The sequence below is a fragment of the Oreochromis aureus genome, linkage group 3, assembly GCF_013358895.1.
Source record: "Oreochromis aureus strain Israel breed Guangdong linkage group 3, ZZ_aureus, whole genome shotgun sequence".
NCBI lineage: Eukaryota > Metazoa > Chordata > Actinopteri > Cichliformes > Cichlidae > Oreochromis > Oreochromis aureus.
In genome coordinates this window covers 71,951,460-72,023,548 of record NC_052944.1, presented here as the reverse complement: position 1 = coordinate 72,023,548, position 72,089 = coordinate 71,951,460, and the positions used below count along the sequence as shown (strand labels likewise).

Sequence of the window (72,089 nt, the reverse complement as noted above, 5' to 3'; positions counted from 1 at the left end):
TAAGTCTTAGCTTCTCTTTATCACTTAATGAGTTTTTTTAACTATGTGTCATACCCAAATGTAAAATGTTTGAGGGAACTGATTTAAAACAAAGACTCCCTGTGGGCCCCTATTGTTAATGTTTTTTTTATTTATTTATTGACTTTACTTTATTATTCATATTATTGTCTAGTGGATGTTATGCTGTGTTGCCCCCTGTCTGCTCCAGGGGATTGGTGAAAGATAATAAAGCTGAGAAATAGAATTAAAAAAAAGGTGGTAGGGGAAACATTTAAGGACAAAGTAAACAAACATTCTGTGTCTTTTTTGTGCTGATAGACAGCAGGTGTAGATGTGTGTACACAAGCAAATATACAATTTTGGTGTGTGTGACAAACCACAGATCCCAAAGAACCGTCCGAAGCCTGGAGGGGCCCCTACCACATAAGAGGCTTGAGCCACGCCGGAGACAACCCCCAAGGGAGCAGGCCAGCAAACCACAATACTCGGTATAACTAGTAGATGGGAGACTTGAAATGTGAGTCATGGCTATTTAATGCTTCACTGAGTGGTTTATCAGGAGGGCTCAGTGCTGGTTCATGAGATGTGATCACATGTTCATGAGGTTGTGGTTCAAAAAACTAAAAACTTTTAATAAAAATCTCACATGGTAAAGTTATGGCTGTGATGAATGTTTTGCAGAATGTGATGCTTTATACAAGTACATTAGATAGTGAGGTCAGCTGACAAAGGATAATAATCTACTGACAGCACCAAGTTTATTTTCCTCTACCATAAAATAAAAAGAAACAAAACAAAGCTGGAAAATATCTGTGATTATTTTCTGGTGTCCAGTCTAACATGCCGATACTGATTTTGAAACCGTTTAAAAAAAAAAAAGAAAACTAATTTTCTTTAAACTGCTGGAGAAATTCAACAATTAAAAAAAAATTAAAATTTACCATGTCTCATGTTACTCATTGGTCTTTCAGAGTGTGCTTTCAATCTCAAAGAGACACATCCGGTTCTGAAGCTTTTCTGTCAAATATATGGTTAGTGAAAGATAGTACTGATGTCTTTAGCCTGCAGCTGCAGTTTAGTGTTTGTTTCTTGCACTGATGAGAGATGTGTATCAGTTAGCCACAACCAAACAAGTCAAATTTTCCATCCAACACCTCAGTGAAACCCACAGAACCACATGACAACAAAATAAGAACTAAAGTTTATCAATACTGCAAAGACACCAGATCACAGTCATCGATAAGCACTTTTTTTTTCATCATTAAAGTTACTGCTTTCAGAGGATGTACTAATATGTTTACTCATATCAGCATCTTCAAATATTGCCAGCAGTTTAGATGTGTCTCAAATCAACCATGAAATTCGCAAAAATCTAATCTGGAACTCACAGATTGGTAATTAGTTCATCAACAGCATTAAATGACATTAAAAAGTCAAACAGAGTTTGCAGACAAGCCGTGCAGTCAAACTTTAAAAAAGAAACTTGCATGGTGTTTTGTTTTTGTTTGTTGTTGGTTTTTTGTTGGGGTTTTTTTGCGGGGGAGGTGGGGGTTTTAAGGCATGACTTTTCTTAGTAAGTTTAGCTAATTTTATTTTACAGCCTGAGCTTGAGTGAGGAAGTGTTTAGCTAATAATAAAGACTGTAAACTGCGAGGTTGAGCAGCTGTACCTCTGCTCTGATGGCTAATTGTCCATAACTGACTTCTTCTGTTCTCACAGCTGAATACACTGCAGCTGGATCAATATCTGCAGAATCAAACATCCAACTTACTTTAACAGCAGCAACTGTAATAGTACTGCACACTTTAGTGTTATTTTTTTCTCCTCACTGCTTACCACCTCTATTGTGAACAAACAGTTGACCAGAATGAACCTGTGGGTGTTTGTGCAAAAAAGGCGGACGACCACAACGCTTTTATTTTCCGTTTATGCAAATTGATGCACTTTACCACAAAGCACATAGTAAACATGTTCTCACAGCATGAACAGTATAATTAGTCAAAAAGATCACGCTGTACTGAACAACAGGAAGTTGCTTTGGTTTTACATTCAGGATTCTAGAGAAGACTAAATTAAACATTAATAAAACATTTGACATGTTCTGTCTGCGTTTTTAGCCACCTTGATTAACTAGAAATTCATCTTGTTAATAAAAGGGAGTACCAAAACAAAATTTGCCTAATCTGAACTGCTTTGAAACTTGTTTCTCAGTCATGACACAAGTTTGACGATGCCTGACATCTGGCTATAGTAAGGTGGACCTGTGGCTGGGTTCATGCCATTGGCGAAGGAAAAATGTTGCTCAAATAAAACTTTAGATGTGCATTATTTCAACTAAACAACAGATCCTTTAGTCCAGAGGTTGAATTGATGAACATTTTTCCTAATCATCAGAAACACATAGTTAACATCTATGATTTTTCCAGTTTCTTTAAGAAAACTGGATCAGCCCTTGTAGGAAAAAATGAAATTACAGGGAGTGCAGAATTATTAGGCAAATGAGTATTTTGTCCACATCATCCTCTTCATGCATGTTGTCTTACTCCAAGCTGTATAGGCTCGAAAGCCTACTACCAATTAAGCATATTAGGTGATGTGCATCTCTGTAATGAGAAGGGGTGTGGTCTAATGACATCAACACCCTATATCAGGTGTGCATAATTATTAGGCAACTTCCTTTCCTTTGGCAAAATGGGTCAAAAGAAGGACTTGACAGGCTCAGAAAAGTCAAAAATAGTGAGATATCTTGCAGAGGATGCAGCAGTCTTAAAATTGCAAAGCTTCTGAAGCGTGATCATCGAACAATCAAGCGTTTCATTCAAAATAGTCAACAGGGTCGCAAGAAGCGTGTGGAAAAACCAAGGTGCAAAATAACTGCCCATGAACTGAGAAAAGTCAAGCGTGCAGCTGCCAAGATGCCACTTGCCACCAGTTTGGCCATATTTCAGAGCTGCAACATCACTGGGTGCCCAAAAGCACAAGGTGTGCAATACTCAGAGACATGGCCAAGGTAAGAAAGGCTGAAAGACGACCACCACTGAACAAGACACACAAGCTGAAACGTCAAGACTGGGCCAAGAAATATCTCAAGACTGATTTTTCTAAGGTTTTATGGACTGATGAAATGAGAGTGAGTCTTGATGGGCCAGATGGATGGGCCCGTGGCTGGATTGGTAAAGGGCAGAGAGCTCCAGTCCGACTCAGACGCCAGCAAGGTGGAGGTGGAGTACTGGTTTGGGCTGGTATCATCAAAGATGAGCTTGTGGGGCCTTTTCGGGTTGAGGATGGAGTCAAGCTCAACTCCCAGTCCTACTGCCACTTTCTGGAAGACACCTTCTTCAAGCAGTGGTACAGGAAGAAGTCTGCATCCTTCAAGAAAAACATGATTTTCATGCAGGACAATGCTCCATCACACGCGTCCAAGTACTCCACAGCGTGGCTGGCAAGAAAGGGTATAAAAGAAGAAAAACTAATGACATGGCCTCCTTGTTCACCTGATCTGAACCCCATTGAGAACCTGTGGTCCATCATCAAATGTGAGATTTACAAGGAGGAAAACAGTACACCTCTCTGAACAGTGTCTGGGAGGCTGTGGTTGCTGCTGCACGCAATGTTGATGGTGAACAGATCAAAACACTGACAGAATCCATGGATGGCAGGCTTTTGAGTGTCCTTGCAAAGAAAGGTGGCTATATTGGTCGCTGATTTGTTTTGAATGTCAGAAATGTATATTTGTGAATGTGGAGATGTTATATTGGTTTCACTGGTAAAAATAAATAATTGAAATGGGTATATATTTGTTTTTGTTAAGTTGCCTAATAATTATGCACAGTAATAGTCACCTGCACACACAGATCTAAAATAGCTAAAACTAAAACAAACTAAAACTACTTCCAAAAACATTCAGCTTTGATATTAATGAGTTTTTGGGTTCATTGAGAACATGGTTGTTGTTCAATAATGAAATTATTCCTCAAAAATACAACTTGCCTAATAATTCTGCACTCCTGTAAACTTTACTGGCTGATCAGTAGGTAGTGATATATCAGTTTTCAGAAAAGAACTCGGGCAAGATCCAGACAATGTTTTTGGCAAAACACTCATTTCATAGATGGCATGTTCAAAGTCTGAATTTTTCCAGAAAGAATAGCAATAACTAAAATCATGCTTGGCATTAATTAAAAAGTATGATCAGCTGTCACAGAAGACAAGCCCCAAATTTTAATTTATATTCAGTAGGAAATGAGAAAAACATGCAAAATTTAATGTTGAAACTACAGGACATTTCTCACATTTAAAATAACTTAAACAGTTCATTAAAATGACAATATACACCATGTCACCTGCTGCTGGTTGGTTTCCTGTACTGTGTTTGTTTCCTGCATTAAAGAGAGATGTGCATCAGTTAGCCACAAGCAAACAAGTTAAAGTTTCCATCTGACATCTCAGTGAAACCCACAGAACCACACGACAAAAGCGTGACAACAAAAGTTTTTTTTTTTTAATAATGCAAAGGCATAAAATAGTATTAAAGATATTGCTGTCATATAATGTACTAACATTTGTATATGTTCATCGATGATCTGGCAGAAAATACACTATTATAACTTCAGTTTAAAAATATCATGTGTATTTTGAATAGTTTGAGTCTAATTTGGTTAGAAAAGATATAATTCATATAAAAAAATTTTCAACATGTGGATGTCCTCTGGCCTGAGGTGCTGGGGAGACCGTAGAGACCAGCAGCTGGACATCAGTGGTTGGACTGGTGGACTACTTCAGTGAAGAATAGATGACGGCTGGCTCTGGTTTAAAGTCTGAAAAAAAACACAGTTCAAAAACAGGAAACATGATTACTTTGTAGTTCAATCAAGACCTCCAATCTCCACCTCTCTGCATCACACACAGTCCCAGTTCAAAATGGTAAAGCCTGACTGTACTGGGAATCACATCAGCTTCAGCTTATAATATTGCTTAGACTTTATCTGTGTCTTAATCATCCATGAAATTCACAAAACACAAACATGGAACCCACAGATTTGTGGGAGAATAAATCCTTTGTTCAGTATTGCATAACTAATTCTTTGTTTGGTGGTCAGTTCGAGTATGTGGTCAGGTTATAAATAGTAGCTGCTATCTGAGCATCCCACACTTGCTCTCGTGTTGCTGTATGTATCTGGGTTTCTGCTCACCTGACTTCCATATTTCTCACTGCCTGTGGCTTCTTACTTTATCAGAAGACTTCTCTCTATGGATTGCTGGTTGTTCCTGGAGAAGCCCCATATTGGCCACTTTTTTCAATCAGCCAATGCCATTTGACCAAAAGTTTGGGCCTGGGTGGGTGGCTAATTGTGTTTTAGTTGTGCCACTATTGCTACCCTGGAGAGTATAACGTTGTTTCTTTTTCGGTGTTGCTGGCGTGGCCTTTTAGTGTAACTTTCTGGGTCGTGTCTTAAGACTAAAGTATGTCCATATGAGAAACTGGGTGGGCACTAGTTAGTGTTATACTTGACTCTCTGTTTCAGGCATAATCAATTTAGATATCTGTGGTAACCCCAAATGTTTTATTATACTTTGTGTAGTTGATCCCTGTTTGTTTTGTTTTGTTTTTTCAACCTGTGTATGTTATCAGTGTGTGTTTTCCATTGGTTTCTCTATCCTCCTCTCACAATGCCACAGTCACCAGCAGCATTAAGTAACATTAAAAATTAAAAGAAGCCCCTCCGGTGGTCCTCCTAAATGTCTGGGGCCTGGATCTCCTCCATGCCTGCTTCATGTGGGGTAGGGCTATGGCTTCCCATGCATACTATTAGATAGTTACATGGAGAAACCTTGTGAATACAAGTGCACTCACGCACAGAGGTGTGCACATGGGTGTTCACAGACACACACTATCTTCTTTGGCTGCTCAGTAACATTCAATATTTATTATTTACTGTTACTTATGCTTATGTTGGTTGTTGCTGTGAACCGAACAAACTATGACAATCAAGTGGACAATCAAGTATGGCAAAGCAATAATCATCCACTTGAGAAAATAAATCTGTTGTGCATTTTCTTGGCCTTCTGACAATAATTCAATAATGCTACAGTGCTGAACGAGACAGTCAAAAAATAAAAATAAAATAACGTTAAATAAAATAAAATAAAATAATAGAAATGGTTTCTCAAACATTCAGACTTAAAAATAGGAACCACCCCCACACGTGGTTCATATGTTGCCTGTCTTTTTCCTGTCTTCCTCCACACACCCAACCAGTTGCAGCAGAAAGCTGTGTCTCCCTCAGCCTGGTTCTGCCAGAAGTTTCTTCCTGTTTAAAGGAACTTTTCTTTACCACTGTTGCCAAAGTGCTTGCTCATAGGGGTCATCTGATTGTTGGGGCTTTCTTTGTTTTCTCTTTATTATTATAGGGTCTTTACTTTACAATTTAAAAGCGCTTTGAGGCAACTGTTGTCATTTGGCACTGTATAAATAAAATTAATTTGAATTCAACTGAATTGAAAATGTACTATCCAAACAATGCATTCCTGCATCATGATCTTATAAGTGGGACTGCATCAAAGGTTAATATTTGTTAATTGGAGAGTGTTCTACCCAGTATTATCTACTATTCAACAACCCAGTATTCTGTTGTTGGTTTAGCTTGCCTGTCTATTGCACTGTTCACTCACAGTGATCATTAGTACAGAAAGAAAACTTTTGAGCAGATAGTTGGTCCTCCCTGATTATCCGAGCCTGTCAAATGGTTCATACAGGGTTAGTATTTCTGTGTACCCCCAGACCCCGATGTGCTTTAAAAGTCTTAAAAACAGTTCTTAATTGAACCAGTGATGAGAAACCAGGATAGGAGTGAAACATACTGACCATCTTGAGCACATAGCAGAAACAGAGTGTCAACCAACCAGTTTTCAGCTACTGGTAAGAGTGTAGGATGTTGCAGTGTCAGTTCTACCTGCTGTTACCAGCTATAGCAACCTGATTTCAGGCAGTCAAAGCATATTAAATATTATTAGTTTACTGTGCTTCAAATATATGTTGGATTTGCTTTTACATTTACTTTCTTTTTTTAAATTTTATGCATTTTTATTTATTTTTTTTTTCCAATGCTATGTTTTAGTAAGGTTAAATAATTAGAATTTACTGTGTAAGATAATGGTGTGGTCAGGGTAGCCTAGAATAAAGACTAGAAATAGATGCTGAAAATATTAAAAAATAATGTTAGATATTTTTTGAAAATTTGAAAATTTGAATGGACACCTGAGAGCTTTAGCTTATGAGAAAAAAACAACAACAACAACGACAACAAAAAACAGCTGGTTCATGTTCTGTTCAGATTTAAAGACAGAGAGCAGCTGTACCTCTGGTCTTCTTTGGTCTGATGGCTATTTGTTCATAAGTGACATCTTCAGTTCTCACTGCTGAGTACACCACAGCTGGATCAATGTCTGCAGAATGAAACATGTAAATTAGTTCATCAACAACAACTGCGATAGCACTGTAGATTTTTTCCCTACTTCTTAACACCTCTGCTGTGAAACAACAGTTGACCAAAAATAACTGGTGGGTGTTTGTGTGAAAAACATCAACAACTACAAAGCTGCTGTCTTCTGTTAATGCAAACTGTTGCACTTCACCACATATTACAAAGGAAACGTTCTTGCACCATGAACACTATTTTAGCCAAACCGCAGTGCAGAGCAGTGAGAAGCATTGTCACATTAAATAGAGCAAACAAAAGTTGCTTCTTTGATTTTACATGCAGGACTAGAGATGACAAAACAAATCATTATAATAAAAGACATTTAGTATGTTTAGTATGTCGTTTTATACACTTCATATTAACTAAAACTTCATCCTGCTATTACCAAAACAATACAGTTGACATATCTGTGTTGGATCTCAGCTTCGTTCGGACTTACTTAGTAATAATCCAAAGGTTATAATACACCTGATATCTGGCTATTGCAAGATGGATCTGTGGGTGAAGCTTGACCATGAGTTAAGGCTAAAAGAAAACCACAGAAAACTACACATGCGCATTATTTGAACCATAAACAATGCTGAGGTATTTTCATTTTCCTAAACAGATTCTGTAGCTCAAAGGTTATAAAACTGTTTCCTGATCAAAACAAATACAAGATTAACAAATGTAATATTTCCTATTTCTTTAAGACAACATAGATGAACTCTTGTAGGAAAAAAAATCATATGAAGTGAGTGGAAGAAGGAGGGAGCATAAGACTGACAAACAGATTGGTGCCTAATGTGTTGTAGTGTTATGTGTTTGTAACAAAAGATTAGAACAACTGCTGCTGATTTATACTCCAAACTACATTCTTACTCTGACAGTGAGCCATAGAAAGATACCAAAAAAGAAGAAAATTTTTGAGAGGAAGAATGAGCTTCCTTGCTGAAGATGTGATGGTTTGATGTCACTATATGTAATGTCATCTGTGAAATTATTATTTGCTGCTTTTTGTTCAGGTGAAATAATGAAATTTATCCGTTAATTAGTAATTATTATTGTTCTTCTGAAAAATCAAAATGATTTTAGACTTGAAGAAAACTGTTTGGAAAATTACTTCTGTAATTTGTCATTTTAAACAACTTACTTGAATGGCAACAATATGGAAATCTTATTAATTTTTTAAATCTTTATAATAAACCGAAACTTGTTAGCTCAGGAAGTCTGAGTCTCACCTTCAGGTTTCCTGTGAACACATAGTCTCACCAGCAGAACCAGTAACACCAGTAGAACCACAACACAGACTGATCCAACACATGACAACACAGAGAGAACAGAAGGAAGAGTGATGGAGGTGGAACCAGGAGGCAGTGTGGTGGTGTGTTTGTCTAAAATAAAGCAAACACAGTCATGAAGTTGTCGTCACATTGTGAATGTTGAAAGCTGCAGAAACACAGACAGGTGAGTGTGTCACCTGTGACAGTGATCCAGCTGGATGGAGACTCTCCATGACCGCTGATGTCACACTTGTAGAGGCCTTCATCAGACCTGGAAACATGCTGGATGGTCATGTGACCTGTATGCTCATTGCCAATAAAGACACCATCTTTGATGAAAGCAGCTGGGAGGTTGGAGGGAGTGGTCTTTGTTTTACAGAGCAGAGTGACGTCATCTCCCTCCATCACAGGGAGGACAGGACTCTGCAGGATCACTGATCCACCTCAACACAGAGACAAACTACAGCATTTCATCCATTTACACACAGCTTCATCAACACTAACTCCACACACTCAGCTTACCAGTGACTGTCAGGTTAACCATGTTACTGATGGGACCCTCTCTGGACTCACACCAGTAAACTCCCACTGTCCCATGTGACGATTTCACTGATGTTACAGGAAGAACTGGTTAGCTTTGCCATCTGATCTCCACACTGAGTCCTCTGTCCTTTGCTTGTGTTTCTCCTCAGAGTCCATCCAGCAGAGCTGTCGTCCTCCTCACAGCTCAGAGACACAAAGTCTCCTTTAAAAAACTGAGAGCTGCTGGGACTCACAGTCAGACGAGCTGTGAGGGTTGAAATGAAAGAAAAAAAAAAAAATGCTGCCTGGTTATACTTTTGTCTGTGTGTTTAAGTGTTAAAAGGATGTTTTGCTCCATTGTGAACCATGAACCCAATCAGGTCATATCAGTGAGCATTTATCAGGTTGAAACTGTGACAGAAGAAGGTTACTGACCTTGGTTTGTTGTGCAGCTCAGCAGTGAGATCAGAACTAAAGAGAAATGACACTCAGGTTGATTTGAGGTGAACATAAAGAACAACTCCACACAAACAGCTGACAAACAAACAAACTTGTCTCTCTCTGATATATCTGCTCACTTTGTTTTTGATGCGGCGCAGCATGTTTCAATAAGAGCTTTCAGAGTGCACCTCCCTCAGGGAGAAAGGGCTAAACTAAAACGTTGGTGTTTTCTGACATTTTATTACAACATGCTTATTATAACACGTGCCTTTACAACACCATGATGTCTGACCTTTGACCTATGTCCTTGATGCATTACATACTAAAATTGTGTATTTTATTATCTTTACCCACATGAGGAGCAGAAGTAACTGAAATCTTTGGCTTTTATAATGTGTAAAAACTAGTGCTGTCAATATTAACTAATTAATTAACTAATTAATCTCACAATTTTCTGTAATTAATCGCAATTACTTGATCAAAAGCCTGGCTACAATTACACTTCCAATTCATATTTAAGCTTGTAACAGACATTTATGCAATATAATGAAGTAAATGGATAATAAACACAAAGAATGTATCCTTAAATTCAAAGAGAATTTGAATAGTTTTCTTTTACCACAGATTCTCTCCTGTGAAACTACATACTAATAGGTAAGTATACACTAATATATAATATATATATTTGTGCTCTCAAACAATTACAGTTTTTAATCGGATTCATCACAGGGTTACTGTGGATTAATTTTGATTAATCACGATTAAATATCATTCATTTTTAATCTATATTAATCGTATTTCATTTTGCATGAGCAAACAGACTCGGAAAAAAAGGGAAAATATACACACTTAACATGTTTATTGAACATCTTGAACATTCATGTTAACAAAAAAGTCCTTGAAACAATGAACCAAAGCTATATAAAGCACGTGTTCTCAATGAAATTAACAGGTCTGCAGTTTGTTGCAATCCACTTGGCAATTGTGTCACTCAATATGTCGGAGGTAGACTTACTGAGTCCCCGATGCTCCGTGAGTGGTTTGTCACAAGTTGGGTGACGCGTTAGCTAAAGTCCTAGCAGGATCAACCGTATGCTTTGCATCAAATTTATATTTTAAGCTGGAAGTGCTTGGTGAAAAGAAAATTCCTTCTTGCACAATGTGCATAATACTTTATGTCGGTCGACTGTTCCATCTTGTTATTTTTTAATACTCAAATTTCCCATCGAGAGGACCAATGTGCGTTTATCATCTTCCATATTGAGTTAATTGGTTCAGCTGCCCGTCACTACCAGATCTACTGCCTATTTGTGCATGTGCAAAGGTAACTCTACTTGGACAAACTGCTCGAAATGCATTGACAGAAACATTTCAGGGATTTTGAGTCATTATGCACTCCAGATGAGTTAATAGCGTTAAATTTTATATCGCATTAATCGTGATGACGGCTTAAGCTACGTTAATACGTTAATTTTGACAGTACTCGTAAAAACTTGAGATTTGATGATATATTCATGTAGTGTGTGAGTTTGTGAAACTTTATGGCATCATTGTGACACCACAGGGCATTGTACTAAAAAATCTAAATTGTGTTGTAAAGCTCACTCTATGCGCTTTCATATTATACATTAATCAACATGTTTTATTAAAAATATTTTTCAAGCTCAGCTTTGAGGTCTGGTATATTGCTGTGAAGTTTGAAGAGGATCCATTAAAAAATGAAGTTAAAAAAATTAAAATGGAAGAATATGTTCGTAATATAAATTTTGGATTTTCACATTTGGTGTGACGTTGAGAGCAATTGTTACTGAAATTAAATCAACTTGAGCTGTTATTGTTATCATCACACAAAATTTGAAAATTATATATTAAAAGTTGTGGATGTGGAAGTTTCTAACAAACAGACAGACAGACAAACTAATTAAGTGAACTTATTTATACTTCTTCCTTCAGGGACAGAATAAAGTTTGGAGATCAAAAACTGGAAAAAAAAAAAAAGAAAAGAAATACAGTTTAAAAAAACAAACTCATGGATTATCTTCCAATTAGTCACACAGTTCAGACTGTGTCTGAAGAGACCTGCAGTTGGTCCTCGTGGTGTTTTGAACTTGAATTCAGCCTGATTTGTTTTTCATGTCTTCTCCTCCATCATCAGTTATCAGGAGAGCAGACAGTCAAAGTACAAGAATTCAAACAAACACAGAGATTCTACTTACAGAGCAGACACAGCACAGATGTTTCCTTCATCGTCCTTCTCACTCATTTGAGCTTTTTTCATTTCTGTCACTGACACCAAGTAAAGCCCGCCCTCTTCCTCTGAGCACCAGCTTTCTATTGGTTCAAACACAGAGGTGAGAACAATTTCCTTTCAATTTTAGAGAACAATTTTAGTGGCCATCCACCTCAGTTTGAGAACTAACACTGTCACTTTTTTTTCTGGGATCACATTAATATAATTCATAACAGTTTTATCACCCAGTAAAGGTAAAATAAAAGAGCAGACTCAGATTACAATGACAGCTTGAAGTTTTGATCTCATTGACATCACTAGATGCTGGGTTTCCGCATTTTAATGCTCTGCCGGGCCTTTACTGCAATGGCTTTCAGTTGCTGTTTGTTTGTTGGTCTTTCTGTCTGAAGTTTAGTCTTCAGACAGAAGACATGTTCAATGGGTTAAGATCAGGTGACTGACTTGGCCATTCAAGAATATATATTCTTGTATATATTCTTCTCTAATATATATTTCCTTTAATATCCCTTGGTTTGTTTTGACTGTATGATTTGGGTCATTGTACATCTGTATTACGAAACGCTGCCCAATCGATATGACTACATTTAGCTGGATTTGAGCAGACAGCATGTCTGTGAACACCTCACAATTCATTCAGATGCTTCTGTCCTATGTCACATCATCAATAAATCAAAATCAGATATACTTTATTAATCCCGAAGGAAATTATGGGTTACAGCAGGCAGCATCCGATTTGGCGCATGCTCACTTACAAAGGAACCTTCCGACTAAACATACACAGACATCCACCCAGACTGAGCTCCTAATGGGAGAACAATTTGAGAACAGAAAAAAGACCTCAGCACAAAAATCACATGACTGTTAATACACAGTAGAAACACATGACAAGCAACAGGGGTGGGTAAAGGGTAGAGACATGTCTGTTGTAGACGCGTAGACTTGTGCTTTGCAGTGATACCTCTGTATTTACTTTCATGCAGTGTTCTCTTTATGGTTTACTTTGCTTTTCAATGCACATATTAAACAAGTATGTAGGACTGCTTTCTTCCATTTGCGCAGTACCTCTAAAATGAGAAATATCCTGTCTCAGAGTGAAGTGAAGAGAATGGAAACCTCAACATTGAAGCTTACAGGAAGCACACACACTGACCAGTACGTCCTCTTTGACTCCCACCACCCTCTGGAACACAACTGCAGAGTAATCAGGACCCTACAATACCGGGCAGAAAATGTTCCTTCTAAGTCAGAATGGTAAATGGCCTGTATTTATCCTTTTCTTTCCAAACTCCTTAGAGAATGTGAAGGTGACTTCTGCCACCATGAGGTCAGACTGGAACATTACAATTATAGCTGTGCAGAGACACACTGATGACTAAATAGAACACAGTGATTCATGTTTTAGATTAAGACCATGCTCCCACATGGGTTATAAGTGGCTACTAGGAAGACAAGAGGAAGACGTTTTACTTTAAATACTAACATGAATACTAGCAGCACATCAGTCATAGTTCCACAGTTTATTAACAAAAATAATAATAATAATCATGTAACTTTTCTTTTTTTCATTGTTTTTGTCTTACCGAAAATGATTCATATGATGCATTGAGTATTTCTTCTTCAGTCACCCCTCTCACTCACTATGTGTTAATAGACTCTCTTAGTTGAATCATTGCTTGTTATTAATCTCTGTGTCACGGTGGAGATTGAGAGGTGTGGACCCAGGCACAGACAATGATGCAGGAGAGGATGTTTCAAACTCAAAACGAGTCTTTATTTGTGGCTGACAAGAAACAGTAAACCTAAACTGGCAACGGCTAAATATGAATCTGGAGACTTAGAACAACCTAGAAACATAGCTGGAGACACTCTTGGGCAGAGAAACACCAGGGATCATACACAGACTGATACACACACACAATTCCCAAAATAAAACTTAAACCAAAAACACAAAACACTGAGTTGCAGACACAGGAATGTGACACTCTGACTCTCTTCCACAGCACGTCTTTTATCCCATCTTCCTCCTTTCACCCCAACCGGTTGTGACAGACGTCTGCCCCTCCCTGAGCCTGGTTCTGCTCGGATTTATTCCTGTGAAAAAGGAGTTTTCCCTTCCCACTGTTGACAAATCACTTACTCATAGGGGTAAGTGATTTTGCAACCTCCTCTTGGTGTGGCCGGTTAGGTGAGGCTGGCTGCAGTGAAACTACACAAGAGGTGAGTTGTATTGTAGTTAAGTTTTACAGATACATACAACTTGTTTGCTCAACTGATGGACACAGACTGACAGAGTGTAATAAGTGCTTAGTGGGCACATGCCTGACACAAGTTTTATGTACTTTTCATTTGTTTAATGTGTAAAACTCTGTTAAAGCGGAATGCTAACGGTGTGTTCTGCTGTAGTGTGCTGTGCAGAGTGGTGATGTGGTCATTTGTACTGACCCGACACCATTATGTTTCCATTCAGGAAACAAATTTGCAACAATCAACCAGAGACCCCATGTCTTGTTTAAAAATACAACACCATGCAGAGCTGAAGAGTTTATTTGGGCCAGCCTGTTACAGCAGGGTGAAGCAGAAACCAGTTACAATTTTAGGGTTTAACTTACAACTATAAAGCACCTTGACACAAATGTTGTGATTTGTTGCTGTATAAATAAAATTGAATAAAACTGAATCGAAGTGGATTGAATTGAAATCTAAAAATTCTACCTCCTGGTGATGCCATGTGAGTAAACTGCACCCCAAGCTTACCACAAATTAGTATGTACTGTATTAATCCATGGATGAATCGCAATAATGATTTTGCTGCAAAATATAAAATAATCTAATTTTAAAACACATAAAAAGCAAGATACACAAATATTTTTCATCTTTTGTGGATGTCCTCTGGTCTGAGGTGCTCGGGGACCAGTAACAGACCAGCAGCTGGAGGTCAGTGGTTGGACTGGTGGACTACTTCAGTGAAGAGTAGACGATGTCTGGCTCTGGTTTACAGTCTGAACACAAACACACAGAGTTCAAACAACAGAAAACATGATTACAAGCTTTGTAGTTCAACCAAGACTTTAATCTCCACCTCTCTGCATCACACACAGTTCCAGTTCAGACTTTACAGTGAACCAGCTTAGGAACAAATGACAGTTTCTTGACCACCTACACTTTAGCTGCTTCTGGAAATTCACAAGAGTCAGACCTGGAACCCACAGAGCTCAAAAATTGCCTCAACTGCTTTCAGTGACATTAGATATCAAAGCTTTTGCTGCTTCCAATTTCTCAAAGCAACAAAAGCTTTGACTTTTTAGTTTTCTGAGAAATCTGCTTTGAAAGTTTCTCAAAGCAGATTTCTCAGACAGGCTGAGCAGAAGACTTAAAATAGGAAAAAAAGTAAATCCCATTCTGTTCACTACTGAATGGGATTTTTATGAAAATAGGACTATTTTTCTCTCAAAATGTCATTAGTTGGTAGGTATTGGTTTTCTGTCTTCTTGTCCATTAACTCTAACTCTGTTGCAAGATTTAGCCACATTTCATACCCAGCAAAATGACCTCTGATAAACTGACAAACTCCAGTTCCCATAAAATAGAACTAGAAAACTAGCAACATGGATGGATTAGTGGGCCTAGCAAAAGAATTATGAGTAGCTTTGCATGATTCACAGTCATAAATAATCTTTATTTATCTTATACTGAATCTTTGTGTCCCTGTGCTCATTTTTTGCCTAATTTGGCTTTTCCCCTTTAAGAAAACGTTATTTTAATAGGTTCCCCCTCAGGTCAGTGGGACTTCTGTACCTGTGTGGTCAGGCATGGTCGGCGATGCCGTGCGGATGCACCTGCACGGCATCCGTCATCACGCCCACTGTGTTAAACACGGGGAATTGGGGGTATAGTGGTGTGATGTGCGGCTGGGAGCTTTGGAGCTGCAGCCGGTGTAAATAAATGGCTCGAAACAACAATATGTAGTCCCGCCGTGCCTTATTCACCCCACAGCCTGATATGAGCATATTAGGCCCACCAATTCACCGTATAGAATTCAAATCTGATTGTTTCAGTTCTGTCTCCACTGTCCAGAAAAGGTCGATCTAAGGCTGTTTCAAAATTAACTCTACCTAATTCTATAAAGGATTTTTTTTAAAAGCATCTGTAATTGAAAAATAAGCATGCTTTCATGAGCATGGGTACTTTACAGGTAAGGAAATCCCCAAAATTGATTCTGTTCATCTGGACATAGCGTTTTTGTGCTTCGTCACTTATCCAAGTAACTTCTTCAGTCTCACTTGGATGAGTGACGAAATATTCTCCACTGAAAACGCTCGTCCAGATGAACAGAATCAACTTGGGATTCAAAATGGAGAACAAGAAATTTGACATCCTAAGTTTGAGTCATGATGTGGTCAGGCTTACTTGGCATGAATACCAGAAACACTTGTCTCTGTCCAAAGCTGAAGATAAAGAGCAGCTGTACCTCTTTTCCTCTTTGGTGGGACAACTATTTTTTATCGATACATTATGTCTTCTGTTCTCACTGCTGAGTAGACTACAGCTGGATCACTCTCTGGAAGAAACACACAAAAATGACTGCAGGTACAACAGAACAGAACTGTTATACACTACATCTGTCACAGAAAAAAAAAAACCATTATGATTAGGCTGAGATTAAGTTCTAGCTTGTGCAACTTGCACCACTTCACAGTATTTTTCCACTTCTTTACACCTCTGCTGAGAAACAACGACTGATTGCATAAAACTGGTAGGTGTTTGTGTGAAGAAGGCGCACAACCACAGAGATGGCACCTTGTCTCAGTACAGTCTGACACACTTTACCACACAGCACCAAGAAAAGAAGCTCTCACAACATGAACACTGCCAATGGCCAAACTAGTAATCTCTGTGGTGAAAAGTTTCCTCACCTTGAAGCTAGAATCAACAACAGGAACTAACGGCTGTGGTTTGACATCCAAAACTATAACACATCAAAATGAAAGCATTAAAGAATATTTTGTTTGTTCAGTCTGTTTCTGTAGCCATAAAACATATTAACAACTCATTCACTCTCTAGCAACTTCTATGTGTGCATGGAAACATCTAGACTAGGGGTCTCGAACTCCAGGCCTTGAGGGTTGATATCCTGCAGGTTATAGATATCAACCTGGGTCAACACACCTGAATCGAATGGTTAGTTCATTACCAGGCCTCTGGAGAACTTCAAGACATGTTGAGGAGGTCATTTAGCCATTTAAATCAGCTGTGTTGGATCAAGGAAACATCTAAAACCTGAAGGACACTGCCCTCGAGGCCTGGAGTTTGAGACCCCTGATCTAAACTGTACTGCTTTTGGTACTTTTGGTTCAGTTATGGCACTCCCAAAGTCACAACACACCTGACATTTGGGCCATATAAGATGAACCTCTGATTGAGTGTAGGTCTCAATTAAAGGCCAAATGTTGTCCAAAGAAAACTGGGAATGTGTCGTATTTGAACCAACAACACAGATATTTTTTTCTCATTTTCATTTATTAATTTTAGGTGGTGAAGAGTGACGCTGCAGAGAAGCATGTAAGATCAACCCTGCTTCCTGGTCTCATAGACATATTTTGGTATACTTTAATAAATGTGACTTTATTTTTTTACATTTGACTGATCAGGGTAACAAAATCATGAAATGTGCCTGAAAAGCATAATTTAATTCTTTTGAATTAACTAAAGCTTGTCTAAAGCTAAAAAGCTAATCCTGTTTGAAATAAACTATGACTTCCATTATTAAACAACATAAAATAATTGTAGATTTTAATTTCTAAATATGAAATTGAAAGAATTTCAATTTCAAGCAAAATGTTTCCACTGCCTCTCTCACAGGTGATCAAACACTGGACCTTGTTTTTCTCTCAAAGGTTATTTTTGAGTCTATTATTCAAGGTATGGACATAGAGACTGTAGACAGCTACAGGTATCTTGTTGTTCATCTGAACAATAAACTGGACTGGACTCATAATTCAGCAGCCCTCTACAGGAAAGGGCAGAGCAGGCTGTACCTGCTGCGGAGACTCGGGTCTTCAGGATTGGGCCTTTCACTCCTGAAGACCTTCTATGACTCTGTGGTGGCCTCAGCCATTTTTTATGGTGTGGTCTGCTGGGGCGGCAGCATCTCTGCCGGGGACAGGAAGAGACTGAACAGGCTGATCCGGAGGGCCAGCTCTGTTCTAGGATGCCCTCTGGACCCAGTGGAGGTGGTGAGTGACAGGAGAATGGCGGCTAAGCTGTCATCCCTGTTGGACAACATCTCCCACCCCATGCAAGATACTCTGACAGCACTGAGTAGCTCCTTCAGTAGCAGGCTGCGACACCCACGGTGTGGGACGGAGAGACTTCGCAGGTCTTTCCTCCCCACTGCTGTCAGACTCCACAACAAAGACTTCAACTGATCAAACACACACATCCACACATGTGCAATAGCAAAACTACTAAGTGTGATACTCTTTCCCAACATCGTTGTATTATTCTCAGTTGTATAAAGCATTTGTATTCTATTGTACTGTATTTTATTCTATTGCATATAGTACTTTATTCTATTATATTGTGTACAGTTGTGTACAATATCTTATTCAAACTCTTATCCTATTCCAGTGTTTTTCTAATTTTTGCTATGTAACTTTGCACTGTCCACTTTTTGCTTCAACAAAACAAATTTCCCACATGTGGGACTAATAAAGGTTATCTTATCTTATCTTATCTTATTTTATTAAATCTGTTATACAGTGAGAGGTAGGGTGAACCCTGGACAGGTTGCCAGGGCAACTTTGTTATTAGTTAGTTATGGATACATTTATATCTTCTTTGAAAAAAACAAAAACAAACAAACAAACAAACAGGCTAATTATTAACCCTTTAAGACCTACCATAGAACCAAGAGCTTCTCTTTATATTTTTACATGCTGTAGTGCTATTTTTGGAAGCATTTCATTTGCTATACATCAATATGACCATTATATCCCAAATTTTAATAATATGTATGCATTAAGTCCATAGTAACTACATACTACTACATAACTACTGCATAAATTGCAAAAAAGTGTTTATCCCTCAAAACTGTAAATACAAAAAAGTTGCATAAAATAGTTTCCAACCACAGGAAATCTATAGTTTATAGTTTTATTTTTGAGATACACAATTTTTTATATACTGCAGGAAAAACAAAAATAAACATTATAATGCAAATTTGCAAAAAAACAGTATGTGCTTCAAAATAAACTATTTCCAGCAGTGCAATTTGAGTTCGAAGCATCCCAGAAATGATACAGAAAGGCATAACGTCAAACATGACTTTTAAAAACACCAGTATAGGCTTATAAGGCCCTGAAGGGAAAAACTATGTTTTCCACAAAATATGACGTCACTTGAGGTCACGGTTTCCTTCCACATATTGCTTTGAAAAATTGCATATAAAGCACTTGCAGCAACAAAAACCTAATATTCCAGAAACACGCTTTGCCGATCTGATCAGCTGTTCGTAACACTTCCTACGTCGGAATAGACATCAGCGGGAACTATCGCATGTCCGCCATGACCTGCCCGAAACCGGAAGTGACGTCATTTTCGCGGACATGTAGATTTTTACCTTCAAGGCCTTATAAGCCTATACTGGTATTTTTAAAAGTTATGTTTGACTTTATGACTTTCTGTATCGTTTCTGGGATGCTCAGAACTCAAATTGCACTGCTGGAAATTGTTTATTTTGATGCATATGCTGGTTTTTTTTGCAAATTTGCATTATAATATTTATTTTCGTTTTCCTGCAGTATATAAAAAATTGGTGTATTTCAAAAATAAAACTATGAAGACACTTAAAATAAATTTCCTGTGGTTGGAAACTATTTTATGCAACTTTTTGTATTTACAGTTTTGAGGATAAGCCTCTTAAATTTCTCTAACTAGAAATATATGTTAAAAAAACAAAAATGATTTTCAATTTTTTTGTAGTTTATTGCACTTTTTTGCAATTTATGTAATTACTATGCACTTAATGCATACATACTATTAAAATTTGGGCTATAATGGTTGTATTGATGTAGAGCAACTTGAATTGCTCCCAAAAATGGCACTACAGCATGTAAAAATATAATATAAGCTCTGGCGGACTTGGTTCTATGGTAGGTCTTTAAGGGGTTATATACTTTTAATTAACTGCTTTAGCCCACTTACAATGAAAATTTAAAAAAAAAATGTTTTCATGACCTGTGTAGTATGTTAACGCTATTGGAAGTAAAAATAACTTGAACTCCAATTTTGAAAACACAACTTTCTTTTTTTTTTTAATAAAGCTCTGACTTTTATTATGAGTGGGAGAGAGTCCTGTAACTCTGTCTGCAAAATACAGTATATAATGACCGATGTTGGGCAATTAATTATATAGTTACTTCTACAAAAAAAGTAACTGAGTTATGCAAACAACAAGGTTTTTGAAGCTGTTTACCTAAATATGCAGCCAAGGCATTTTTTTTAAATAAACAGTTAAAACTATTTACAGAACAATCACGTTCTGCATCAAATTTGATGCCACACAAATTATTTGTGCCACTCCAAAAATAATTTCTGCCCACTATGAGAAAAAGGAGAACAACAGCCTAATACCTGCAGGCCTGACAACAGGAGATGTATCACTCCTGTAACCAGTGATGCCGGTAACGTGTTGCTTAGTAACACATTACTCTGAATATGACCACTTTTTCAGTAACGATTAATCTAACGCGTTACTATTTCCATAACAGTAGTCAGATTAAAGTTACTCATCCAAACCACTGTGCGTTACTATTTTTTTTTTTTTTTTTGCAAAAGATTTTTTCTTCTTTTCATTTAGGTTGTGTTTTCATTCTGATTTTTGGATTCATACTTTTCTTTGTTAAAATAGAAGTTTTTCCTGTCCTATGTGCCCCATACCTAGTCTGTGTTTCTGTTAGGTCTCCCATATTTAGTCACTTTTTGTAAACATTTGTCATATTTATGTGTTTTAGTCTCAGTGTTAGTTTAACGTTTTATTTCCCACGTCAGTCTGACATAGTTCACCTGTGTCTTGTTTTCCCCAGCTGTAATTCCCTACTTAGCGTATTTAAGTCCTCAGTTTCCCTTTGATCGTTGTCACAAGCTGTGTATCCGTCCATTTATGCATCTCCATGTCAGTTAATCATTTCTTGTTTGGTTATTTGTTAATTCAGTTGCAATAAAGCTACATTTTAACTTTAACTTCTGCCTACTGAGTCCTGCATTTGGCTCCTCTCTCTGCCACACACCACCCCCGAGCCAAATAATCACTATTTTGTGCACTAAAAGAAGGTGGAACCATATGGTTATTAGTTCCACAATTCACCTATCTCACATGTTCACATGACCAATGAACTTTTACCTAAAATGCACTTTTTGAAATTTTCTCCAGTCATTTATCAGAACACTGATCAAATATTTATAGAACAAAATTTTTTGTTTATATTTTCATTCATGCTGTTGTTTGAGGTGTTTATTGAGATCATGATGTAACTGATTTTGTGCTCGTCACGGCCCTGATCATGTCAGAGTTCATCCTCACAGAGCTGTCACCATTACTGTAGACCAGGGGTGTCGAACTCCAGGCCTCGAGGGCCGGTGTCCTGAAGTTTTTAGATCTCACCCTGGGCCAACACACCTGAATCAAATGATTAGTTCATTACCAGGCCTCTGGAGAACTTCAAGACATGTTGAGGAGGTAATTTAGCCTTTAAATCAGCTGTCTTGTATCAAGGTTACATCTAAAACCTGCAGGACACCGGCCCTCAAAGCCTGGAGTTTGACACCTGTGCTGTAGACAATGTTTTAAAAGCCGCTCTTTGTTCTAAACACCAGGGCCCGTATCCCTAAAGATTCTGAGAATCCTCTCAGAGAGCTCCTAACTTAACCTAAAAATTCCTTGCCAGGAGTTTTAGCTTAGAAGTGATTCCAGAACATTTTCAGTGAACTCTGAGCAAGGAATGGATGGAAAATCCTATCTTAGTGAGGAGGTGTGGTTGACCCGTTGCTAGGTATGAGTCATCATTTCAAAAGCCATGATTGGTTGATCCTACAAGTTTGATGGAAATGAGCTTTTGGTGACAATGAGCAAAGGATGTACCCTCAAATCAATAAACATAATTATACACTCTAATCTTATGCTGACTGTAATTGTAAATATTTCACATTCAAGAAAATATCTGGAAAATGAATAGTAAGCTGTAGGGGTTATAGCCTAACATTAGAATCTAAAATATGTGAAAACTTAAACTCATTACACCCTGTTCAAATAATGATTCGTGTCTTATTTGCTCATATCAATATCCTAGCTGGCATATTTTGTACTTTCACTCCCATATGGACCCCATTGAAAACAACATGGCCTATCTCAAGGGCTGTCCCTAATGAAGTAGAAATCACAACGTTACAAGTCCAGTTTGGTCTTAACGAGGGTAACACGGCTCAGCTTTTATCAATGTCTGTGATTGCTGGCTGGTCTATTTGTAAAGGCTTGTTAACAAATATCCTACAAACACAGAAAATGGAGAAAAAAAGGGCTCATAAACCCGAACTGGACTGAGGAGCAAGGTTTGTTTCTGGCCCAGTTGGTGAGCGAACATAAAGGTATCTCTCCTGCCTCTTCTGTTGGCCATTTTGTGCAGCTGCTTAGGGAACTCTTAAGCCACTAAAGTCCTCTTCCTGCTCTTAGCAGATCTCGCCTTAGGAGCCCTTTTAAGCGCTAGGAATCTTGAGGAATAGCTTTTATATTAACTGGGATTATCGTGTCACTTTTAGGGGAAATTTTAAGAAAACGTCATGACTCTGAGAATTACGGGCCCAGGGCCCGTATCCCTAAAGAATCTTTGTGCAAAAAGTGGCTCCTAGCGGCCAAATTCTAAGAAAATTCTCAGACCCGTGACGTTTTCTTAGAATTTCCCCTAAAAGTGACACAACAATCCCAGTTAATATAAAAGCTATTCCTCAAGATTCCTAGCGCTTAAAAGGGCTCCTAAGGCGAGATCTGCTAAGAGCAGGAAGAGGACTTTAGTGGCTTAAGAGTTCCCCTAAGCAGCTGCACAAAATGGCCAACAGAAGAGGCAGGAGAGATACCTTTATGTTCGTTCACCAACTGGGCCAGCAACAAACCTTGCTCCTCAGTCCAGTTCGGCTTATAGTCCTTTTTTCTCCATTTTCTGTGTTTGTAGGATATTTGTTAACAAGCCTTTACAAATAGACCAGCCAGCAATCACAGACATTGATAAAAGCTGAGCCGTGTTACCTTCGTTAAGACCACACTGAACTTGTAACATTGTGATTTCTTCTTCATTAGGGACAGCCCCTTGAGATAGGCGATCGTGGCTCAAAAGTTGGGAGTTCGCCTTGTAATCGGAAGGTTGCCGGTTTGAGCCCGGCTTGGACAGTCTCGGTCGTTGTGTCCTTGGGCAAGACACTTCACCCGTTGCCTACTGGTGGTGGTCAGAGGGCCCGTGGCGCCAGTGTTCGGCAGCCTCGCCTCTGTCAGTGCGCCCGAGGGTGGCTGTGGCTACATGTAGCTTGCCATCACCAGTGTGTGAATGTGTGCGTGGATGACTGGATGTGTAAAGCGCTTTGGGGTCTTTAGGGACTAGTAAAGCGCTATACAAATACAGGCCATTTACCATTTGTTTTCAATGGGGTCCATATGGGAGTGAAAGTACAAAATATGCCAGCTAGGATATTGATATGAGCAAATAAGACACGAATCATTATTTGAACAGGGTGTAATGAGTTTAAGTTTTCACATATTTTAGATTCTAATGTTAGCTATAACCCCTACAGCTTACTATTCATTTTCCAGATATTTTCTTGAATGTGAAATATTATTTACAATTACAGTCAGCATAAGATTAGAGTGTATAATTATGTTTATTGATTTGAGGGTACATCCTTTGCTCATTCTCACCAAAAGCTCATTTCCATCAAACTTGTAGGATCAACCAATCACGGCTTTTGAAATGATGACTCATACCTAGCAACGGGTCAACCACACCTCCTCACTAAGATAGGATTTTCCATCCATTCCTTGCTCAGAGTTCACTGAAAATGTTCTGAATCACTTCTAAGCTAAAACTCCTGGCAAGGAATTTTTAGGTTAAGTTAGGAGCTCTCTGAGAGGATTCTCAGAATCTTTAGGATACGGGCCCTGGTGTCACTTTACCTGTGATAGTAACTCCCAGCATGTGTAGGTTTGATCTCTGCTCTATGTATGAAACGCATATAAAGAAATCAACAGCGTTAGTTCAATGATGCTTTTATTTTGAAACTAAAGAACTGAAAGAAATGAACCCAAGTAAGTTTACAGTCAGTTATCTGTGTCTGGATTTGGATTCAGATGAAAAATAAGGAAACATTTCAGCTTCTAGAAATTCCTCCACAGCACTGACACACATTTTTATATCAAACTAAATCAGCTGTTTACATTTTTATCATGATAGTCAGATTAAGTTTAACATCTGTTAAGTGTTTAAGAAAAATACCTTTTATCAAAGAAGAGAAAAAAGAGGAACTGTTGGATTTTGCTAAACTTAACAGAAAAAACTCCAGTTAAAAGCAAACATGTGGGCCAGCAGTCTCCAAAATAACAGACTGACCAACACAGGACAGTGGAGCCAATAACAAAATAATGCAATTTACCAACTTACAGATAATAGTCATGACCTAATGGAGGAGCAGCACTTTATGAAGAGCCGACTCAAAGAAAGGACAAAGAGAAGAGAATCACTGAGCATTTAACTGGATTTATTTGAATCAAAGATAACAAGAAGAAGTAAATTATCTGAGTCAGTAGAATCAGAGAAGGAAAAACAAATAAACACAAAACTAGAACCCAACCAGAAAGAGAGAGAGAGCAAGAAGCTGATTCCAGCAGGTGATTTACTTCCTGTTTTATTTCTAAAATGGCTAAGCTCCGCCCACACATGACAGTCCAAACAGGAAGTGTTCGAGGTGTAACACCTCTCACATGGTGAATATCAGATGACCACTGAAGGTGGTATGATGGTTTTGATTGTCAAATAGCCTTGCACCAGGATCAATACGTACAGACACCTGATCTCCAACCTCTAGAAGCAGTGAGGCTCCATTAGAGGCGCTCACACCACCAGATGTTTGACGTACAAATGTAACAAAAATTTTCTCTCCATTCCTGAACAAATAGGCACCTGCAGGAATATTTCCATTTCCATATACTGTCCAGTAAAAGTGGTAGACTCCTCTCACTGGTGCAGTGAAAATACCTGTTGGACATTTGTTGTTGTTAAATGGAAAATCAGCTGTTAGAACATCTGGAACATCAACCTGACATCAGCATAGCTGAGAAGAGACATTCAGTGTTATTACCTGTGTGTGGGTTGTAGGTATTTCCAATGTTTGTGACAACACGTTTGAAGATCAGAGTCATATGTGTGTTATAGGGTCCAGTGTATCCATAACCTTGATCCAGCAGACTGACTGAGAAAGCCACCTGTTTGACTGAGAGAGAGAGAGAAATGTCATCATTTGAAACTTTCTGTTTTAGAGTTAGACTCTTCCCAAAAAAGTGACTATGACAAAAACTTTAATCTCCAGTGAAAGAAATGTTTGACAGCTGAAAGCATTTCATTGTCACAGAAAATGTGACAATGAAAATGTGTCAGATATTTCAACGTTTCTAGAGAAATGATCAGATTCTGACACAGTACCTTGTAGTTCATGCTTCAGCTGGTCGATCTCAGTTTTCTGACTCTCAAGCTTTGCTACTTGTTCTGACAAAATGCAAATTGAAAGAAATCATTATTTTCACACAGTGATTCACATGTTTTTATCTGTAAGTAAGAAAGTAACTTTGACTCTCATTCTGTTCATGCTACACTGAGCGGTGGTCTCCTCCACTTCCCCTCATCCTCCACCTCACACTCTGCAGAGCCACAGGACCACACCTCCTACAGGTGCTGGGTGGAGAATGGTTGAAGAAGCAGACTTGTTTGACTGCATCACTGAACAAACTGACTCTCATTTGAAATCTGTGCAGTTAAACTCTGACATCTTTATCCAGTGTGTGTACTCTCTACTCTGTGTTTCTCTCCTTCACTTAGACATGAACCATAGACTGTATGTAAAAGATGGCTGTAACCACACCACTTGTCTGTTCACTTGTTTAACATGACAACCCATATGGACTCATACTCATGTAGCGCCTTTCTACTCAGTTACGCAATCAAAGGATGGATGGTGGCTGTAACCATGCAGCTGTAGCTCTGTTGGTTGATCAGGTGAGCCGTGTGCCAAATGGCTACAGATGTGTGGGTTCGATTCCTGATTATGTTGCATAGTTCATACATGCACAATTACATAACAGTTGAGTAGAGGTTGCTGGCTTCTGTCTGCAGGTGGCGCTACAGCAAAAATACAGATTAAAATGTTCACAGAAATTAGGCCCAGATTTGCTAAAACAGCCTGTGAGTGTAATGGTGAAACAGCACTAAAAGGTTTGGTGTCATGGCTTTGAGTCCTTGTGACACAGCATTTTTGAGTATTTTACATTATGGCTTATGTTCTGAATCCTTTGTTTTGCAGTTTTGATTATTATATTTATTTTTACCCTAGGTTTGGTTATGGCTATTATAGTTTTAGTTCATAGGTTTTGTTATATGGCTTCCTGTGTTCCATGTTGTGCTATTTTTGTGCCTTTCTGTCCTGCGTTTAAGCCCTCTATGATCTCTCTCCCCAGTCTCCAGGGGCGGATCTAGAAGGGTGGCATGGGGTGGCAAGTGCCACCCTAAAATAAGCCCTTGACACCCCAAGTGCCACCCTAGTTTTGCATATGGCAATGTTGTTTATTAAAATACGATAGCATTAATGCTTCGATCAAGCTAGCTTCAATTTGTAGTGAGCATGAATTTTAAAACTAACTGAATTGATTGCACAATCCCCCCTTGCCTCCTAAAAAAATGGTTCAGCCCATAGCTGCTCCTCCAACGTGTTGTCAATGGCTACCAATGCTATGCTCTGATTGGTGCAAGGGGACATTTTGAATGAACACCGCGCAGCATTCAGATTTCAACTCAGACTGTTGATTTGTATTCTCTGGGAATGTCATAAAGCTAAATGTTATTAGCCCAATAAATCATGAAAAACAAGGTTTATATTTCTGTACATTCACTGATAGTTTTCCCGTACTTAATGTTTATTATTTAATGTTGTTTTGTGCTATTGCATACCGTGAAAGCTGCGGTTATCATAAAAAAAGTGCGCAAATCGTAAGATAAACTTTAATTTGGGTAATCAAGTGCATTTTAGTTTTAATATTAACGGTGAAGGCCATTACATCGAACGCATTGCGTAAAAACGGCAGTAAGTCTCAGTGCGATCAACCTATATATGCACATCGAACGCGTTGCGCTTTTGCGGATAATTTATCCTCATAAAACTGTCTAAAAAATAGAAAAATGAAGATGATATGAAGCCTTGATGAGCTGGTGCTAATCTTCGTAAATGAGAAAAGTGGAAAATGAAGATTGTGGTTCATCCGTTTCTCAGAGAAGACAACAGCAGGGATAATATTATCGTTTGATCCTGGTGTTGAAGCTGTATCACGGCTTCCTAATGCATTGTTGCCAAATGCATTGATCTGATTGGTCTGATTTGTGTATTCGGATCCGAAACATCTGAAAAATCGGTTTGAATTATATGCGCAAATTCGTCCAGGGAAATAACATGGTCGGGGCGGAACGCCTGCGTTAGCAGGCGAGTCTGAAAAATATTTTTAATGCATTAAGTATTCGCACTGATTTTGTGAAAGGGCCTTCATATTAAATCTGCATTTGCACAATTTCAGACACTACTGAGAGGTATGAAGAGAAAGGGTGACATCACTATTTTCTTCCACACAAAGAGGAGAGATCAGGGAGACAAAGGGCTAGAAGCTGAGCCAGGGCAAGCAGCAGCAGAGGAAGAAGAAATATGGTCCAAAGCAGGGAAGGTGATGGGGTCAGACAGCAGAGGGAAGGAGAGACAGCCTGAGTTCTCTGTGTTTATTCAAAGCGATCCCCATGGTAAGATGTCTGTCTGAATTTGCATAAATGTAGAAAAATAAAATATATAACTAACATGTAAAACTAAATTACAGTAATGGTTTAATCATATTAAATATGCATTAGCACTATGTTGCAATACAAATCTAATTAATTAATTTGTGCATATAAAAACCTATTTGAGCAAATAGGTTTTTCAAAACACAGTTGAAGCTCATGCAATATTTTGTGTTTTGTATGTGATTTTTAGACATATCCAAAGTCAGAAGTGACAACCCAACACAGCCACATCTGAGTTTCCCTAAGACTTATCAAGGATGCAGCAGGAGGAGCTTCCGCCCAGAATGGTACAAAATACACCCTTGGTTGGAATATTCCCAGAGTAGAGACTCTTGTTACTGCTTTGCTTGCCGGCATTTCTCTCTTCCTGATGCTCCCAAAAGTGTGTTTACTTCAGTTGTTGGATATCGTAACTGGAAGAAAGCAATGTTTAAAGACAGTGGGTTCTGTTGTCATGCAAAATCTCAGAGTCATAAAACAGCAATGATTGCTTGGGCAGAGAATAACAAAATGAGTGAAAAAAATGAAACTCTGATGACGGCAATGGATGACCATCGCCAGAAACAAGTGCTTGAAAACCAGACTTACATTAAGACTATAGCAGAAATTCTAATCTTGACTGCTACAGAAAATATAGCTCAACGTGGACACAGGGAGTCTGCTGACTCAAATAAAAGGGACATTTTCCTAGAAATGTTGAACATGGTAGGCAATCATGATCCTGTGGTTAAAAGGAGACTGGAACAACAAGCCAAAAATGCTGTGTACACCAGTAAAACCATCCAGAATGAAATTGTTTCATGTTTGGCTGAAATGGTTGCTGAGGAGATCATCCGAGAAGTTAAAGACAGTGCACAATTTTCAGTCATTGTAGATGAGACTAAAGATGTCAGTAAATCAGAGCAAATTTCTTTTATCGTTAGATACTACTATAATGGTGCAATACACGAGAGTTTCTTAGGGTTTCAAGAGGCAGACAGACTGGATGCTGCTGGGCTGACCAGCAAGATTATTGGCTGTTTAGAAAAACATGGGCTGGACTACAGACAGAACCTTGTTGGCCAAGGGTATGATGGAGCATCTGTGATGAGTGGGTCACATTCTGGTGTACACGCTAGGATAAAGGAGGTGGCAAAGTATGCTTTCTACATTCACTGTAGTGCCACTGCTTAAACCTTGTCATAGTAGATGCAGTCCAAAGTGTGCCTGATGCAGGAAATTTCTTTTCTTTGCTAGAATGATTATACACATTCATATCTGGATCTTACGTCCATCAGAAATGGCTGACAGTGCAGCAGGAAATGTTTCATGGGGTACCAAGAGAACTGCAGCGCCTTAGTGATACACGTTGGTCTTCTAGACATATAGCATGTCGCAATATCATGGACAGGTTGCCTGCAATTTTGTGTGTACTAGAAGAGATCTCATCAGAGAACAATGCACAGAGAGCTGTAGAAGCAAAGGGCATTCTGGTTCAAATGGATCTGAATTTTGTTGGATGTCTTGCACTCTTCAGAAAAGTATTGAATGATTCTAATATGTTATCAGAAATGCTTCAGTCCAAAACTGTTGACCTGTCTAAGGCTATAAACCTAGTTGAATCGCTTAAGGAGACAATAGTTTATTACCCAACTGAATCCTTTTTTGATGACCTGTGGACTGATATTCTAGAAACATGTGAAAAAGTGGCATTTCAACCCAACACATCCCAAAACGATCAATACAGAAAGCAAGAAAACTTCATGATTCTCTTGTTACTTCTACCCTTGGACAGCATGCAGACCCAGACAGCAAACAAATGTTCAGAATCTAAGTATTCTACCCAGTTATAGACTGTATGATGGGAGAAATGGAAAGACGCTTTTCTAGGCTGAACTGTAATATTATTAAAGGTGTTCAGGCATTAAATCCATCAAGTGGCACATTTTTGAGAGAGGAGGATGTACTACTTCTTGCCCGTGCTTATGACTCCAATACTGATGATCTGAAGCATGAAGTACCTCAGATTAGGCGAGTCTTAGAAAGACTTGCAAAGAGTGATGAAACAGTTCCTACCACTCTCCTACAATTTGTGAGTCGTATAATGATGTGTTTTTTGAACTGTTCCGGCTGTGCAAAATAGCTGTAGTGTTGCCTGTCAGCAGTGCATCTTGTGAAAGGACCTTTTCTGCTTTGAGGATAATTAAAAACTATTTACGATCAACTATGACAGAGGAAAGACTGTCCAATCTGTCTATACTCAGTATTGAGTCCAAACGCACAAAAGCATTGGATTTGGATGAGTTTGTCAGACGGTTTGCTCATCAACATGGAAATCGCCGCATTCAGCTGTTGTAGACACAATATTCTTCAACGTGGCCTAACGTAATGAAAAATAAGCTTTAAGTACTTGACTAGTGAATCCTGATGGTGAAAAATGTTTTTTTCATATTATTTTGTTCAGTGTTTTTTGTAAAGTGTAGATTTCTGACCTTTTGGTGTAAATGTAAGGATGTAATACACTTTTGAATGTATTTCCAACATAAAAAGAGTGTGAAACTTAATTAAAAATACAAGTCCAACTTAATCAACCTTGTATTGTGTAGGTTTCCGGATTTTGTACTTATTGGGATATATGCTTATTTGTTGTACAGGCTATACAGTACATAAAATCCAAAATATTTTTTAATGTAACTGAAATATTTAGTTATTTCGGCTAATGCCAAAAAGAATGTTAGACTACGTTATATTAAACAAAAATTGATGTATTTTGACTATATATGGCATGTATTAGAACAGACCTTCCCAAAGTGTGGGGCCCGCCCCCTAGGGGGGGCGCAGAGCCATTGCAGAGGGGGCGCGGCATGAAAGAGGGGGGGAAACAAAACGCTTGGACACTGCTAGCACGGGGCGGCCACAGAAACGCAAAGCAGGAGATGAAGCATCACTGAATATGTTTCCAAACCAACTTCATTCTAAGCCAAAGACTAGAAAATATGGTGAAGCATATCTACCCTTTGGCTTCACCTGCACAAGTGCTGAGGTAGGTCTCCCCTGCAAAATTAGTTTCCCTGCGTCGGGAGCAGCGCTGGGCTCTCCAAATTACGGACAAACAGGATCCCACAGCTGTTTATGTTTTTGAACCCATTTTGCACAGAGAGGCATTTTTTGAAAAATGTATTGATAGCAATGTTGAATATTATTACACAGGGAAAAAAAACAACTAGACGTAAAATAATCACACCGTGACGCCTCTGCCTTTCTAAATGGAGGGAAAGTAACTGCGTGTGTATATGTAAGCGTGTAAAACCTGCAGACAGTCAGATTAACAGTATTTTGTCTCTATCTGCCATTCTGCAATTCATCTCATGTAAACAATAACATGGCGCACAGCGTGACGTGAAAAAAGGCACATACCTTTGACGTTGCGTGAAGAACTCTGTATTGCTCGTCCGCGCGTAAATGCAAAAAAGGAGTTTTAAAAAATCTCAGTTTTCGGTGAATCGAAATGCCGTTTACGTGTGGACGAAACAGCTGCACTTTCAAAAATACCCGTGTAGGTGCGGACGTAGCGTAAAAGAGTTAGTAGTTTATTTTATTACTACCTGTAATTTATTGCAGATTACTTGTATTTGCTTAATTTTTTACTAAATGTTTGAGGTGTGAAATAAACCTCAACGGAGCAAAATATGGGTGTGTGTGGTTGGAGGATGTGCATGTGCGCGTGCGTGTGCGTGCATCTTGTGCGCGTGCGTCTTGGGGGGGACGAACATTTTCTTGTAAACAAAGGGGGGCCCGGCAAAAAAAGTTTGGGAACCACTGTATTAGAAAATGTAGCACCTGCAAATGTGTAAAGAAATGGCTTCGACTTTGCCACCCTATCTGATCTCATGCCACCCCAAAACTTTTTCTCTAGATCCGCCCCTGCCAGTCTCAGTTAAGTTTTCATGTCTGGAGTTCAGTTGGTGTGTTTCCTGTTTTACTTTGAAGGTCTGTGTCTCATGTCAGTGTGTCTAGTTTTGCTTACCCTGTCCTGTTAAGTCTGATTTCTCCCAGCTGTGTCTCCCTCATGTCTCTCATTTCCCTTGTTATCTCTCAGTGTATTTAAGCCTTGTGTTTGTCTTTGTCAGTGCCGCGATCTCCCTCATATATGTCTGTGTGTTTTGTCAAGTCTGCCTAGTTTATTTTAGTTTGAGGTTTTGTTAAGTCTCTTTACAGGTCCAGCAATAAAGCTGCCATTTTGGAATTTAAGTTTTGCTTCTGCGTTTTGAGTTTGCATTTGGATCCTTTTCCTGCTTACCTGCACACAGACCATGACATTTGGCTAGTTTTAGGTGTGTTGCTCTGTATTCTGAACACTGGTGCAGTCAGTTCATTACCTCCACAAAGGAGGTTATATTGTTGGATGTGTGCATCTCATTCTTTGTGCCTGTAAACACAACAGCTCGAGAAATTTAGATTCTGATAAACCTTTGCACTGGCGTAGAGTGGAGTCATTTAATTCACTGTTCTTGATATAGTGCAAAAATCACAACAACAGTTGGCTCAAGGTGATTTATATTTTAAGGTAAAGATGGTACAATAAATGTTAATACATTAAAATCTGGCGAACATCCACCAAGGTCAACTTAATGATTTGTTGGATAAAAATGAACTAAAAGCCTAATAGCTGAAGTTATGATTCTTACAAGGGTGATGTGTATTACCAACATATAGTAAGTACATATAACAATATTTCACTTGGTGTGCCCACATTCTCATTTTAGGTTTGACAGTGTTTTTAGTAGATAAAGGCAGATGGTTTCCATGGAGTGGAGCAGATGAGCTGAGAAAACTAGGAAGGAACGGCGGGAGATGAGAACAGAGGAAATTTCAGACGACAAAAGACCTTGGTAGAGGAGTAACCTGAACCCTCGTTCCCCCTTGACTCTGAACTGAAGCTCTGACAGTGAAGCATGATGGGATTTTTTTAAGACTTGAGGTAATGGCCTAAAGCACAGGCTTCGAACTCCAGGCCTCGAGGGCCGGTGTCCTGCAGGTTTTAGATGCATCCTTGATCCAACACAGCTGAAAAGGTCTAAATCACCTCCTCAACATGTCTTGAAGTTCTCCAGAGGCCTGGTAATTAACTAATCATTTGATTCAGGTGTGTTGACCCAGGGTGAGATCCAAAACCTGCAGGACACCGGCCCTCAAGTCCTTGAGTTCGACACCTGTGGCCTAATGGCTTGTGAAGGCTAAATTGTGATCTTATTTTGAAGTAGAAGATGTAGAGGGGGTTGCCTGGCTGGTTAAATTACTTTGAGAGAGGAAGCAATAACTAATGTGTAGATTTCAGAAACAAAGGTGACGGTAAGCAGTTTTTGGAAGGGTTGGTTGAATTTTGAGAGACTGAATAGAGGAGAACCACCTTCCATAATTATATCCCCCAAAACCTGCAGAGAGTTTAATTCCACCAAGCTGGATGGCTAAACCTCATAGAAGATCATGATGCCATTGGGATGTTGTCAGAACCGCAAGGAGAGCTGTCTTGAATGACTGTGTCAAGTATGAAGGGTTTAGAACATGACTTGAATTGTCTGATGATGCAGAGCTGTAGAAATCTTTGTCTGATATGCTGACGGACAAAGGGGCCATTATGAGCAAATGGAAGGGTGAGTAAAATTATGTTACTCTTGAGAGATAAGATGTGTTAAAGTGATTCTCGAAAGGAGATCGCACAAAAACGAGAACGAACAGCTTGAAGAGCTGGGGATGTCATTTATAGATAAGAACCGGAAAAGGCATGTTTGGAGGTGTGGTCCCACTCCTGAAATTAGGATAAGTTATCTCCAAAAAATATCCCATCACATTTGACCTTTGACCTTACTTTTTCACTTCACATCTGGCTTCCCTTCAGTTTAATCCCAAAATGTGATAAATATCTTACAAAATAGTGTCAAGAGAAAGAGAGTGAATCCACAACAATAAAAATAATTATACTCAAAATTATGTCAACTATATTAAAAATGGTTTCAATAAATAAAAGTCCGGACTTTGCACTTTTTACTGCATGACAAACTTCTTAAAGTACGTTTAAAAATAAGAAAGAAAACAAAATGAATACATACAAAATACAAAACTATTCCCTAAAAACTAAATACTGCCCAGAGACTGAGCTGCCTTGATGGAGGTTTGTGCTTCTTGCTTCACTACGACATGTTCAATCTGCCAGGAGTCAAACAGCTTTGCACAAACTAAGAGATGATGTTGAGCTGCAGGTGAACAGGACAGGTGCAGCTTGTTAAGTGTAATCAGAAAAACCTGTAAATAAAGGTCATACACTCTCATCAACCACAACGGTGACAAATAGGAAGAATCAGAGAAAAAGATTTTCTGCACTGAGCTGGAGGTTGTAGTTGACCAATAAAAATGTTTAATGATGTTCTCCAAAATCTGAACATCCAGTCTGACTGTCAGAGAGCTGTTTAAGCATTAAGAGGCTCTAATGTCTGTGTCTCAATCTCACGGCCCATGTCACCTCTACTTGTAGCCCGCATAATGACATGAAGAAATATTTTTAAAAGTTATTATTCAAAAAGTTATTTAATATGAAGGCAATAGGCAGAATGCTACAGGCATCGCCCTAAAGAATGTAGCCTCATGGGCAGTGTAGTCCGTGCTGCAGGGAGAATGGACTGCCATGCCTGTTATGTGTCTATGAGCGAGGGAGGGAGAAAAAGAGTGGAAAAGTACGAGTTGTCATCGAGCAAAAACGGGAGCTGGAAGCATGTAAATGTAATAATAACCACTGCAGCCAAAAAGAGTGCCTGACGAGCCCAGTTGTAAGTAAGCTATTAAGACTCGACTATACATTGTGTTTGTGTTTTCCTCCGAAACAATAAGTTCCGTTGGAGCAGCCTTTCAACGCCTCTCTCTGTCTCTCGCTAGCAAAGTTGACCCAGACAACAAAGTAAAGCTAGTTTTCGGCTACGAGCCGGAACCCAACGTATTAGCCAGAGGTCTCTTTACTACGGTTCGGAGCCGCGGACCTGTTTTATATATACACGGAATAGTTTTCTATACGAGATCGCTGCCAAAAGTGCAGCCTGACCTAATGTCCACCCTACTGTTACTCATTTTATATTAAGATTTAACCCTTTAAGACCTACCATAGAACCAAGTCTCCCAGAGCTTATATTATATTTTTACATGCTGTAGTGCCATTTTTGGGAGCATTTCAAGTTGCTATACATCAATACAACCATTATAGCCCACATTTTAATATGTATGCATTAAGTGCATTGTAATTACATAAATTGCAAAAAGTGCAATAAACTACAAAAAAATTGAAAATCGTTTTTGTTTTTTTAACATATATTTCTAGTTAGAGAAATTTAAGAGGCTTATCCCTCAAAACTGTAAATACAAAAAAGTTGCACAAAATAGTTTCCCACCACAGGAAATTTATTTTGAGTGTCTTCATAGTTTTATTTTTGAAATACACCAATTTTTATATATTGCAAGAAAAACGAAAATAAATATTATAATGCAAATTTGCAAAAAAGAAGCATGTGCATCAAAATAAACTATTTCCAGCAGTGCAATTTGAGTTCTAAGCATCCCAGAAACGACACAGAAAGTCATAAAGTGAAAGATAACTTTTAAAAACACAAGTATAGGCTCATGAGGCCCTGATAGTAAAAAGACTACATTTCCGCAAATGACGTCATTTCCGGTTTCGGGCAGGTAATGGCGGACATGCGATAGTTCGCGCTGACGTCTATTCCAACCTAGGAAGCGTTACGAACAGCTGATCGGATCGGCGAAGCGTGTTTCTGGAATATTATGTTTTTGTTGCTGCAAGTGCTTTATATGCAGTTTTTGCAAAGCTATATGTGAAAGGAAACCGTGACCTAGCACAAGCTGATGGCACAAGATGTAAGTACAACTCCTCTGGTTTCATATGCAAAAAAATTATTGCGCTAGCTTACGTGGTTACAGTGCTACCGGGATTTAAAAATAGTTACGCAAAACGGAGCGTGCCTGCTCCGACCGGTTTTAAAGGGTTAAAAATCTAGTTGGTATTGGTATGGCGAATAACCTTCAGTAAAAGTAATAAATCACACAGCAATAGTACATTCATGCAGCTGTAAAAAGCATGATAATATATTAAGTAATCCAAAGTATTCAGAATACTTTACTCTCATTGAGTAACGCAATAGAATATGTTACAAAATACATTTTGGGGCATGTATTCTGTAGTGGAATACATTTTAAAAGTATCCTTCCCAACACTGACAGTTGTTCGTACCTGAACAGGTAACTGTGGTCGAGGTTATTGATTCACTGGTCGTGGTGCTGAGAGTTGTACACAAAGTAAATAATGTACTTAAATATAGTCTCAGTGCATGCTCCAAGATCACATTATGCTCTGTTGAAATTATGCTTTTGATTTAACAAAGGAAACTTCAACTGCTGTGAACATTCCAGCAGAGGTAGATCAAACAATTATATAAATGTGAACATGTGTCAGAAATATGAATATATTAACATTTCTATAGAAAGATTTCTACCACATACCTTCTGACTGCAGCTTCAGCTGGTCAATCTCAGTCTCCAGCTTTGCTGCTTGTTCTGAGAAAAATGAAAAAGAAAAAAACTCACAGACACAGACTTTAAATGATGGTTAGAATTGTTGTATCAGCACAGAAACTGGTTTTTAAGTAAATGTAGAAGTATTTGGTTTGGAAGTGTTTGCCATGAAGAGGAGCTGTGAGCATTTTCATTATAAACACATTCCAGTCACTTCCTGATGCTGAGATGAAAAGAGACGTTTTTGGCTCCAGTGTCTGATATTAAGATGTTTTACAATGAAAACAAATCTGGAAGATTACATTTTACCATCAAAACTGTGTCAGAAACAGAAAGACTTCAACATTTCTACAGAAATTATCAGAATATGATGATTTCCACACAATACCTTTGGACTGCAGCTTCAGCTGGTCGAGCTCAGTCTTCTGTCTCTCCATTTCTTTTAGCTTTGCGGCCTGATCTGAAATAAATGAAAATGATTTTTTTTTAATTTCACTGCATTAATAAATGCAATGCAAAGTAATATTTTTAAAAGATATTCAATTTCACAAGACCGCACAGAACCATGAATGTTTGTCATTCCTCATTTCTGTCATTCTGATTATTTCTGATGTGATTTTGATTTTCTGTAACACAATGACCTGACATGATACTCTACCTTGATTCTCTTTCTGTAGGACAGTAATCCGCTCTGTCTGTAAAGCCAGTGAGACTGCCATCTCTCTGAGCACAGCATGGATGTCCTGTGGACAGGGTTGTTGGTTTGAAATCTGCTGGTCAACAATTTCATTATCTGCCTCAGTCTGATTTGTGGAAACAGAGCAGACCAGAAGCAACAGTGTGAAAAACACCATGATCTCCATTCTGTCAGTGAAAACTCAACAGTATCTGTGTCCTCTGCAAACCTGACTGACTTTTATATTACACAGTACAAAGGGGAGGTCACTGTATCATTAGATTCAGTAACCCTATGAGAACTGAGGGCATAAGTAATTCTAGTAAATCACTGACTAATGTAATATTTATGACTTCAAGACAGACTACAAGGAAAACAACAAGTAACTATCAATGATTGTTAACTGACAGCAAATCAGGTCAACACGTGTTCATTGTAAATAAGAGCAAATATGATCTCCATGAAGGGACTTTTATTCAGAGGAAACTTTAATCTGGAAACATGGATTAATCAACACAAATCATTTTCCATATCTAGGATTATTTATTGTCATCACTGATTAACAATAAATTAATTACAAAAACAGAACAGGCTGACAAAGAGCCAAATGATCTATGTGGTCTAAATATTTATGTAATGTTTGACTTACAGATACAAGGTTAAAGGAGATCATGTGACATCGAATACTAGAATTTAAATAATCATTATGAACTTCCACTAACTCAGAAGAATGTTAACTAGCCTATATTTAAAAAGTCCCCTGTACATCTGGGACTACACACTGTTATCACTGAGAAACAGACTAACTCAGCACTCTGCTGAGCTGTGTTGTATTCTCTGTTTTATTCCTTTAGTTCTCAGCAGTAATGATGTTATGAACATCCTTCAAACTGTCACAGATGCATCATCAAGGAAAGCAGCTTTACAAACTGCATCTTTATTTAGACTTCTTCTCTCTTTTTGATCTCTGAGCTGACTTCAACAATAACTTCATCCAAACCATCAACATGTCTGTTAGACCCATCCCTGCAACACTGCTCACAGATGTTTTACCTTCACTTCCACATTAAATCAGGTGAGTTTCTGTTCATCAACAGGAAAAGTAAAAGAACTCAGGTTGGTGTGATCACAAGTTTTTCTAAATCCTCCTCCTAAAGCACCAGACAGACCTTTCTGTCCACACCAGTGTACATACACACAATCTTTACTCACCTGATCACCAAATCGTGTTCCCTGCTAGGTCATCCTCTTCCTCCAAAAGAAATGAGAGTTTTACTTTGGGGTTCAAAGCTTCTTTGTCTCCTGTTTCCTCCACCAGCTGAGCAGCTTTCCATCAGACACAAGTCTGTCCCCATCCTCCAGCTCTGAGGCATTTCTGTTTGGTGGTTCTATCCTGCTGAGCATCTAGGTGCAGGATGTCTACAGAAGCACAGACGGAGCAGCCACACAGCTGTCCAAGAAGGCAAGCTGCATGTAGCGCCAAAACTTTATCAACAGGCATCACCTCTCAGACACCCACTAACATTTAGACACGTGTGCACGCTGATGAGGACGATGCTGACGATGTTCAAAGAGTGTTGCAGGATGCAGAGCCCACGGTGCAGCTTAGGACTGGGTAAATGATCACATGTTAACCTCAGTTATGATTGTTGGCTTCCATCACTCATGAACACAAGATCATTGGAATAAAATGATTCTTTTTGCATTAACAGTCATTATGAAGTACACCTCTTTCCTTTGTAGAAGTTTAAACACACTCACAGTTTAGTTCGGCTCAAGATGTCAGAAAGAAGCTTTGAAAAGCTCAACACTATTGTGTTTCTCTCTTGCATTTTGTCATCTATATGTCATGGGGCAGAAGTAAATTTAATTATTTATTCTCTTGTATTCGGCTGTTTTGATAGTTTACATGGTTCTATATTTACTATTTACATGCTTTTATTTTGAAAGGTTAGTATTATTTCCTATCCAAATCTTCCCATCTTCACCATCTGCTCAGTCACCTGTTATAAAAGATGAAGGTCAGCACAGTGAAGCAGAGCAGACACACAGCAGGGTCACAGCAGAGCGAGCAGCTGAATGGTCGTCATGGAAACCTGTCCATGACAAGTTCTGTCTGTGGAGCTGACGTCAGTGGAAGAGGAGCTGGACCCAGAAAAATAAGAGACTGTATAAAATATACTATATAAAAGCTGGATGACAGTGCAGAACAACAGTTTGTAACATGTAGAAAATGCTCTGATAGTTTCCATCTGTACCTGGACCCAGATTGTTAAAACAACCTCACCCTAACCTTGCAATGTTTCATATCAAAGTTTTAGTAATATTCAATATCCATTAAGATGAAATGTATCCAGCTTATAGGGAAAAGTCCTTATGACTGATCCTTCTTTAAAGGGTCCAGACTCATAGCAGGTCTATTTAACGGACCATTTAAACAACACAGTTATAAGGATGTCATTGCTTCCTGTGAACACTTTAAACTTTGGATCTAAATGGCACAATTAGCCTTGGGCAAAAAGTCAAAGTCCAGTTTTGTGAGTACAGAAAACACGTGCATGATATTTGTTTGTGAAGGAGTGACGGGAACTGATGACACTGTATTTCCTCATACTTCTGGAGCTTTGACAAACTGACTGATGTTTGTTGTTGTAGATCTGATAGAGACATACCCTAAAAGACTGGCAGCTGTAATTGCAGCAAAAGGTGATTCTATAAAGTATTGACTCAGGGGGCTGAATAATTACGCACACCCCACTTTTCAGTTATTTATTTGTAAAAAATGTTTGGAATCATGTATGATTTTCGTTCCACTTCTCACGTGTACACCACTTTGTATTGGTCTTTCACGTGGAATTCCAATGAAATTGATTCATGTTTGTGGCTGTAATATGACAAAATGTGGAAAAGTTCAAGGGGGCCGAATACTTTTGCAAGCCACTGTATATCAAAGGGCATTTGGTTTGTTGAGTCTGCATTTTTTATATATTTTTTAATGTATAAAAACTTGGTTTATGTAATACCCAGTTTTACCACTAGATGGGAGCAAAAATTTAAGTCCTTGAATGTCATTCAAGATCTCTGAAAGGTTGAACAGGTCTGTCCTGGTTCCAACTTTCAGTTGGACACTATTTAAGGTTGTAAAAAGGACAAACCAATTTACAAAACAGGAAAACTGAAATAGTAATAATCCACTAAAAGCACCAGGTTTTATCCTTATGAGCCTCCATAAAGGCCACATCATCTTTGATAAAGCATAGCTGGAAAATATGTGATTTCTTTTCCAGAGTCCAATCTAACATGTAGAAATTTGCTTTTGTTGTCAGCAGACAAATCCCAATGTTTGGATTTGCAGTTTGCCAAAAAACAAAACAACAACAACAAAAAAAAACAAACAAACATAAACCTTTTTTAAAAAGCTGGTTGGCTTTTGATTGTTAAAGGACATAAGGTCAGTCTCAAACAGACAAACAGACACAACCTCCACTGAAACCACTCAATGAGGTCTCTGCTGTTTCTAGCCTGCAGTTGTAGTGTTCTGAACGGAAATTTGGAGGTGAGCTTCCCTCCCTCCAGGACATCTACAGGAAGCGGTGCCTGAGGAAAGCGGGGAGGATCATCAAGGACTCCAGTCACCCCAGCCATAAACTCTTCAGACTACTTCCATCGGGAAGGAGGCTCTGCAGCAGACTGAGAGACAGCTTTTTCCATCAGGCCATCAGACTGCTGAACACTTCATAGACACCTCACCTTCACTACTGGAACCTCAACATTATGCACTCCACACTGTATATAAACGCCACTTGTTTTGCACAATATCCAACTACCAACCTCTGTATATTTTATATATTTATTTTATTGTTTTACTCTATTTAATTTGTAAAATATGTATACACACACACACATATACACACACGTAGACATACATATTTAGTATACACATTCAGTAATATGCATACACTCTTATATTGTACATATATTTATTCATATAATTCTCAGATTTAGCCATTCTTATATTTTTGCTTGTTCTTATGTTATTGTACTTTGCACAACTCTGTTGCTTGTGAAGCTCGCACACAAGAATTTCACTGGCATGTACTGTACCAGTGTACCTGCACATGTGATGTGACAATAAAAGTGATTTGATTTGATTTGGTTTATTGTTTGTGTTCTCCACTGAAGAGACATTTCCATTGGTTAGCCACAACCAAACAAGTCATATTTTCCATCTCACAGCTTGGTAAAGCCCACATACCCACACAGGAACGTTATACAAGAACTGAGGTTTATTAATCTGCCAAAGAAACCAGATTGCAGTCATAAGTCACTGAGCATAAATAACATTTACATAACAATAAAGTTAATAAAGTATATTAACACATTTATATGATCATTGCCTACTTGGCAGAAAATTCTGTTAAAAGTATGTCCTTTTTGAGTCGTTTGAGTAAGGTTCAGTGAGAAAAAGGCGCAAAATATATAAAAGTATTTCAACAAGCAGTTGTACTCTTGAGATGCTGGGAGGACCAGTCAGAGACCAGCAGCTGGACGTCAGTGGTTGGATTGGTGGACTACTTCAGTGAAGAGTAGATGATGTCTGGCTCTGGTTCACAGTCTGAACACAAACACACACAGTTCAAACAACAGGAAACATCATTACAAGCTTTGTAGTTCAATCAAGACCTCCAATCTCCACCTCTCTGCATCACACACAGTCCCAGTTCAGACCTTACTGGGAACTGGCTCAGGTTAATAAGACAAAGTTCTTCAAACACTGCCAACACTTTAGATGTGTCTTGAATCAATGAAATTTATAAGATCTCCTTCTTCTCCTGAAACTTGAAGAAGGTTTCTCAGACTTAGCCATATTTTTTTTTAAAAGGAACCCCCAACACATGTAGTATCTATAAAGTGCAGGATGGTGTTCTTGTTCCTACGACTGCACCCAGATTTTCAACTATTCAGGTATTTGTTTACTGGGTAGTATTGGATAGTGTTGTTGGTTTGGTATGTATGTCTGGTAACAATCATTTATGCAGAAACACTGTCAGGTGACCAAATGACCAAAACTAGAATTAGACAACATGTGTTACATCACATGTAATGAAACCACACAACAAGCAAGTCTATGAAAATGTTGTTGGTGTTTTTAGAACTGATTTGAAAGAAGTCACTGATTTTGTGAACCCTATATCCTCATGCATGCCATTTCAATGCCTTAACGCTTCTACATTTAAGTCTTGATTTTGGAGCAGACAGAAGGTCCTCACTAAAGATCTGAGACAGCCAACACACTCATGCAGGCACAGTTTTTCTGCTGTGTTCCAGGAAATGCAGTCTGCTGTCTGATAGAACTGAAAAGCTTAACATCCTGACCTTGAAACAGGATGTGGTTAGCTTAGCTTAGAATTACAGCTAGGTTGGCTCTGTTTAAATTTGAAGATAGATAGCAGATGTACCTCTAAGAGTCTTTAGTCTGATGACCATTTGTTTGTAACTTATGTCTTCAGTTCCCACCTCTGAGGAGACTGCAGCTGGATTAGTCTCTGCACAATAAAACACTTAAATTACTTCAACAACATCAATTGCAGTAGTACTGCAATCCTGTATTTTAACACTACAGCTATGGCAATATGTTTTTGTTACATGCTTCATTTAAAAAAATATTAAATTAGCATCAGGTTTTCACAGTTTTTTTTTTTCCCACTTCATGCCTCTGCTGCAAGCAACAGTTGACCAGTAAAGAACCTTTACTAGTTCTTTACTAGTGGGTGTTTGGGTGAAAAAGAAGGTAGACGACCACAATGCTGCTATGTTTATTCTAATGCAAACTGATGCACTTCACCACAGAGCACAAAGCAAATATGCTGTTATTATCTGCCAAACCACAAAATACACAAGTGAGAATCCTCTTCGGCTTAAATTTACTGAAATAAAAAACAGGATGCTTGTTTAAATAAGTCAAAAATATCATATCAAAAGACATTTAGTTTGTTGAGTATGCCTTTTTATACATTAACAAGAATTTGATCTTGGTAATTAGTGTGTGTACCCGAATGATTTCAGACTCATCGGGAATGGTGTGGAACTTATTACTCAGTAACGTCACTACCAAAGGTGGAGGACACCGTTGGTTCCCTCAGCTTTTGGGTTGGAGAAAGGGCTCTGACTGTTTCTAAACACCAGTCTGGACTTGGCTTAGCAATACTGGAACAGTGAGGCATTTCACCAGAAAAGCTAGAGGACTTGGCTAAGGAGAGGGGGATCCAGATTTCTGCTTAGATGGTTTCCTCCTCGATCCAGATAAGCAGTAGAAAATGAATGAATTAATGAATGGATTTATTGTATGTACGCAAGCTAATTAGATTGTTTATTAGAATATTAAGACAATGTGATTGCAATACACAGATTTATACAGCTCACAAGGAAATGTTACCCACTACTATGATGAACATGCTTAACGTAACGCTTACTAAACATCAGCCTGTTAGCATTCTAATGTTAGCATTTAGCTTAAGCCAAGGGGTTATTGCGTAGAACTGAAACATGATGGAGACAAAGATCAGATGTACCTTTTGTCTTGTTTTTCTTCTGTTTGATGATGATTTGACCATAACTCACATCTTCAGCTCTCATAACTGTGTTGTTCGCAGCTGGATGACTTTCTGTGCAATAATAGTTGTTCACTCCCATTTAACTCAACTTAAATGGGACTTTATTCTTCTTCTCTGTTAAATGCAGAGAAATCCAAGTTCATGTTATTCTCAAATGCCAAAGAGCTGTTAACTACGTCTACTGAGATTAAAACTATTCAAGGAACTGAAATTGAAATGGTCACATCTTACAAGTATCCAGGTATCATTATAAATCAGAATTTGTCATCTAAAACTCACATTCAAAGGCTTGTTTCTAAGTTAAAACTAAAACTAAGTTACTTTTTTAGAAATCAATCCTTTTCTCCTCAAGTGAAAAAACACTTGATTCATGCAACTTTTTTTTACCTTTATTTGATTACAGTGACCTGCTTTTTATGAATACACCTGCCCACATAAAGAGGTTGGATACAGTCTACCGTTGTGCTTTACGCTTTATTACTGGCTATGGAAATCATGTACATAATTGTGCTGGTTCCATCTTATTTATGTGTTTATATGTGTAAAACACCAGTGACTGTCAGGTTAACCATGTTACTGATGGGACCCTCTCTGGACTCACACCAGTAAACTCCACTGTCATGAGGCATGATCATACCAGTGTTACAGGTAGAACCAGCTTCTTCTCCCCAGCCATCTCTTCCACACTGAGTCGTCTGTTGTTTGCTTGTGTTTCTCCTCAGAGTCCATCCAGCAGAGCTGTCGTCCTTTCAAAGTCTCCTTTAAAGAACTGAGAGCTGCTGGGACTCACAGTCAGACGAGCTGTGAGGGTTAAAATGGAAAATACTTTATCTGTTTACTTTTGTCAAAACTTTTACAAGTGTTAAAAGGATGCTTTTCAGAATCATTTTATCACCAGTTTTATGCCTGAAATCCATTCTGTAATTTCTAAATTTGGGATTTTTGTTATTCTCTTATATATTATTTGACTCTCTTTATACATTGATATGAGTCATAGTTTCTTGTAGCATTTATTAAATCCGTTACAGTCTCTGTTTATATTCTGGTTCTTCTGGTTTTGTGATATTTATTTTAGTTTAGATCATCTTTTAGTGATCTTACTCTAATCCTATAGTATACTCTGTGTTTTATCTCCATGTTTTTTTCTATCCCTGTGTCAAGTCTCAGTTTCAGTATTAGTTAAGTTTCCTGTTTCACTTTTTTAGTCTTTTGTCTCGTCTTGTGTTGAGTCTAAGCTCTCTTCTCTTGTATTCATGATTTCCTCTCACTGCGTTTCCACTTCCCCTAATCACCCTTCTGTGTGTCTATTTTCTCTGTCTGTTTGATCCTTCATCAGAGTGAATTTTTCAATTTTGTTTCTTGGTCTTTGTCCCCCAGGGCATCAGCCCCTCTGTTTCATTTATTTTCATTTGTTCTTAGGTATAGATTTTTGTTTTGCCTCATGTGGTTTTTCTCAGCTCAGTAAAGTGCTAGCCTTCTGTAAAACCTGCCTCTGTATCACATCTCAGGTCCTGACACATCATGACTACATGAACCCAATCAGGTCATATCAGTGAGCATTTCTCAGGTTTAAACTGTGACAGAAGAAGGTTACTGACCTTGGTTTGTTGTGCAGCTCAGCAGTGAGATCAGAACTAAAGAGAAATGACACTCAGGTTGATTTGAGGTGAACATAAAGAACAACTCCACACAAACAGCTGACAAACACACAAACTTATTTCTCTGATATATCAACTCATTTTCAATTAAAGCCATCAACATGTTTAAATAACATTTGGACAACAAACAACTGAAAAAGTAACTCCCACAAAATCATGTGTCCACTGTGCAGCTGTGTTGATATAATGAGTGAATGATTTGATCTTTTCACTGCCTGCTGTGTTTCCTCGACTCCTGAGCAAAGATAAAGAGTCAGTTCAGACCTGCAGTTGGTCCTCGTGGTGTTTTGAACTTGAATTCAGCCTGATTTGTTTTTCATGTCTTCTCCTCCATCATCAGTTATCAGGAGAGCAGACAGTCAAAGTACAAGAATTCAAACAAACACAGAGATTCTACTTACAGAGCAGACACAGCACAGATGTTTCCTTCATCGTCCTTCTCACTCATTTGAGCTTTTTTTCATTTCTCTCACTGACACCAAGTAAAGCCCGCCCTCTTCCTCTGAAGATGTCCTCTTCCTTTTTTAGTACTAAGACAGTGGTACAACTACCGCTACCAGAAATAGCAGTGCATGAATCTCAATTTCATTAATGAAACTATTCTGAAATATACAGACAGTCACACTGTGTTGTGCCTGTAATTTAAATGTTTTATGTGAGGATCAATAAATCACGTGGTACTCATTGAAATTGTAGCGTTTATTCACAAACTTTAAAGAGAATCAGATGTCCTCTGCTCTCACTGATCTGTAGTTTGGTTGATGAACAAATCCATGTCCATGTAGTTACGTCCCCCTCAGTGAGAGAGGCAGATATGAGCTGAAACACAGGAATCAAACCAGGGACGCTGCTGTTATGGAGCTGAACTGGAACCATTCAGACACTGAGGCCCTCTGAACACATTTTAATTACAGCTGTGCAGAGACACACTGATGACTGACTGGAACACTATGATTCACATTTTACATTAACACCATCCTCACACATGGTTTATATATGGCCACTAGAGGGAGATGTTGGACTTTACTTACTAACATGGACAAAAGAAGATTAACAATATTCCCATACATTCATCCCATTTTATGTCACTTTATGTATTTCTGCATTTAGTTGTTGTTGTTTTTTTTGTCTGTTTGAAGCAGCCAAAATATCAAATTTCAAGTTAAACCAACACTGGTGACTATTATGTTTTTATGGGCAGCAATCGTCTTTTTCTCAACACTGCTTTTATTGTGACACATTTTACACGAACATGACTCAAACTTGCAGAGCAGAGCCCTAAGAACTGACATGCTTGTTTTTCTGTGTTTGCAGAATGAAAGACAAGTAAAACATATTATAAACTCATGCACATCTGAAAGTGTTTTGTCCAAGTGTTCAAAACTGTGAACACTTGGACACAACAACAAAATTTCTTATAACATTCATATAAGAAATAAAATTGTCTTGTGTAAACTGTATGTGGTGTTAAAAAGGCCTATACTACTGTACTTTAATGCCTGTCATAAGGGTGGTACTTCAAGAGCCATATATTTTATGAGGTGATACTCATTGTGAAACATTTGAGAACCACTGGTTTAGACTAAAGACTGGACAGAGATAGCTTGATTCTGTCCAAAGTTGAAAATACAAGGCATTATCTTTTGGATAAATTTGAATGGACAAAACAACAAAACCAGCTGACTTTTGCTCTGTTCAGATTTAATGATAAAGAGCAGCTGTACCTCTGGTCTTCTTTGGTTTGATGGCTATTTGTCCATAGGTGACATCTTCAGTTCTCACTGCTGAGTACACCACAGCTGTATCAATGGCTGCACAATGAAAGATGTAAATTAGTTCAGCAACAACAACTGCAATAGAACTGCAGGGTTTTTTTCTACTTCTTTACACCTCTGCTGTGAAACAACAGTTGACCAAAAACTGGTGGGTGTTTGTGTGAAAAAAAAGAACTACAAAGCTATTATCTTCTGTTAATGCAAACTTGCACTTCACCACATATTACAAAGGAAACACGTTCTTGCACCATGAACACTATTTTAGCCGAACTGGAACACACGTCAGTGAGAAGCATTGTCACATTAAATAGAGCAAACAACAGGAAGTTGCTTCTTTGATTTTACATGCAGGAGTTTAGAGAAGATGAAAAAAAACATTATATTAAAAGACATTTAGTCCGTTCATTGCGTCTATTTATACACTTCATGTTAACTAAAACTTCATCCTGCTAGTTAGTGTGTGTACCAAAACCATAGAGCACACATAGCTGGGTCGAATCTCAGCTTATTTGGAACTTATTCAGGAATAACCCAAAGGTTACAACACACCTAACACCTATTGCAAGGTGGATCTGTTGGTGAAGCTAGACCATGAGTTAAGGCTAAAAGAAATCCAAAGAAAACTAGAGATGTGCATTATTTGAACAAAACAAAATGGTGATAATTTTTTTTCCTAAACAGATGCTTAGCGCAGAGGTTGAATTGGTAAAAATGTTTCCTTTAGACAATAATTCTGATGGCAAAAGAGCCAAACGGGACAGGCAAAAAAAGAAAAAAAAAGAAAAAAAGAAATTATCATTTGCTGTTTATTTTTTGTTTGTTTTTGTAGCTGTCGTTATTATTGTTCTTTGAATGAATTAAAAATTAATTTTAAATGAATTTAGACTTGAAGAAAACCATTTGGAGAATTATTTCTGTAATTTGTAATTTTAAAAAACTTAAATTACTTAAACACTACAATCCAGTCCAACAAAAAAAATAATAGTAAAATTTTTACTCATTCATAAAAAACATATCTTGTAAGATCATGAAGTCTGAGTCTCACCTTCAGGTTTCCTATGAACACATCGTCTCACCAGCAGAACCAGTAACACCAGTAGAACCACAACACAGACTGATCCAAAAGAGGAAAACACAGAGAGAATGACAGGAGAGAGTGATACAGAGGTAGGTGGAGGTGTGGATGTAGGTGGAGGTGTGGTGGTGTGTTCCCCTAAAATAAAGCAAACACAGTCATTAAGTTGTCGTCACATTGTGAATGTTGAAAGCTGCAGAAACACAGACAGGTGAGTGTGTCACCTGTGACAGTGATCCAGCTGGATGGAGACTCTCCATGACCGCTGATGTCACACTTGTAGAGGCCTTCATCAGACCTGGAAACATGCTGGATGGTCATGTGACCTGTAGGCTGCTTCCTGATGAGGGAGCCATCTTTATAGAAAGCAGCTGGGAGGTTGGAGGGAGTGGTCTTTGTTTTACAGAGCAGAGTGACGTCATCTCCCTCCATCACAGGGAGGACAGGACTCTGCAGGATCACTGATCCACCTCAACACAGAGACAAACTACAGCATTTCATCCATTTACACACAGCTTCATCAACACTAACTCCACACACTCAGCTTACCAGTGACTGTCAGGTTAACCATGTTACTGATGGGACCCTCTCTGGATTCACACCAGTAAACTCCACTGTCCCATGTGGTGCTGTTATACTGATGTTACAGTAAGAACCAGCTATTCTCCCCCACCCATCTCCACACTGAGTCCTCTGTTGTTTGCTTGTGTTTCTCCTCAGAGTCCATCCAGCAGAGCTGTCGTCCTCCTCACAGCTCAGAGACACAAAGTCTCCTTCAAAGAACTGAGAGCTGCTGGGACTCACAGTCAGACGAGCTGTGAGGGTTAAAATGAAAAACTGATGATCTGTTAGACTTTACATTGTGAAACATGAACCCAATCAGGTCATATCAGTGAGCATTTCTCAGGTTTAAACTGTGACAGAAGGTTACTGACCTTGGTTTGTTGTGCAGCACAGCAGTGAGATCAGAACTAAAGAGAAATGACACTCTACTAATGGAGTTAATAATGAGAATAAAAAAACTGTGTTTATTGAAATCTTTTGGTTAACTAAACATGTCCCGTTTCAAACAGACCCATGAACATCATTGTTGTACCTAGAGATATGAACATAATGGCTGGGTTATTATAATTATGTGCACTGCTTATACCAGTGGTTCCCAAAGTGTGGGGCCCGCCCCCTAGGGGGGGCGCAGAGCTATTGCAGGGGGGGGCGCAGCATGAAAAGGGAAAAAAAACAAAAACAAAAACAAGGCTTGGACACTGCTAGCACGAGGCGCCCACACAAACGCAAAGCAGGAGATGAAGCATAGCTGAATATGTTTCCAAACCAACTTCATTCTAAGCCAAAGACTAGAAAATATGGTGAAGCATATCTTCCCTCTGGTTTCACCTGCACAAGTGCTGAGGTAGGTCTCCCTGCAGAATTAGTTTTCTCTGCATCGGGAGCAGCGCTGGGCTGTTCAAATCACGGACAAACAGTATCCCACAGTTGTTTATGTTTTTGAACCCATTTTGTAGACGGTTTTTTTGAAAAATGTATTGATAGCAATGTTGAATATTATTACACAGGAAAAAAAACAACTACATGTAAAATAATTACACCGTGATGCCTCTGCCTTTCTAAATGCAGGGACAGTAATGGACTGTATATGTAAGCGTGTAAAACCTGCAGAGTCAGATTAACAGTATTTCGTCTCTATCTGCCATTCTGCAATTCATCTCATGTAAACAATAACGTGGCGCACAGCGTGACGTGAAAAAGGCACATACCTTTGACATTGCGTGACAAACTCTGTATTCCTTGTCCACACGTAAACGCAAAAAAAAGGAGTTTTAAAAAATCTCCGTTCTCGGTGATTCGATACGCCGTTTACATGTGCCCGAAACAGCTGCGCGTTCAAAAATACCGGTGTAGGTGCGGACGGAGCGTAAAAGAGTTGGTAGTTTATTTTCTTACTACCTGTAATTTATTGCAGATTATTTGTATTTGCTTAATTGTTTAATAAATGTTTGAGGTGTGAAATAAACCGCAATGGAGCAAAATATGGGTGTGTGTGGTTGAAGGATGTGTTTGTGCGTGTGCGTGCGCGCGTGCACGCGCGGTGGTGGGGGGGCGCGAACATTTTTCTTGTTAAACAAGGGGGGCCCAGCAAAAAAAGTTTGGGAACCACTGGCTTATACTGTGATTATATACAAACTCTCCACTACATTTAAATAACCCAGTAAAGTCATATGTCTGCTGTCCAGCTGTGTTCATATAATGAGTGAATTACAAGTGAAGTTAAGTGAAGTACAAGAATTCAAACAAACACAGAGATTCTACTTACAGAGCAGACACAGCACAGATGTTTCCTTCATCGTCCTTCTCACTCATTTGAGCTTTTTTTCATTTCTGTCACTGACACCAAGTAAAGCCCGCCCTCTTCCTCTGAGCACCAGCTTTCTATTGGTTCAAACACAGAGGTGGGAGACTCACTTTTTTCTTTGCGATATGATCAATGCTTGATAAAGTTATTTTGAAATCTAACTATAATCACACCATAATACCTGTTTGAAAAACAAAACAAAACACTGTTTTAATATGATCCAGTATATCTGACACCTGTGATGGCCCCAAACACAATGATCATTTCACAAAGATGAACAGAAAAATCCCCTCAGTGAGAGAGGCAGATATGAGCTGAAACACAGGAATCAAACCAGGGACGCTGCTGTTATGGAGCTGAACTGGAACCATTCAGACACTGAGGCCCTCTGAACACATTTTAATTACAGCTGTGCAGAGACACACTGATGACTGACTGGAACACTATGATTCACATTTTACATTAACACCATCCTCACACATGGTTTATATATGGCCACTAGAGGGAGATGTTGGACTTTAAACACTAACAAGGATACAAGTAGATCATCAGTGATGATTCCACAGCTTTTTAGAGAATTAATATGTTGGGCATTTGCATTTAGTTTAACTGTGGATAAAAATTCTCGTCGCTTACATATGTTCTTAAGATGATGATAAAACTGTGTAGAGTGATAAAGAGTGTGTGGACATACTCAGTTATTCCAGAGTACTGTGAATATATTTAATAATCACATTCAGTAGAAAAAGTTCTTTCAGCTTACAGTCTGTACTCTGCTGATCAACACAACACCTGCAAAGTAACCTGTGATCACAATATATTTCTCAATAACACATTACTAGATCTAATAATCACATTACAGTTACAATTCTGTCATAATTTGTGTTACAAAGGTTCCTTAGGTTTCTCTACGCAAGTCAGAAACATCAGACAAACAAACACGCTTGTGTCTTTATGTGCTTTGGTTGCAATCAGCTGATTTCAGTTGCTGTGCTGAAGGAGCAACATAGTGCAGCAGTCTGGACGTCACTTTTATTTTTATTCCATAAAAGTATCCGATGGTGAGGTAAAAAATGCTTCCAGGACTGAAACAACTGCATTATGCTGCAACCACAACTTCAGCTCTTTGTAAGCACCTGCACAGACAACATGCTAACGCTAAGCTAGCCAAGAACCCAGAGTGACATTAAAGCTGAGTGAATGATGACCCCAGCCCAGCAGCCAGACCCTGAACTTCAACAGGTAACAGAAGCAGTGATGAGCAGTCAGGCTGCAACCTGACTTCTACCTGTCTGTATGTTTCTGCTTCAAGTACTGCATTAATGTTGCATTTTTTGAGTAATGACCAACTCTAGTAAATGGTTCTTATGTAGTGTTTTCTACTTGAGCATTCAGACTGCTTTATACAACTTGCATCATCAACATACATTTAGGCACTTTTTTCTGCAGTGCTTTCTATTTAAGTCTGATGGACACACTGGAGAACTTGGGGAGATTTTAACTTGTAGATTTTGCCACTCCTAATATTGTATCAATTTCTCATATGTTTTTTTTCTGTGTTCGAATCTTAAGGATGGCTTGTTTCAGCTACATTAAGAGCTCCTCTCACTGCATGTCAAAAGAACAAAATTCATATCAATGTCCAAATATATTTGGACCTAAATGTGATCTTTAGAGTCATCTCTCAGTCAGGATTATTTGAGTGTTATTCTTGGTAACGTTTGTACTTCCTGGGAATTTTTTTTTTTTCTTTATTGTCTGATTCCAGCTCAGATAAAATCTGCATTCGGAGGTTCAACAGTTCAGAAAAAGCAACATAAACAATCAATGAAGACTAAAATATTTAGTAACGATGTTTGCAAAGCTTTATTAACAATACACAAACAAACTCACATAAATAATAAATAAACTATTAATAAATGACTTAATAATAAATGTAAATGACTTTTGACATATTTAAAACAGACTCAAAAATGAAAGCTTCAGTAATAAGAGAGGCAACATCTGACTCTGCAGCTACTTGGATAATATTTCTGTCTTTGGTTTTATAACCCTGTTTCTTAATCACTTAATTACAGGTAGCAAATTGATCCTGAACATTATTTAACAGATGGCCCATTGTCTATAATCCACAGAGCTTCACAGTGTTTGTGTTCTGTGTCTGTAATTACTCTCTAACAGCTGATCTCTATACGAGGATTAGTTTGATTGTCAAAAAAAATCTTCACTCATTTCCAGTCCAGTTCTTCTTACCTGAACAATTTCAAAGATATTTTTTCTGTGTTTGTTAAGACACTTAACAGTGACCTATGAATCACTCAAGCAGCTCCATGGCTGAACCAGTGTGTGTCTAAACACAACAGACAACTTGGACACTTTGTTATTAGTACCAGTCACAAAAACACACAATTTATTTCCAGAAATAACAGTTTGATAGATATAAAGTAATATATTTGCACTAGAAAACTGAGTCCCAAAAAAGTTGGTATATCTCAGCATGGTGTGAAGTGTGTCCTTAAAATTATTGAGGAAACTGGACAAGAGGACGACAAAAGAAGAGGCAGCAGGCCTGTTTCTGAAAGTCACATCCTTAAGAACCAGAAAAAAATCCAGCAGAGACCTGATACAGGACAAGAAATGCATCTGGACCTTCAGCTGATTAATCCACTGTGTACTGAAGTCTCATCATAATCCACATTTGAAACTTTTGGTTGAAATAGTCATCTCTTCAATTGAAAAAAAAAAAGGATGGAGAGTCTGTCAAGGTTTGGAGCTGCATTTCAGGCAGTAGTGTTGGAGTAGCAGTGTTGTTAAAACTGATGGAACTATGATTGAATAAACATTAGATTATATTTGGATCCACCATGCAATCCACCACCCTTTTTTTTAATTATTGCAGTATACCCAGTCTCTGGATGAAAGATCAGCTGCTCAATCTCGTTTGTCTTTGCATTTTGGATAGTCTGCCCTTCTTCTAATTATTTGATTTAGGAATGAAAAAATTAAAACACATGCTCCAGTTCATATGACTGAATCCTGACTCTGCTGTATTTTATGTTTTCTGTAGATCAAAAAACAAACAACAGCAGCAAGAAGAACAGCTGAAACTGAGAGACCGACAATCACTCCAACAGATCCATCCTCTGGTCGACCTGCAGGTGAGAAACAGGTGTGAGGTGTCAGCTGTCAGGTAGGTGATGAGTGAAGAACAGAACAGAATCCATTTCCTCTTCAAACTGCTGTCAGACATTATCTACTGCACTCTGATCACATCACTCAGACCAGCTGCTTTCTACAAAGTCTCATCAACAACATCTTTAGAAACAAACATCAACAACCAGGAAGCAGCTTCACCTCTGATCACACACACACTCAACTCTACTCACTCACCTGGAGGATCAACACGCAGGTAGATGATGCTGATGGGGTTAGTATCTAAACTGACTCTCTTCCTGGTGTTTGTTTTTGTCTTGATTCGACACTCATATGTTCCAGTATCATTAATCGTCACATCCTTCAGAATCAAAGACACGTCTCCATCCTTCATCTGTCTGTCCTGCAGATCCACCCGGTTCTTAAAAGATGGATGCTGGTTTTCTGGATCAAACAGCTCATTCCGATAAAAAAGCACATATTCATCTCCCAGGTCAGTTCTGCTCCACTCTACAACGCTGATGTTGTTTTTTGGACCTCGACATGTCAGAGTGACGTCCTGTCCAGACTCAGCTGTGATGTTTTTCTGGTCTAAATAAAGAACAAAAAAACGAGAAGAAAGATTATAAGTAAAGTGCAACTGTTCACATACACACAGTTTTGACAATCAGAAGTTTTTTGAGGATCTTATTTCTGGTACAGTTGTGCTGTGCCAAGTGTCAGTGTATTGCAGCAGCATTTTTTGTCTTTTCATCTTCTTAATCACTTACTTATTTTGATTAATTAACATTATTCATGGTGCTTTTGTTTTTGCCCACCATTGTATACAGTGACTGGACCAGTGATACTGATACAGTGATAGTGATACAGTGTGGCATCTGATGTCAGAGATACAGTACCACTGCACGACAGATCTGACAATAATCTACTCATGTTGACCTCAAAGCTTTTTTCAACTGGAAATATCAGACTGCGTTATTACAAGTTATTACAAACTTATAATTAAGTTTGTCAGAACATTTTCTTTCCCTTACTACTGGGGGTAGAAAATGTTCTCAAAATGTCTTCAAAATCAAAATCGAGAAATCTTATTTTTTGACAGTTTTAGCGTTACTTCTCATCTTCAGTGGTTAAAGCAGTGCTGATTTTAACATCGCCTATAAATAAGTCATCGTCAATCACAGGATCTGTGTTATATAAACTCTTATACAGTGAAACATGTGCTGATAATAAGTGAACATAATGTGTGAGAGAAAGCAGCCTCTCATTATAAGACACTGTGAGTCTCTGCATGCTGCCTTTATGGAGCTACAGCTGTTTGTATTCACTGAACAAAAACCTTTGTCACCCTGACACACACATTAAACTTCTTTGTCACTGTGGTGAAAACGGCACTGCTGACCAAGTGGGTACATACACACAGACACCAGACAACCTTGTGATGCCTTCACAGAAAATGTCAAGTATTAATCAACCAGACTGACATTCCTCCTTCCTCTTTATTTGAGTGGAAAGGAACAATTGTTTTTTAAGAGCTAAATCTCACCTCCACAAACAAACACGAAGAGGTCAAAAACCAGAAAAGTCCAGCAAAGCATAGTTCCAGCAGACATTTCTGCTGATCTCACTTCCCATTTACTGATGTTTGGTATGGTGCGCTGTAGGGAAACCATAAAATAGGTGAGTCATAATTAAAGCAGTGAAATCTAAATCAGGTCTGAGTGTTTAACAGGTTCAGTTCTTGAATAATCTCCACAGAACAACACAAACATAACCTCTCTCATCATCAATCATCAGCCAAAGGACTTCAAAATGACGTCACTGTATAAAAATGTATATTGTACTATGGAGGAGGCAGCATTTAGCTGTAGCCTCCATAAAACCACAGCTGATCTGTAGAACTTTGTCCACCGCGTCCAGCTGCTGCAGCACTTCCTGTAAGTCACATGACTGTAATCAGAGTAAAGCGGAGTAACTGAGTACATTTGCTCTTTGTGATGGAGATGATTTTCTTCTTTGTATTGTGTCAGATAAAGTCTGACAGCTTTTGGTTCTTCAGATTATAAAACACATTGAATTCATTTAATATGATGTGCTTCAAATACTTCACACTAACTCCACATGACATTCATCTGTGACAAGTAGAATAGAATAGAATAGAATAGAATAGAATAGAATAGAATTCAACTTTATTGTCATTGCACATGTCACAGGTACAGGGCAACGAAATGCAGTTTGCATCCATCCAGGAGTGCTTTAGTCGTGATATAGATATATTACAATATATATTAGCTATAATATAGATATGTGAGTATATTACAGAAATGGGTCTATTATGGTATGTTATAATGTACACGGTGTGAAGTATGTTATGAATCTTCTATAACTATAAGTATGTACAGGCTGTAGTGAGTACAAGCTATGTACAGGCTATGAACAGGATATAAATATGAAATAAAAAAAACTATACAGAAATATGAGATATACAGTTATACAGAAATGTGAACTATGCAAGTTATGAACAGTTGTAGGATTAAAAATTATCGTATGTACAGAATGATTATTTACACAGAACTATACAGTAGTGCAGTTAGGATAAGTGAGATATGTGGATAATTTCTACAGAGGCTATATAAAGTGCTAGTGGTTGAGAGTGGTGGTTCAGTCCATGTTATTATTGTGTCTCCAAAAGTTGAATCTGTTCATCTGGACGTAGCGTTTCTCCCACAAAACGCTACGTCCAGATGAACAGATTCAACTTTTGGAGATTTACTTTCCTGGATGATTGAGAATGCATCAAGACGTTATTATTGTGTGTTTGAGGGTACAGTTGTCCATTGTGTGTGTGTGTGTGTAGGTGGTTGTGGGTGTGTGTATGTTCAGTCCTTGAGTTTAACGTGGGTCAGATGTCAGGAGGCAGAGTTCAGGAGTCTGACAGCTGTGGGGAAGAAGCTGTTCCGGTACCTGGTGGTCTTAGTCCGGAGGCTCCTGTAGCGCCTCCCAGAGGGCAGGAGGGTGAAGAGTCCATGTGATGGGTGACTGGGGTCTCTGATGATTTTCCCAGCCCTTTTCAGACACCGCTTCCTGTAGATGTCCTTTATGGCAGGAAGTGGTGCTCGGCGATGCGCTGGGCAGTTTTCACGACCCTCTGCAACGCCTTCGGTCCGAGGCAGAGCAGTTCCCGTACCAGACTGTTATACAGTTGGTCAGGTTGCTCTCGATGGTGCAGCGGTAGAAGTTCACCAGGATGTCTGAGGACAGGTGGTTCTTCCTCAGAGTCCTCAAGAAGAAGAGGCGCTGATGAGCCTTCTTGACCAGCTTGGAGCAGTTGGTCGTCCAGATGAGATCCTCGGAGATGTGGACTCCCAGGAACTTGAAGCTGCTCACACGCTCCACAGCTGTCCCTTTAATGTAGATGGGTGGATGTGGGTCAGCATTCCTCCTGTAGTCCACGATGAGCTCCTTAGTCTTCTCAGTGTTAAGCAGCAGGTTGTTTGTGTCGCACCACTCAGCCAGACGATCCACCTCCTCCCTGTAGGCGGCCTCATCGTTGTCACTGATGAGGCCAATCACCGTGGTGTCATCTGCAAACTTAATGATGGTGTTGGAACCATCAGCAGGTCTGCAGTCGTGGGTGAAGAGGAGTAGAGGAAAGGGCTCATCACACAGCCTTGTGGTACACGGTGTTCATTGTGATTGTTGATGAGCAGCGGTTATCCAGCCGGACATGTTGGGGGCGGTTGGTCGGGAAGTCCAGTAACCATTTGCAGATGAGGGAACTGATGCCCAGGTCTGTCAGTTTCCTGATGAGTTGTGAGGGGTGGATTGTATTGAATGCTGAACTGAAGTCTATCAACAGCATTCTGGCGTAGGTGTTGTTGTTGTCCAGGTGTGAGAGGACAGAGTGCAGTGCGATGGAGACTGCATCCTCTGTGCTCCTGTTCTGGCGGTATGCAAATTGGTGGGGGTCCAGGGTGGGGGGAAGACAGGATTTGACGTGTGCTAAGACCAGCTGCTCTAAGCACTTAGTGATGATGGGGGTGAGTGCTACTGGGCGGTAGTCATTGAGGCTAGATGGGTTGGAGTTTTTGGGTATCGGGATGATGGAGGTGGATTTGAAGCAGGCCGGTACCACAGCGTGGGCCAAGGACAGATTGAATATGTCTGTCAGGACTCCTGCAAGCTCCCCAGAACACACTCTGAGAACACGCCCGGGGATGCCATCAGGACCTGCAGCCTTGTGGACATTGATCCTGCTCAGCACCGCTCCTACATCGGTGGGGGAGAGAGTCAGAGGTTGGTGGTCTGGCGTCCTGTCTGTTTTGGTTGTGGTTGTGGGGTTCCCTCGCTCAAAACGAGCATAAAAGTTGTTGAGCTCGTTGAGGAAGGAGACATCTGAGGATGTGGGAGAGGGTTTGGTGGTCCTGTAGTCTGTAATGGTCTGGAGTCCTTGCCACATGTGTCGGGGTTGGAGTTGGAGAAGTGTTCTTCTACCTTCTTTTTGTAATGGTGTTTGGCTTTTTTGATGCCCTTCTTTAGATTAGCCCTGGCTGTACTGTAGGCGTGTGCATCTCCTGACCTAAAGGCGGTGTTGCGGGCCTTCAGGAGGAGACGAACATCCTGGTTCATCCAAGGCTTCTGGTTGGGGTACATGGTGATCCGTTTCTGGGTGGTGACACTGTCTGCGGTTTCGGAGATGTAATCCAGTACAGATGAGGCGTACTGGTCCAGGTCTGTGTGGGTGAACATATTCCAGTTTGTGTTTTTAAATCTGTCCTGGAGCACAAGTAACCAGTAAAGTGAAGCTTCAATCCTGCTTCAGATGGATTAACACTAACAACCTGTGAATCCACTGAAGCTCACAGATTTCAGTCAACCTTTCAGATTACCTAAAAAACTGAAAGATGTCATTTTAAACACTTACTGTTGTTCTGAAGGATCTCTGAAACCCTCAAACACTCTTCTGATCATCAGGATGGAAAAACTAAAATTATCCACTGAAAGATTAAAAAAAAAGTGCTGTTGGTGTAACCTTTCTGCTTTTACCCAAGTTCAAATAATCTTAGTGAATCCTTCTTTATTCCACACAAGCAAAAAGTTAAAAAAAAAATATCCACTGACAAAACCAATAGAAAAAAAAGTGCCAGATTAGTATCTGCTTTTTCATGTGGTCAAATCAAAAGATAAATAAATACATAAAAAGGAAAAGAAAAGCAAAGAGAAAAAATAGAATTAGAAACATTAAGTGTAAAAAGTCTGTGGTTGTCATGGTCTCCGTGCCTGCCCGGCCGGCCCCACAAGGCTACATTTGTTGTTTCAGTTCTTGCTCTCTCGCTCTCTCTCTCGCTCTCTCTCTCTCTCTCTGCCTGGGCGGAGCTCACTGTGGGCTCCCGCCCTTGGCCCCCACACCTGACAACAATCACCTGTCATCACCGGGAGCACTATTTGAGGCTGGAACACAGATCCTCTCGTCGCTGGATGATTGTACTACTGACGTTAGTGTTCTCACAGCTCCTGTGAACTTGTGCTTTGTGATTTGTGATTAGTTTGTGACTTCCCTCCTCTTCTGCTTCAGACCTTCCCTCCCGGACCTGCGACCTCCCTGCCATGTGAACGTGTGTGAGTGTGGGCAAGAAGACGCGAGCGAGTGCGAGAGAGCTACCCTGTGATTCCCTGGAGTTTTGGATTCCCTTCACTGTATATACTGTGCACTGGTGCCGTAAATAAACTGTTTTTTGGAGACATCTAACCGCTCTGCGCTTGAGTCCCTACAACCAGATCGTGACAGTGGTGGTGGAAAAGAATATCTTCTTTTGTTTTCTTTTAATAGAATATCTTACAAGGTTTGATTATACTACACAAACTATAATCAAACCTTGTAAGACATTCTATTAAAAGGTGAAAAGCAGATATAAATAAAGTTGATCACATACTCAAAGTAACAACAAAGCCAGCCCACCTGATTGTGTTTTTACTTTCATCTGAATAAAGAAAGAAAGAAAGAATAGAAGAATATTTGTTTTTTCAAATACTGAAAATATGATCATTGTTTACTCTGAAAAGTTTTAAAATATCTGTTAAATCAGCTTTGTGGTTGTGGTGTATATTTATCAACACTAAACACCAAACTGACTTTTCTCTCCTTGTTGTTTTGTGTTTATGACATTTTTGACTGTATCAAAGCTTCTTATTAGAGCTAACATAGCTGTGGTCAGCTCAGCCTGTCTCATTAATCAAAACATCTTATTATAAAACATTATTCAATCATTTGGTCATAACACTGGTTTATGTATTATCATTATGTAATGTAGCACTGAGATGCAGCATACACTGTTTAACACTGTGTGTTTTATTAAAAGCAAAGAAAATTCAGTTTTACAGGTAGCAAAGTGCATTTACTCAAGTAAAATCCACAAGTAAAACTGAAAATTACTTTTCTAGTTTCATCAATTTATATTTTAATACATTTATAAATATCATGTTCTGCACGTACTAAATATGGAAAATAAATGAGAAATTAATGGACAGAAAATTAATTAGCAGCTACTTTCGTTAAGTCCATGATTTATGAGTAAAATACAAAACAAACACATTTCATACCTCCAGCTTCTTTGGATGTGAACATTTGCTTCTCTCCCTGTTTATTCCTCCACTAAGATGTTGTCAGAGACAGAAATATGATGTGAAAGACACATGTGATGAATCAGCAGCAGACTAGAGATGTTCTTTTGGTTTGACAAAGAGGAACCATTACATTCCACTTCCTTTTCTGTGCTCACAGCGAGCCAACACACACAAAAAATAACTAACTGTGGTCACCAAACACAGTGTAAACAATAAATCAGGAGGTGTGTGGGATTGAGTGGATTTTCATACACTTGTGGAAAGAAGTGTGTGAGGGTGTTGCACCCCAGTGGATAGTTGTTAATCAGGAATTATTCAGGAGATAACAAAGAAATTAATACTGTATTAGTGGTCATAAAATAGTCTGTAGACTTTGTGACTGGAGTTCAGTCTCCTTCATGATCAGACTGTAATACTTTTAATATGTGTGAAGAAGAGCTAATTTACTGCAGAGTACAGTGAATATATTTGCTACAAACAGTCAGCAGTAAAAAGTAGGGGTGGGTTTGGATTATCGATTTTCTGATTAAAATCGATTCTAGCTTGAATAACGCAATATCGATTCATTAAGATCCTGAATCAGTTTTTATACATACATTGTAAAAAAATTCAATAGAAAAACTGAAAATGTCCTGGTAATTTTCTGCCAGTACATTTTTTTAACGGAAGCTTGACGGACTTTTCTGTAAATGACAAAACGGAAAATTCTGTAGATTTACAGTATACTCTCTGTACTATTTAGGGATATTTCTTCAGCTATACAACAGAAAATTATGTTTATTCACAGTATATTTTCTGTATCATTAACTGATATTTTTTGTTATATTTTCTGTTCATCTCTTATAACGACAGCACCCATCTTTTCATAAAACAAGTAAACAGCTAATATATGAAACAAATTAGCTCACAAACTTTCAAATTTGAGCATTTTTATTTCCTTGAAATCAGGTTGCCCTCATGTAAATGTGTTTATATACTTTCATTCAAGTAAACCTTTTTCTCCACTGTGTTCAAATGCTCTTAGCTGTTTAACTTTAAGTAGAGGAAAAATTTTGACATATTTCACATCCATTAAATGTTAGAAAAGGCTCTGAAAACAAGGTCACGGTTCCTTCCCTGTGCGCACAGACCCTAAATTGCAACACATAAGACAGTAATAAGACAAATGACTACAAACTGACACCAGAGGCTGGAGAAGAGCAAACATAAAGTCATACATTGTGTGCACAATTTCTCTTGGTACCACTCTTCATATACCAGTGTGTCAAAGTCCTGAATGCACCCTGCATGTTAATCCATCATGTTCCATCTGAGCTTTAAATAAAATACACTCAGTTTCTCAGTTCTCAGTTCATAAAACTGCAGCAGTCGGGGTTAACGTGTTGCTGTGTTGCTCCTCCATCTCAGCCATTGAGACTAGTCGCAATTTATTCTGAGGAAAAAAAGAGAAACAACAAGACATTTTTAAAAAGTTTGTTTTTTGTTGCTGTTGTTTATGTTTAAGGTAAAAACAAAGAATAAAAATACAAAGGATTAGGGCTGTGCGATATGACGATATATATCGGATGACGATATAAAAAAGTCTATCGTTTCATATTATACGCTATCATTTGTTTCATGTTGTTGCAAAATAAACTGTTTACAGCAATATTCTTTCATGGTTGTGATGGTCACTGTAGTGGCTATATTCATTTCTTAAAGTTCTCTCTATCTCTTATATTTAAAATAACCACACTACGGACGGACAAGCGACTGTTTTTACACGTTTTTACATTTTCAACAAATTTTGGAGAAAAACACAGTTACAGGGAAAATATGTCTGTCTGCAAATATTAGCTAAACATTTCTATGTGCTACAAAATTGACATAATGATAAATGTGCTGAGGTTGTAACATGTTGAGCTATGTTTGCATCAGCCACTAGATGGCACTGTGTTGCTGCAATGTGTGTATTCTACTGGCGAGCAAGAAGCTCGAGGAAAAAATGATAATAGGAAAATAAAGTGGAATCGGAGCAGAGATCGGTGTGTGCGTGCATTTAATAAGAAGCTCGGTATACAGACAAAGATAATACATGGTGTCAGAGTAGCGGTTTTCTACGCAATCCCTCGCCGTCGGACAGCGCAGACATGGAGGCTTACGGCGTTCCCACACCGCGCATGGATTGGGACTCTAGCAACCTGCCCGAGGCATGGCGGCGTTTTAAGCAGCACGCCGAGCTAATGTTCGCTGGTCCTCTTCGGGGGAAGGAGGAGGTAGACAAATGCAGCTACCTTCTTCTATGGGTCGGTGAGAAAGGACGGGACGTCTACAACACGTGGACGCTCACTGCAGACGACTCCCGAAAGCTTCAGACGTACTACGATAAGTACACTGATTATATCACACCGAAAGCTAACCCAATCTACGCCAGATATAAGTTCCATGAAAAGATGCAGGGTGAAAATGAGGCGTTTGAACAGTTTATTACAGAGCTGAAACTGCTTGCTAAAGACTGTGGGTACCCAAATACAGATGAAATGGTCAGGGATCGCATCGTATTTGCCACTAACTCGCCACACGTCCGAGAAAAGCTACTCAGCCAAGGCGCAGAGCTCACGCTAGAGAAAGCTATAGATATAGCACGATCACACGAGCTAGCAAAGCAACAGCTAAGAGCTATGGGCCACTCCAGGGGCCAAGAAACTGTGCACGCCATCGGCAGGAAACCGCACAGACAAGAAAATGAAACAAGAAGCGTGAAACCAAAAGGACACGCTAATGTAACGCTAAAAACGTGCAGCTATTGTGCCGGACAACACAGTAATAAAGACATCTGCCCAGCAAAAGGGAAGCAATGTGCAAAATGCAAGAAAATGAACCATTTTGCAAGAGCATGCAGGTCAAAACTCCCTTCGCAGACAAAAGCCCACCTCAAATCAGTACACACTGTGAGAGAGAACATAGAAGTGACAACTGAGGACACAGATGAGGAGCAAGACTGTTTCTACATTGATAGCATCACCATAGAAAATGAAGGAAGAAATGATGAGCAAGCATATGCAGACATGCAACTTGGTTTCCCCCCACAGGCAGTGAGGTTTAAAGTTGACACTGGGGCACAAGCAAACACAATTCCAGCCAACATGTTCCACACACTCTTCCCACATGTGGCACTGAAGCCTGTCACACACAAGCTCACAGATTACGGGGGACACTCACTCAGCGTGGAAGGGAAATGCCAGCTAAAATGCAAACACAAAGACAAAACCCGCACGTTGGAATTCCATGTTGTTAACACAAGCACCCCACCTGTATTAGCAATGAAAGCTTGCCGTGACCTTAACCTGGTCAGGATCGTGATGGCAGTGACGGAGGAAAGAAACAAGACAACCAACAGTTCGCAGGCAATACTAGACGAGTATGCTGATGTATTTAAAGGGATAGGAGAATTTCCTGGTGAATGCAGTTTCCATGTAAACCCAGACGTCGCACCCACAGTCAGCCCACCTCGTCGGATTCCCATCGCTCTGCGAGCCCGACTCAAAGACGAGCTTGACAGCATGGAAAGGAATCAAATCATATGCAAGGTCACAGATCCTACGGACTGGGTGAATGCACTTGTTGTCGTGGAAAAACCCAAGACAGGCAGACTCAGAGTATGTCTGGACCCCAGACCCCTCAACAAGGCTATACAAAGACCCCATTACCCTCTACCCACCTTGGAGGATGTCACCACAAAACTTGCTGGGGCCAAGTATTTTAGTGTTTTGGACGCCAGATCAGGCTATTGGGCCATTAAGCTAAGCCACGAATCATCTCTGTTAACCACATTTAATACTGTGTTTGGCAGGTACCGCTTCCTCAGGCTGCCTTTCGGCATAATCTCAGCCCAGGATGAATTCCAGCGACGTGTGGATGAGACCTACGAGGGCCTGAGGGGCGTGGCAGCCATTGTGGACGATGTGTTGGTCTTCGGAGCAACCAAACAGGAGCATGACGACAACTTGAGGGCCATGCTGCAGCGCAGCAGGGAGAGAGGTGTAAAACTGAACCCTGACAAGTGCACCATCTGCGTCAAAGAGGTCAGTTACTTCGGTCACACATTGTCACACGAAGGACTAAAACCAGATCCACAAAAAGTAAAAGCAGTCCAAGACATGGCGCCCCCACAGAACAGGGCAGAACTGGAAACAGTGCTGGGGATGGTTAATTATTTAGCAAGATTTGCCCCACACCTGTCAGAGATAAACGCGCCGCTCCGCCAGCTGTTAAAGCAGGACAGTGAGTTTGTATGGGACAAGAACCATGACAGATCCTTTCAACAAATGAAGGAGCTGATCACTAGAGAACCAGGCCCAGTTCTCTCCTTCTTCAACCCCAAGAAAGCGCTACGACTCCAGGTTGACGCATCCAAAAGTGGCCTCGGTGCTGTGATGCTGCAGGACGGCAAGCCAATCGCCTACGCATCCAAGTCACTTAACAGCACTGAGCAGAACTATGCCCAAATAGAAAAGGAGCTGTATGCTGTTCTCTTCGGCTGCAAGCGGTTCCACGAGTACATGTACGGTCGACATGTGACCATTGAATCGGACCACAAGCCACTAGAGTCCATACTCAAAAAACCACTAGCATCAGCACCACCACGGCTACAGAGGATGATACTACAGCTGCAAAAGTACAACATCAGCATCATCCACAAGCCAGGGAAAGACATCCCGGTAGCCGACACGCTCTCCCGGAAATCCATAGAGTTCCACGATAAATCACTATGTGACGGGATGGATGCGCAGATCCACTCAGTCCTCAGCAACATGCCTGTCAGCGATCAGAGACTCTCAGAGATAAGAAACGAAACAGCCCAGGACCCTCAGCTCAACACTCTGAGAAGGACCACATTGAGTGGGTGGCGGATAAAGGTCTCAATGTCCGCCTGACATCCAGGAGTTTTGGAACCACAGGGATGAGATCTCACTGATAGACGGGATCATGTTTAAAGGTGAGAAAATGATCATCCCAAAAAGGCTCAGAAAGGACATGATAGATCGGATTCATTCCAGCCATATGGGCATAGAAAAGAGTAAAAACAGAGCCAGAGACCTTCTGTTTTGGCCAGGCATGGGAAAGCAGATTGAGGAAGCAGTCGGAGCCTGCAGCACATGCCAGGAGAGACAAACTGCTAACCCCAAGGAACCCCTTCTGTCACATGCAATACCAGAACGACCGTGGCAGGTCATAGCCACCGATCTGTTCACTTGGAACTCGGAAGACTACATCATCATCGTAGATTACTACAGTAGATTCTTCGAGTTGGAAAGACTGCCCAGCTGCACTGCGGAAGCAGTGATCCACAAACTAAAGTCAGCCATGGCCAGGCATGGTATTCCAGAGTCAGTGATTAGTGACAACGGCCCGTGCTATGCTTCAAGTAAGTTCCAACAGTTCGCAAAGTCATGGAGTTTCACCCACACCACTACTAGCCCCCATTACCCACAGAGCAATGGCCTAGCCGAAAAGACGGTCCAGACAGCAAAAAAACTACTGGACAAGGCCAAAGCTGAACATAAGGATCCCTACTTGAGCCTATTAGAATACCGGAACACCCCTGTGGACAACTTAAAGTCGCCTGCACAACTACTCATGAGCCGGAGACTCCGCTCCATCCTCCCTGCAACACCAAAACAGCTGGAACCCCAAGTAGTTTGCCAGCAAACAGTGCGTGAGAGGAGAGAAGTCTGCCAGCAGCGCCAGCAGACTTATTTCAACAGAGCAGCCCGACCTCTGCCTCAACTATATCCTGGCACACCGGTCCGGTTCCGGCAACAAGATGGTTCCTGGAAACCAGCTGTGGTCACACGTTGTGCTGACACGTCCAGAAGCTACAACATAACCACAGATACAGGACAAGTTTATCGCCGTAACCGCCGACACCTCCGCGAAAGCAGAAACAGCGTAGGAAGTGAGGAGTTCATTCAACCGACAGTCAACAGTAATGACAGCGCTGTGGTTTCCCAGCCCCCGCCTGTGGAGCCCCCTGATAAAGACATTACAACACCCGGATACACAACTCGATATGGGCGTGTTACTAAACCAAGACAGGTTCTGGACCTGTAATATTGTAAAGGGTGCAGGCGGATCGCTGCCCTAAAAAGGAAAAAAGGCTGTTCACATGTTTGTTGTTTCAATGATGTCACTAAATGCATCTGTTTATTATGGTAATGATGTAGCCAGTATTGAGCCGAATGCTATGTTATTAATGGATGTTACTCAGGATGTTATTCCCGTAATTTCAGTTGCCTTACAAATTTTGCAAGCCTGAGTTGCTTTGTTGTTTTTTTTAAGAAGGGAGATGTAACATGTTGAGCTATGTTTGCATCAGCCACTAGATGGCACTGTGTTGCTGCAATGTGTGTATTCTACTGGCGAGCAAGAAGCTCGAGGAAAAAATGATAATAGGAAAATAAAGTGGAATCGGAGCAGAGATCGGTGTGTGCGTGCATTTAATAAGAAGCTCGGTATACAGACAAAGATAATACAGGTAAAACTATACTTTAAATAATATTACCACTACAGTCTATTAAGCACCAAATTCTTTACTTTAGCACCCCAAATCAGAGGCTAATATTAGCATTTGTTAGCGTCAGCCAGGAAGGTCTGAGACTTAAACTAGGGTTACGCACCAAGGATTTTTTTTACAGTGTAAATTTATTTTGCCTAAAATGCCAGAATCTCAGGTTAACCCTCACAAAATTTTGACAACCACCAAACAGCTAAAAACGTAAATGAGAGCAGGTACACAGATTCTGCAGAAAGACCTAAACACAAAGCGCGGAGCCGCTGACGGTTTAGAATCAGTGAGATGTTCTTACCCGACGGCAGGTACACGGACACGCCGTCGGGGCTGAAAGCCGAAAGCTCACCACAGCTTCTGATGCGTCAGAGGGTCCGCGCTTTGTGTTTACGTCTTTTTTTTGCCCCAGATTCTGAAGCTGTAGGCTTCGTCTCTCTCCAACCAAATTTGACTGAACCAAATTTTTATATTTTTTTTATTTAAATTTAAAAAAATTTTATTTATATATTTTTTTAATTTAAATGACTTCCAACAAGAAAGCCTGTTCAGTACTGAAGAAATTTAAACTTTTTAAAATTATGCAAAATTGCAAAATGCTTAGTAAAGTAAACCACTGCATACAATATAACTCAAAAGGCTACTTTAAAGAAAATAAACAATACTATACAAAATGAAAAACCCTCCATTTGGTTACACCCAATGATGCAATCATTGACCTCATGACCCTATATAAACAGGAAGTACTGGGCGGCCCTTCCCATATACCTGTCTTAAATATAGGACCTGAATAAACAACATGGACACCATGGTAAGTATAACCAAAGCAACATAAAGAAACATAATTTACCAGACATTTGCCTGTTAACAGAAGAAAATTCAAATGACCTGATGGTTTGTAGTGTTTGCTTTAAAAAAAACATGCATGGATGTAAAGAATGTAACTACTGCTACCACAAACAAAACCCGGGATAGAGTGTGTTAAGAGAAGTTACACCAGCAATGTCTAAATTAAAGCATTATGGCTGACTGTAAAATAACAAAGAAATAAATTATCAATATGGTTAAGGGACAAGTGGTAAATGAGTTCCTGCCTAACCACTTTGTCACATATACACTGAGCTAGATGGAGGTAGGAATTAATTTGCTTTTGCTCCTCCTGTTTCATGGTCCTGAGTCTGGTGACTCATTGTTTATGTTTGTGTTAATTTTTATTCTTTGTTTCTGTTATTTTGTGGTTATAACTTTTCGAGTTTTCTAGTTCTTTGGTTTTGCCTGTATGCCTCCCCTGTGTCCCTTGTCTAGTTTCTTGTCTCACGTCTCCTGTGTCTCCCCAGCCAGTCGCATCCCCATGTTGCAGTTTGTAACTCTTGTCTCTGTGCTTCATGTTTGCTGTCTCCTCTGTTGGTCGCTGTGTCCTTGTCAAATCCATGTCTCTGTGCCTGTCTCCTGTTTTACCTTAACAAAAGACACAAGACTGCCAATGTTTTCAGGATGCTTCCTTTCCGTCTCATTATGTCAGGTAAGTCCAAGCTGTTTTTCCCTCCTGTTTCCCATTTCCTCATAACTCCCTGGAGTAACTCCCTTTATTTTCTCTGTCTGTTGTTGTGTTGTTGCTATATTCTCTCTTAAAACTTAGCTACTTCAGCACAACAACCCTTTTAGTGGAAATTTACTTACTTAATCAATTAACTGCTTAATTAAAGTGAGGCTTTAATCCTGGTTCAGATGGATTAACATTAACAGTCTGTTAATCCTCTGAAGCTCACAGACTTCAGTCAACCTGTCAAATTACCTAAAAGACAGAAAGACGTCATTTTAAACACTTACTGTTGTTCTGAAGGATCTCTGAAACCCTCAAACACTCTTCTGATCATCAGGATGGAAAAATATCCACTGACAGATTCTTTTTCAAAAAGTGTGTATTTGGTTTAAACCTTCTGCTTTTCAGTAGGTTCAAAGGAACTTAGGGATATTTTATTCCATATAAGCAAAAACAAAACATTCAAAAAATCTAAAAAATGAAATGTAAAAAGTTCAAAGTCTGTGGATAAAGTAAACTAACCCACACATCCTTGCGCCATCCTGTTTTACAGAACACACCCTTCACCTGTGTGACATCAGTGCACATAGCAACACCTTAGCAACCATATCACTGTCTTCTCCAGTTCTAACTACACATATCTTAGAATTATTACACATACAAACCAACAGGTAGTGAAGCTTTTTGAATAAAACAGGTAGATGTGCAGAGACGACTTCCCACTCAACTCAGTTTATTAATTTAGATCAGCTCGATCTAATAAAAGGTCACGATTTCCTCTACAACATGTTTAGGTGCAAAACAAATGAGAACAATTTATAGTTAATACAACTCAAACTACATATAAACAAATATGTCATTTTATTTCAGATGATTCCTTAAATGAAAAGATAGAAAGCAGAAGTCAAAACTTGAGCTGATTGCTTTCTCAAGCAACAAAACTAGAAATACTTTATAAATGAATCGCCATACAAAAGATGCAAAAACATAAAAAAGAGAGAATCGAAACAATAGAAGATGTGGTTGTGGTGAAGTGAGTCACATGAAGAGTGTCTAACTTCATGGAGGAAGTGTGACATTCACTAAAAACAAACTTTTGCTGTTTTGTGTTCATGAAATATCTGACTGTGAAGTGATTTCATATCAAAGCTTCTTATAAGAGCTAACATAGCTGTGATTAGCTCAGCCTGTTTAACTAATCCAAACAGTTTGAAACTTCTTATTATAAGACATTATTGAATTATTTGGTCTTAACCATGGCTTATGTATTATCATTATGTAATGTAGTCCTGAGATTCAGCATCACTGTTTAACACTCAATTTTAAACCAAAAATAAATGAAGCTCTTCAGTAACAAAGTACACTTACTCAAGTAAAATTCATGAAAGTACAACTGGAAAGCATCTGTATTCTTCTCTTTTTTTAATTTATATTTTAATATTTTAAGTGCTTTTTAAGAAGGTTTCAAAAGGTCAGAAATATACTGGGGAGCTTCACCATGTAGAGCTTTAAAAGCTGTAAAAAAGAGAGAGAGAGAGAAGGAAAGCGAAACACAACAGCTGTACGTACAGGAGATCTGAAATACACTTTTATTGACAAGATAATGATAAAAAAAATAATTGGGGGCTCACACCTGTGGGTATTTTAGAATCACAAATTAACCTAACCGCACTAACTGCATGTCTTTAGACTGTGGGGAGAAACATGGCGAACATGCAAACTCCACACAGAAAAGTCTCAAATGATGATTTATTATTATCAACCAAGATGGCCTTCTAAGAAACTATTACTATCAATAAAAAACTACAGACCAGTGAGACAACACTACCACCAGGAGGTGGTAGTGAGGTGAAATATTAGAGAAAAAACATCAAAAGCTTAAACATTTTCCTATAACACCTTACATGAGACGTACAAGTTAAATTGTAAGATGAAATGTTGTTTATTTATTTTCAGCAGATACATATTTGATTTGTGACCTCTAATTGCAAAATTTTTGTGATATGCCATTATTCAACACACTGGTTTTGAATCAGCTGTAAATTCAGATTATATGTTATATTTATATTAGCATCATCATAGATGTTTTTATACTTATATTTATATCTTTATTATATTTGTTACGGCTGCCGTCGTGGGCTGGAGTTCTGAAATGTAAATTTGAGTGCGCAGGTGCACCTCCAGGAGTGGTGGATCCCGAAGATGGTGTGCCCGGATTGGATGATGATCTGGAGGCAGAGTATCTGACGGTACGGTTGAGGACAGCAATCCATCCATCCTCGGTTTTACCCCAAGCGGCTGGGGCTGTGACATGCCCTGTGTTTTTCTGTGAATCCAGGAGGAAGTAGGGGTGGATCGCCTTTTCAGTTGGGCAGTTTTCTCATGTTTTGTTATTCAGGGAGGTAAGTGATTGTCGTTAGTTAGTTTCCTTTGTTTGTTATTTTGGCATGGGTCCACCCCAAAGCCTGAGTGACTCCTGTTAAACGCATTTTTGGTTTTGTTTTTTTGTAAATAAACCATTTCTTATTTTAACTTGTGGTGTGATGTGCTGCTTGGGGTCAAACAGGTGGTGGATCATCCCTCTTGTTGCGGTTGGGTCACCCCTAGACCGGCGTAACACTGCTTATTTATTATTTATTTAATTCAGTTAATAAAATCAAAATGTTTTGGTTTTATTAACATTTTCTTATATGTTTATGTAAGTTTATTAATATTATGATTAGCTAAATTTACAGTCTTCAGTTTGTTTTAAATGTCCATTATTATATATGAAAGCCTACATAATGAATGGACCTTTAACAAAAAATATTTCGATTTTTATTCATGGTGGTGTTGAGATTGTAATTTCTGAATCCACTTGAAAGCTCAAACACTTGTTTCTAAGAAGTTATTGTTATATTTTTCTGAGCCACATAATGAGACAACACTGCCACCATGACGTCAGACTGGAAAACTACAACTAAAGTTGTGCAGAGACACACTGATGATTGACACCATCCTCCCTCAAGGTTTATATATGACCACTAGAGGGAAGTGTTTCACTTTAAATACTAACATGAAGATACAAGCAGATAATCGATGACGTTTAGATTGTTTATTAACAAAAATAATGATAAAAATAATAATACTTTTATTGATTGATTGATTGATTGATTTTTTTTTTTGTCATATTGGAAAAGAAATCTTAAAACTTCTATTTTCTGGTGATGCCATGTGAGTAAACTGCACCCTAACCTTACTACAAACTGGTTTCATATAATAATCCATGGATGACTCTCATTAATGATTTTGCTCCAAAATATAAAACAATAAAAATTCCAAGAAAAAAAGTGATAAAGAAAAGATACATAATTTTTTTTTAAATCTTTTTGTGGATGCCCCCCGGGCTTGAGTTGCTAGGGGGACCAGTTAGAGACCAG

At 39.1% G+C, this 72,089-nt stretch overlaps 2 protein-coding genes and 2 long non-coding RNA genes across 7 annotated transcripts; all 4 read right to left on the bottom strand.

Moving 5' to 3' along the window:
- Window positions 1-14,940: 14,940 nt before the first annotated feature.
- Window positions 14,941-38,062, bottom strand: LOC120437482. 2 transcript variants are annotated; one of them, XM_039608072.1, is made up of 7 exons: window positions 37,296-38,062; window positions 37,026-37,097; window positions 36,626-36,679; window positions 25,694-25,756; window positions 25,353-25,484; window positions 16,426-16,515; window positions 14,941-14,956 (listed from the first exon to the last, which is right to left on the bottom strand). In XM_039608072.1, exons 1-6 carry the CDS (start codon window positions 37,498-37,500, stop codon window positions 16,457-16,459), a joined length of 585 nt encoding a protein of 194 aa, XP_039464006.1. In that variant the 5' UTR covers window positions 37,501-38,062; the 3' UTR covers window positions 14,941-14,956; window positions 16,426-16,456. The 2 variants fall into 2 exon arrangements, with proteins under 2 accessions (XP_039464006.1, XP_039464005.1); XM_039608071.1 differs by lacking the exons at window positions 14,941-14,956; window positions 16,426-16,515 and adding an exon at window positions 24,921-25,249 and having other exon boundaries at window positions 37,296-37,595.
- Window positions 38,063-41,520: 3,458 nt separating this feature from the next.
- Window positions 41,521-44,643, bottom strand: LOC120437513. Its single transcript, XR_005611194.1, has 4 exons — window positions 44,565-44,643; window positions 43,886-44,041; window positions 42,773-42,859; window positions 41,521-41,928 (listed from the first exon to the last, which is right to left on the bottom strand). It is a non-coding gene; the product is annotated as an uncharacterized LOC120437513 (long non-coding RNA).
- A 2,666-nt stretch (window positions 44,644-47,309) lies between these two features.
- On the bottom strand, window positions 47,310-48,717 carry LOC120437518. Its single transcript, XR_005611199.1, has 3 exons — window positions 48,660-48,717; window positions 48,406-48,573; window positions 47,310-47,396 (listed from the first exon to the last, which is right to left on the bottom strand). It is a non-coding gene; the product is annotated as an uncharacterized LOC120437518 (long non-coding RNA).
- Window positions 48,718-52,667: 3,950 nt separating this feature from the next.
- Window positions 52,668-60,626, bottom strand: LOC120437486 (coxsackievirus and adenovirus receptor homolog). Of its 3 annotated transcripts, none has more exons than XM_039608083.1 (5): window positions 60,557-60,626; window positions 59,916-59,937; window positions 55,503-55,614; window positions 54,194-54,547; window positions 52,668-53,955 (listed from the first exon to the last, which is right to left on the bottom strand). In XM_039608083.1, exons 3-5 carry the CDS (start codon window positions 55,567-55,569, stop codon window positions 53,825-53,827), a joined length of 552 nt encoding a protein of 183 aa, XP_039464017.1. In that variant the 5' UTR covers window positions 55,570-55,614; window positions 59,916-59,937; window positions 60,557-60,626; the 3' UTR covers window positions 52,668-53,824. The 3 variants fall into 3 exon arrangements, with proteins under 3 accessions (XP_039464017.1, XP_039464015.1, XP_039464016.1); XM_039608081.1 differs by lacking the exon at window positions 59,916-59,937 and adding an exon at window positions 58,881-58,953; XM_039608082.1 differs by lacking the exon at window positions 59,916-59,937.
- Between the last annotated feature and the right edge of the window lie 11,463 nt (window positions 60,627-72,089).

What these genes read in the sequence shown, in the direction of transcription:
- LOC120437482 (XM_039608071.1), bottom strand. Translation starts at nt 37,500, where the DNA reads ATGGAGATCATGGTGTTTTTCACACTGTTGCTTCTGGTCTGCTCTGTT. An exon ending in CCTACAGAAAGAGAATCAAG is followed by an intron (nt 37,098 to 37,295) that starts GTAGAGTATCAT and finishes CATTTATTTCAG; the next exon opens with ATCAGGCCGCAAAGCTAAAA. An exon ending in TACCTACAACCCACACACAG is followed by an intron (nt 25,250 to 25,352) that starts GTAATAACACTG and finishes AATGTCCAACAG; the next exon opens with GTATTTTCACTGCACCAGTG.
- LOC120437486 (XM_039608083.1), bottom strand. Translation starts at nt 55,569, where the DNA reads ATGTCTGCTGGAACTATGCTTTGCTGGACTTTTCTGGTTTTTGACCTC. An exon ending in CTTCGTGTTTGTTTGTGGAG is followed by an intron (nt 54,548 to 55,502) that starts GTGAGATTTAGC and finishes TTCTTTATTTAG; the next exon opens with ACCAGAAAAACATCACAGCT. An exon ending in CCTGCGTGTTGATCCTCCAG is followed by an intron (nt 53,956 to 54,193) that starts GTGAGTGAGTAG and finishes TCTCACCTGCAG; the next exon opens with GTCGACCAGAGGATGGATCT.